The 68,972-nt window shown below is 45.8% G+C and overlaps 4 protein-coding genes and 1 long non-coding RNA gene across 6 annotated transcripts in view; 2 read left to right on the forward strand and 3 right to left on the reverse strand.

Annotated features, from left to right (window-relative positions):
• The first annotated feature begins 10,002 nt into the window (after positions 1-10,002).
• Positions 10,003-37,366, forward strand: SMAD5 (SMAD family member 5). 2 transcript variants are annotated; one of them, XM_072348293.1, is made up of 7 exons: positions 10,003-10,124; positions 26,183-26,799; positions 27,597-27,848; positions 28,526-28,645; positions 29,261-29,482; positions 31,950-32,206; positions 33,319-37,366. In XM_072348293.1, the coding sequence occupies exons 2-7, from the start codon at positions 26,397-26,399 to the stop codon at positions 33,460-33,462; spliced, it is 1,398 nt and encodes a 465-aa protein (XP_072204394.1). In that variant the 5' UTR covers positions 10,003-10,124; positions 26,183-26,396; the 3' UTR covers positions 33,463-37,366. The 2 variants fall into 2 exon arrangements, with proteins under 2 accessions (XP_072204394.1, XP_072204395.1); XM_072348294.1 differs by lacking the exon at positions 10,003-10,124 and adding an exon at positions 17,079-17,230.
• A 4,683-nt stretch (positions 37,367-42,049) lies between these two features.
• SMIM32 (small integral membrane protein 32) lies at positions 42,050-45,032 on the reverse strand. Its single transcript, XM_072347959.1, has one exon. The coding sequence runs from the start codon at positions 44,038-44,040 to the stop codon at positions 43,720-43,722; it is 321 nt and encodes a 106-aa protein (XP_072204060.1). The 5' UTR covers positions 44,041-45,032; the 3' UTR covers positions 42,050-43,719.
• Positions 45,033-47,566: 2,534 nt separating this feature from the next.
• On the forward strand, positions 47,567-57,596 carry LOC140258053 (uncharacterized). Its single transcript, XR_011905171.1, has 3 exons — positions 47,567-48,019; positions 48,110-48,472; positions 52,196-57,596. It is a non-coding gene; the product is annotated as an uncharacterized lncRNA (long non-coding RNA).
• A 596-nt stretch (positions 57,597-58,192) lies between these two features.
• On the reverse strand, positions 58,193-61,021 carry LOC140258362 (PHD finger protein 7-like). The gene is made up of 9 exons (XM_072348568.1): positions 60,937-61,021; positions 60,706-60,887; positions 60,523-60,621; positions 60,152-60,276; positions 59,802-59,964; positions 59,605-59,711; positions 59,316-59,426; positions 59,046-59,164; positions 58,193-58,881 (listed from the first exon to the last, which is right to left on the reverse strand). Exons 1-9 carry the CDS (start codon positions 61,019-61,021, stop codon positions 58,193-58,195), a joined length of 1,680 nt encoding a protein of 559 aa, XP_072204669.1.
• Positions 61,022-67,010: 5,989 nt separating this feature from the next.
• The window catches only part of LOC140258363 (PHD finger protein 7-like), a 2,829-nt gene continuing 867 nt past the window's right edge, over positions 67,011-68,972 (reverse strand). Inside the window, exons 4-9 of the mRNA XM_072348569.1 lie at positions 68,970-68,972; positions 68,620-68,782; positions 68,423-68,529; positions 68,134-68,244; positions 67,864-67,982; positions 67,011-67,699 (exon numbers count right to left, since the gene is read on the reverse strand). The exon at positions 68,970-68,972 is cut by the window's right edge and continues 122 nt beyond it. Of these exons, the coding sequence (XP_072204670.1) occupies positions 67,011-67,699; positions 67,864-67,982; positions 68,134-68,244; positions 68,423-68,529; positions 68,620-68,782; positions 68,970-68,972 (1,192 nt within the window). The remainder of the gene's footprint in view (positions 67,700-67,863; positions 67,983-68,133; positions 68,245-68,422; positions 68,530-68,619; positions 68,783-68,969) is intronic.

Genomic DNA, 68,972 nt, shown 5'->3' on the forward strand with positions numbered 1-68,972 from the left:
GCTGACAGCAGCCAAGATGTCCTTAGCAGGCGGTGAAGCTCTGGGGGCCCATCCCAGCACTTGCTGACGTCAATGGAAACCTTTCTGATGACTTCAATAGGCTCTGGATCAGGCTCCTGACTTCTAATTGCAAGCATGCATGGTTTCTCTCCTTTCTTCTTCTCATCAGAGACGTTAAAAAGTGAATATGACATCTATTCCTCCGCAGCTCTGGCTATTCAGGCACCTTTCTTATAGTGATGAAGGGAGCACGTCATCAGGGCAACCTGTATGTGGATGGTGCTGGACTTCTGCTATCTGTTTTACTGTGATTTAGGGTCAGCACCTGCAGCACTAGAAACACTACTCCTTGTGGCACGCAGCCCTGCTCTCTGCTTTTCCTTTCTCCAGTAAGGACTTGCCGCTCCTCCTGCTGTTCAGCCATCACCTGTAGAATTCTAAGCCAAGAAACCTCAAAGGATTAATTGCCTTTCTTCACTATCCAGAAACCAGCACGACTGTTAGGTATGTAACTCATGGGTTCTACCATCTTGTCTACAAAAACACAAGCAGGTAAGCCACCAGAAAGCCCAGTCCATGCCCAGGCAGCTTTGTATCACTGAAAAGAAGCTTCACCCAGACCTTCCTACTGTCTCTGACCCTTCAGTGCCAGCAGAGCCAGCTTCACATCCTTCATCCTCCACAGCCTGCCCACCACCACCTCCTCCAGGGATTTCTCTGCAGGTTATTTGAGGATACGGACACTCGAATGGAAATATGATGATGAAGCACCTGTGTTTTGACTATATACTATCTTTTCCTGCTGTTTTTAATGTTCTCTACATTCCTGTGTGATTGCTTTTTCTGTGTTGCCTCTCTTTCATTGAGTTTGTGAATGCAAATCATTTCTGGGATGTTATTAATTTACTTCCAGCTGATAAAATGTCTGTGAGGCGGGAGGGAGCATGAGTCCTACCTCGTGTCCTTTAGGATAAACCACTTGCAGCCAGCAACCTTGCCCTGCAGTTCACACTTATTCCTGTAATAAACAGGTCGATAAAAGAGTTGCCAATTTACATTTAAAAAAATGGAAAAAAGTAATCTCAAACTTAGAGAAAATAGAGACAAAAAAAAGGGGGTTTGTGGTGTTTTGGGGTTCTTTTTCCCCCCAGATGGTATCCTTAAGAGGCCAGTCAAGATTCTTGATGCAGAGCTTTCCAAAATTTTCTTCCTTTCTTCCTTTCTTCCATTCTTCCTTTCTTCCATTCTTCCTTTCTTCCTTTCTTCCATTCTTCCTTTCTTCCTTTCTTCCTTTTTTCCTTTCTTCCTTTTTTCCTTTTTTCCTTTCTTCCTTTCTTCCTTTCTTCCTTTCTTCCTTTCTTCCTTTCTTCCTTTCTTCCTTTCTTCCTTTCTTCCTTTCTTCCTTTCTTCCTTTCTTCCTTTCTTCCTTTCTTCCTTTCTTCCTTTTTCTTAGGCAAATTTGACATCGTGTTATAGAAACTTTGTTATTGCTCACTAAGGGTTTAGAGGCAAAAGGTTCCTTTCGATGCTTCCAATTACAGTAAATCAATGAAAATTGAGCACAAGGACAGATCCAAAGTATTTTAATGCTTACTTAACAATTCTTGCTGTAATTCTGGTGCAATTGCTTCAATTTACACAGCTACAAGACTGAATCCATGCAGCCATCTATTTTAATCCTGTGTTTTTTTTCTGCTGGGTCAATAGGAAAATACTGTGTTAGCATTCTTAGGATATATTCTTAGCTGAAAAGTATTTCCAACTCAGGTCAAGCCATGAGGGAAATATTGTTAATGAACTTTGTCTTTAGGACTTGTAAATCATCAGAGAACTGTAAAGCCTTAGAGAGAGAGAGGGTTCTCATCTTTCCCTTTACTGAGTGCTTTGCTATACCCTGGCCAGGCTCTGTTAAGTCCCTGGACAAGCTCTTCCCAGCAGGAGCAGCACCAAGGCAAGAGGCCACAGCTGAACAGCTCTGTCCTTCCTGGGCTGTGAGCAGGAACCGATGGGGCTGCACACACAGTGAACTCCTTTCCTCTGCGAGAGGTGAGGTTGGGATGCCACAGTGGGGCCACTCTTTGTTCCAGGCAGAAAGCTGGTGCAGGACCCACTTCCTGGAGACAGGGAGGAAGGAAACCCTAAGGAAGGAAGATTAACAACACTCTGAGTCATGACCATCAGCCAGCCTCCAGCGGAACGTGTCCTGCTCACCATCAGTGGGGTTTAGGGCAAACAGCAGCAGATGCCCCTGACTGGGTCATCTTGTATAGTGTGAAGAAATTGCTCCTGTTTTCACTCAGTGTTCTCTAACTTAGTGTGTAAGTTGTTTTTAAAGATGGTCGTCTGGATGAGATATATTGTCATGGCCTACCGAAGAAATTGTATCCAAGTCAGCACACGAGGCAATATGACAAAGGCCATGTTATTGCTGATACACTGTCATGTTCTGATGTACCATTGAGGTTGGTGGCTTCAGCCCTGAGAGATTCTGAAAGTTAAACCAAAAGAGCGTTGTGGTGTTTCAGAAGCACACTGATGAGTTTTTGTGTGCTAAATTCATTCAGCATGGATACAAAGTCCTTCCATCACCGATGCTCTTGTTTTGAAGAGCACAGGGACGATCAGGAACACTCAGTGACTTCTGGCTTGATCCGCACCATGAGGAGCTGTGAGCTATGCAGGGAAATGCCCTTTCCTCCTCTCCCATACCGAAGCTGTGTCCTTGGCCTTGGTCACATCCCCACACTGCAGCTGCGTGACCTTCATACAACTGATACTGGTAGAGAGGTCTGGGTGTTTCATGAAAACAAGCTCATCAGAGATGTTCATTAACCACAGGCTTGGTGCAGTTATTCATCTGAATGCGGTGAGGAGTTCTGGCAACACAGCAAAAAATCTGATGTTTGGTGGTACTGGAAAAGCAGGAGCTGTTGACAGGGCTCTGAAGACGGATTATCTGAAAAAAAAGGGGGCACGTGAGCACAAACTTCATGGGTTTTAACACTGGTTTGCCTTCAGTTCTGACAGTCAGTCTTCAAAGAAATCACAGAAGAGACAAAACTGTTCAAGTTTGAGATGAAATCAGCACTCAGGTGAAAACAACACAATCTTTTGAATGCAAGGGCAGCAAAATAGCAAATGAAGGTAAAAACTCTTTGCTGAGATACAGCTCTCCAGCCTCAGATCCATGGAAAAAAAGTGATAACTTAATACAGGAATGTTCTTGTTTGTGGCTTTTCTCCAATCTTTCATGGTCATTTGAAAATTAAAACAGACCCTCCTACTGCAGACAGTCGAGTACAGTGAAAGCAGCTTGTTACAAAACATGGTTAAGAATGTTTAAATAAAAATATGTAGAATAAAGAAGGATCTATTCAGGACGCATCACTACTCTGACAGGCTGTGAAGTTATTTCACCCCTCAACACAAGTGCTAAAACATAATGGAATCCCTACTGTGTGTTTTCATGCCTACCAGAACATTAAAAATAAAGCATAACAAAATGCCCAGTGTGCCTCGAACTATTAGCTCGGCTGAGTAAGGAGGCCAATAGAAAACAGTGGCACTGTGGGAAATACTTGTGGCGAGGAAGGAAACAATAACTGAAAGTGATAAAAATGGATGGTTCGAGCACAACCACGCATTGGCTGGGGAAGCGCATTGTGCCCATTGCAATGGCAGACAACCTGCAAGCACAGCATCAATGTAGGCTATGTCTTTTCCTCTCCGCTGCCATAAAGAAATGTAAAAGCCAGATTTCAAAAAGGCTTCCAGATGGGAAAGGAGGCTGCTTCTGGTTCTTTGGGTTACAAAAAGGACCATTCAGCTGGCGAGCAAAGCTGTGTGAGAGACACTTGGAATGCACCATTTCAATCCATTCTTTTTGCTTCCAGTTTAACTGAGAACTCGAAATGGGCACAGATGCAGTACTGCGGCGTGCGAAAGCGGGGCACTAAATGGTGCATTAACATAATGCTGAATTCTGCTGTCACTAATCAGGCCCTGTTCAGAAAGAAAGCAGCAAGACTTCTGCCCGCAAAGGAATTCCATATGACTTGTCCTCTAATATACAAAAATCTCAATTAAGTTATACTGAATATGCTGAACTTTATGAACTCAGGGTTGTTGCTCAGGTACACAATAGTGCTGAGCGGGCTCTAAATGCTAATTTGTTCCAAGGAAGCTCTTAACTTTCATTGCCCTTTATTTTTTATTACTATTTTTTTCTGATTTACAGTGCAAATGATAGAAAACACTTCTGAAGCTGTGCATCCTATCTGATGTTTAAATGCAAAGAACCCAGGAAGGATTGTCCTGGATTACTGCTGCTTACAAGGAAATGTACTTCTACGGAGGTCCAAAAGCCCTTCTGTGCTCAGAAGATGGGATGGTTTGGCTTTGTTCTCCTTTAGCATCAATGTGGCTTCGTTACCACCCAACAGGAAGTGATGGTTACACTGTTGTCAGACTGGTGGAAACAACAGGATTGTCTTTGACTAACCATGGGGTTTCCCACCTCAGGAACTGGAACATCCTGAAATCATTCTGCCCTTTGACACGTCTTCTTTTTTTTTTCCATTTAGATTAAATAATATATCCAGGGCTTCTGAATGGCTTTGTGGTCTTCTCAGTGTGAAGCCTGCAAAAACAAATGGGAAGGAAAAAGGCAGGTAGAGGAATGGCTCAGCCAGAAAGCAGAGCTCCACCAACTTCTCTTCAACTTACACAAAGGTATTTGTTCACCAAAGGAAAGGTGGGACCCTGGAAAGCCATTCTAATCACCATTTTGATAGTCTATACATTCTGGAGTGACCAGGAACAGTGCAAACATTTTGTGATTAGGGGGAAAACCCTGAGTGCTCCTACGAGTCACTTATAGCCTCACTTCACTATCATCCCTTGGGGCTCCCTGCCTCTCCCAGCCCATGTACAGGATGCAGAGTAGCTCTCCCATGTTCTCAATACATTTTTCTATAGTGATCCTTTGTTAATATCACTTCTTGTACACGTATCTGTATGGAAAAGAGAAAAATCCATTTGGCTGGATTTGTTTTTGGTCTGATTCCCTAAACGCTACAAGGTGTTACAAAATCCTGACCAGCTTTCATTTCAGGTTAATCGAAGTAACTGACACTAATGATAGAACACACTTCATTCTCTTTCAAATGGAACAGTGGAAAACGGGCACTATTTTATGTCCACCCTCAGTTTGCCTCAGGTTTATTCTTGCCAGTGGTATGAGTTGGTTGACCTTCATGTTTTTCAGTTATTCTTCTGTTTCTTCTTCTTGTTTTTAATGGTGTGCAGATCAAACATCAAGGAAGTTTGAAAGGTCTTTTTATTTATTTTTTTCTTTTTTTGAGCAACATAAAACTTAATAAAACCGTAATATTGCACTTTACAGCTTTGGGGAGGAAAAAGTGTTAATTAAGATTACCAAGGCAAGAAAACTGCTTTCTGGCTCTGCTTACAAACTGGCTTATTCTTGTAAATAATCAGTCCCACTTAATTACCAGACCATGTTGTGTTTACTAGCAACAGTCAAGCATTCCCAGACCTCATAGCTTTAAGTCTGTGAAACGCTTGCACATTGTGATCTCACCTCATGCTACAGAATCTCCATTCAAGTTGATACATGACGTGGAAAGTCTCTGAGATGTACTCCAAGGTGTAAAACTACTGTAATTCCACTGGAATGAAAGAGACGTGCCAATTTGTATCAAGAGAAGCTATGGGCCACAATGTCTCAAAGACATTTGCTTTTGTCTGACAAACAAGCAAGTAAACTTCTTCATTTTAATGGAAAATAATGGTTAAGTTTGTCCTTGGTAATGTACTGAAGCAGATCAAAGATGGCACTGCCTCGCAAGGCTCTTTTTCACTAACAATTAATACGATAGTATCAGGGAAATGAATAGCTACTCTGTGCCCCGGTGTTTCCCCTTACAGACTGTAGAACTACTCGGTTTATCATTTTCTGTCTTTAGGCAAAAAAGGTAACTCTTATTTGCATGTTTGTCAGTTTGTACTTGAGAGTACAAAATTTACTTAAAAACAAGCTCAGCAAGGTAAATGGAATGCCAATGGTCTTATTATCCCAAGAGAGCAAAGCACTTAAGCCCGTGATTAAAATGAAGTTAATTGAATTTAAACATGCACTTACAGTAAAGCATAGAACTAAATACTTCTCAGAATAGGAAAGAGATTATTCTCACACTTAAATATAAGCACTAATAATAGTTTTGCTAACACTGAGGTTTATAGCCTTCTTTCTGCTGTTCCAACTATCCCACCAATAAAACCTGGCACCAAGATCAGAGCTTTTCTAAGAAATCTGTATCGGAGGATGAAGATCAAGGTGTTGCTTATACAATACATTGGCAGAGCACATTTGCAAAAAGAACACATTACATTCTGGGTGTGATGAGTTATGTATAATAAAGGCAGGAAAGAGCTTATTTCACATTGAATTGTGTGGCTTTCTCAGAAACACAGCCCTGCTTATAGAGACTGAAAACACCTAGCTGTTCTATGAAATCCCCCAGCGTCAGGGAATGTCTAAATCCGGTGTTCAGGGTGTAGTCAGAACTTCACACTGCAAATGCAACCGAGTGTTTTTGCACTTGAGAACATCAGTACCAGGTCTTCGTTTGGGATTCAAAACTGGGGGTTGAATTAGCAATTCCAGCTTCTGCAGTTGCCTCTGGTGCATCTGACTGATTCGAGACAGATGGCATTTTCTTGATGAATTTAATTTTCTTTGTATTTATAATAGGAATAAAACCACCTTCCTTCCAGAAAGAATTAAATATTCATTAATTACGTTGCTGTCCTTTTGAGCTGGACCCAATAAACTGTTACAATTCTGTCCCACGGGCAAACAGGAATTTGTTAAAATGCCTTATCAAATACATTTGTTTTTATTAGAGGTTTAGAGAAGGATGAGAATGGGCAAATGGGAAAGTTGAGTTGCAATCCCCAGTCTCATCCCCGTCAAAACAGAAAGCTTGAAAATGGCTTTTCCCTTAAGCAGTGCTCATTTGTGCTATGGCTTTAAGGGATATATATATATATTTTCCCATCATACTGAAACTTTCTGGATGCAAAGGGATCCTCTTCCTTGCCACCATTTTTCCCTTCACAGCTAATGTTAGCAGAGAGGCATGGTTAGCCAGATCCCTCAGCTTTGAATGGCAGTTTCTCATTATTGCATAGCTTTCCTATCGCTGGAAGAGAGAAGGACCAGAGGCACGTTTCAAAACACAGTGTTCTTTGTTGTACATAATGATATAAAATTGTGGATTAAAAGATACTACGTGGTTAGTTCAGTTAATGTCTCTATCTGCATAGTTGAGCTCCACCATGCTGAAGCTTCACTAAATGGAAGCTTCTGTTTAAATTACCCTTAATGTGGAGTTCTTAATAATAGTTTCTTAATGTAGATTAGAGTAATTAATGCATTTTTGCATTACACAGTATAAACTCATTACTGGCTTTTTGGAAGTTTTTCTCCTGAATATAAAGAGAAAGCCGGAATGCTAAACACAAAATATTTCACACTTGTTGGTTGGAAGAGTGTTATTCCTACCCATAGAAGCACTTCTACGCATAACTTATAAGCATGTAATGCTATATTTACAGTGGTGAAGAGAGAACTGGGGTATCACACAAGCAGAAAAAATACAGAGCAGAAAGTGTGATATTTTAGACAAGGAGATATGACTCCAGTAAGACCTGAGCTACAGCAGCTCACTTGTGAGCTAATTGCAGCTGTTGGAAGTACATGTGAGGAACGTGAGCACAGCCCAGCTGGGTCAGACCAAAGCTCAGCCCAGCACAGCATCCTGTCCAGCAGCCAGCAGCAGAGAATGCCCAGAGGAAGGCTGCGAGTACCAGGCAATATGTAATTCCACAGAACCTAGGGGCTTCCTGAGGCTGGTGTCCTTACATCTAGTGATCTTTAGTGGTTTTTTCTTTTGGGAATTTGAACCCCTTAATATGCTTTATGTGAAGAATGACTTTTTGCTTCTTAAAAGCCCACAGCTAAGCTTGCTTTCAACTCGTCCAGAACTGGAAGGCAGAAAAAGCATTCCTTTACCTTCCCTGCTCTGCTCAAGCTTTTTAAACACATCTGGAACATCCTTTCTCAGCTGTTTCTTTTCCAGATGGAAAGACTATTTAGACATTCCCTGTATAGGACCCACCTGTTGCCTCAGATGGCTCTTTTGGCCCATGTCATTACACCTGCCAGTTTCAGTGTTTCTTTTTGAGATGGAGTACCAGCACTCTGTCTGCAATCTGCAATGCAGGTGCACCAGGAACTTACAATGTTGCAATGATCATCTTTGCTTTGTTTGCTTTTCCTTTTCTAGTAATTCCTGCCATTCATTGCACTTACAGTGATCAAAAGTGCTCTCAACACCTGCATCAAACTATTACAAAACCTTGTTCCTGACTAATAATAGGTTACAGCACATTGTCTCGGATGCAACTTCAGACCAATACGTGTAACCTGACATTTATACTTACACCAAATGTCATCTGCCTTTTGTTCTTAGGCAGAAGACTGAAATCCTCCTGGAGTTCTTCAGTCTACATCTTTGTGTTCCTTGACAACTTCATTGTCCACAGATAACTTATTTCCTTCCAGCCTTACTCCCTTCCCAAGCAATAGGCTGAGAAGCACCAATGTGTGCCTGCTTGCCTGCAAAATTCCATGTATAACCAGATATTTTCTTCCCTTCCTTTGAGTAGTTAGACCTCTTTGGGAGACCATTGCCTCATTTTCCCTCATCAACAAAGATATACCAGCCTCACATGCTGACTGAAACCTCCAAAAGTCTAGCTTTCTCATGCCAAGCCCTGCTTATCCTTCCCCACGCCTTCTTCACGGGGGTCTGAGCCATCCTGCCTGCTCTTGTCTCACATGCTGCCAAATAACCCAAGCTTTGGCATGAGAACCCAACCCATGGTGGGGTTAAGAACCCATTGGACAGGACTGAGCTGATAATTTAGACACAACTCTAGTCATACTCATGAAGACCAATGGCTAATGAATAGACATAATGGCTAATAATTGGGCTTAATCATAAGTCTTAACAGTTTAACAATAAATGCTTTGATTCTGCGAGCACCTAATCACACAAATTTTATTTTCTGCTCTAAGGGTGTGCAGCTGTCAGACTTCCTATTAGCTGGACTTTGAAACCTCTATGAGCTCTGCAGTCAACATGACTGATCAGCTTTTATTGTGTTCAGCTCTGTAAATCCACAGTGGGAGCCATCTATTGCACTCCCATTTTTCAATACAGCTCCTATTTTTCCCACTTTTATATATGTATACATGTGAAGTGGTACAATGCAAGTTTAGAAGGCCTGCTATGAAGATCATTCATATTTTACAACTGCATTTTTTACACTGAAGGTGACCGTACCCTAACCAACCTGGTTCATTTTGAGATGTTTATGTGCATGCCTGCATACAGGCTGGACTCAATGATTCTCACTTCCAACTTGGTCCCTTCCAACTTGGAATATTCTATGTTTCTATAATTCTACTGCACACATTTAATGTGTCCAGATAGTGCATCTGTTATTCTTTCATGCAGTGACCTAATGCAATAGTCAGTGCGCTGTGATGGATGGTGCTGTCATTCTGAACACCAACAGAGCTACACTGGATGAGTTGCTCAGTGCACCAGGCACGATTTACACCGGGGCAAAGTGGTTTTGGTACGGATTGCACAAAAGACACAGCGCAGAACATGGCTGCACACCAACAGTATTATTCCAGGCTGAAGGCCGGGAGCAAAAAATAGACTAAGAGCGTGGAATGTTGCTAAAGGGGGAATTTGAACTGCCTGCCCCGCTCGCACGCAGCCCGAGGCCGTTCCGCGGGGGTTCCGCGCCCTCCCGCGCCCGTTCTTCGCCATTCCGGCCCCTGTTCCGCGCCACCCCGCACCGTTCCGCGGCGCTGCCGAGCCCCGGGCCCAGCGGGCAGCTCCGCCCCTCGCCCCGCAGTCGTCAGGATGAGAGGAAAAAAGGGAGAGAAACAGCGACCGCCTGGGAGGCAGCTGGTCCGAAAGTAAAGGGGCAGAACATGGAGCGGCACTAATGTTCTGAAGGTAAAAAGCCACGTTCGTTTGCTCGTTTCCCCTCCCCACCCCCGATCCTGCTGCTCGCTCCGCACAGCTGTGGGGCACGTTTGCAGCAGAGATGGCGTCACTTTTGTAAAAGTTCGCAGATTTTACTGATTTGGGGCTTTGTGAGGAGTTGTCCTCTTTGTTTTTCTTTCTTTCTCTATTTATTTTTGAAGAGGGGCTGTCCTATTTGCAGTGCAGCTGGGCGAGGTGGCCGAGATCTAAATATAAGCCTGCGAAGACATGTCCCGAGATAGCGACGCCGATAGCAGAGGCTATTGTTAACTTTTGGGATTCCGATTAAATCCTGACACGTTAAATGTTGATTTAATGTGCACGGAGATGGGGAATTCTCGTTAACAACGCTAATGGAGTCAGAACAGGGAGAAAGGTTTTTCTCCTGCCCACCTCCCAAACCTACATGGGGACTTCCCAGTCTAACTCGGGGTCTGTGTGCTGGAGCTCGGGCTGCTGTATGAACGTTAAAGGACAAAACGTTTCAGCTTTGTTTTAGGAGTTGTATTTCAGTTGGTTAAGCAAAGTGGAGCATTTATTTTTCCGTTTCTGCAGCTCAATCCAAACATAACATTCCAAAGGATAAAATCTGTTACAAAATAAAACCTACTGAGGGACAGCTGAAGTTACATTCACGGTCTAAAAATGATCTGAAAGCGCCTCAAGAATCCTAAATATCATTCCCAAGATGCGGTGAATTGTAATTTGGGTTGTGAACTATTTTAGGGACTGTGCCTTAAATGGGCCCTATCTGTGCTGTTGGGGCATAAAGTCAATGAACTTTTCCTTGACAGTGTGAAACATGGAGGTGTTTCCATCATAACCACAAGGCCGGCTTGTTTCAGATAAATAGAACATTGAAAATGTCATCTTCAAATGTTGATTTCTTTCCCTGTGTTTACTTCCCAAATGTGTGCCATAGGGCAGTGGAGAGTGGAAATCCCATCAGAGGTAAAATACTGAATGAAAAACAGCATTTGGCTGTTGTTATGAGAAGCTGCTCAGTGACCACCTCGTCTTACTGGCTTCTCCCTTGCATTTGAATATCTGTTCTTAAAGTGGAGATATCTTTTGAGTGAGCAGAAGCAAATAACTTACGACGTGCTGTTCAAAACTGCACCGTGCTGTGACCCAAAGCACTTTTATTTTATGCTAGGCATTATTCTGGTTGTATATGCAGATGTGGATACTATAGAGGAAAGTGTTAAACCCAAATCTTGGGTGGGAAAAAAGAAGTGTCCCGCAGTGTGCCACGAAATTTAAATAGAACTCAGCTCTAAAGGCCTGGCATGGCATAACTCGAGGGCTTTTTTTTCTGTAAAAATGCTGCCAGAAGGAGAAAGTCAGGTCCTGTCAGCTGCTCCATGGGAAAGCTTTAGCGCTCTGTATTGCCATAGCTAATTGGTGTTGTGCAATCCTCGGGTGATAAAGTGCTGTTAGAAAGTTGTCTTATGAGTAATTAAGTTTAGGTCTAGCTGTTATAAAACACAGTGTCCTCTTGGCTGGCCCTAAGCCGAAAGTACCTGCATGATGACCAGAGAGATTTTAGCTATAGGTATTGTTCTGGCATATGCAGTAGGAGGTATTATCTTTACTGTCATAGATTCAATTATTGTAACAGATCCCTTCTATTTCCGGTTGCTCCTTTTTCCTTCCCTTTTACTTTATTAAAAGGACATGCTGTACCTTCCTTCATTTTAAAATACTGATCTCACTCATAAGGAAAAGTTGGGGGCATTTTTGTTTTTTTAATCTCTGAGAGAGTTTCTGTTTATAGTATTCAGGCTTCTCCATAGAGTGGGTGTAACCAGGAGAAGAATTTGGTCCATAACGCGAGCTAAATTTTCAGTGCTTCTACTATTTAGAGCTCTGCTGTGTTAAAAATAGCTTCCCTGTGGTTTTGGCCATGGAGCCACAAATACAAGTTTTCAGCGCAGAGTTATTGTGGATGTTGGTCCCAACCCTCACTACAAGAAATGGAATTCCAGCTCATGACTGTGTCAACAGATGGCTGTGCTGAATGTGAACTTGCATGTTTGATGTCTTCGCTGTCCCAAAGACAGAATTTGTCCCACTCGAATGCCAGTCCCTTTCAGAAGGGAGCAATCTCAGAAGGCAGAGCTTGGCCTTGGGAGTGAATTAAAAACAGTTTTATTCATGTCTGATATCGAGCACAGTCGACATGGAAGAAAGCTCAGTGATCATATAATATTGCATCTTCCCCACTGTCTCCAGGTTGTTGCAGGCAGCTTGCAGGATGTGGAGGCTGCCGTTTCTCTGAGTTCAGCAGTGAGGTTTCAGGCTCCATAAGGTGTTCTTTTATTGTGAGGTTATGTTCTGGAAATGGTTTAACATCACAGGTTTGGAAGAATGGAAGTGATAGTACTGTGTGTCTGTTTACTCTTGAGGTAATGGTGAGTGGAAGCTAGGAGATAGTCTGGAAAAGCAGCAGCACTGGAAGAATATTGAAAGGAATTATGCCATTTTAAATTATTTTATTGATTGTTTCTTCTGTGGGAACGGTGTGTAACTTTGTGTTAATCAGCTGCGACGTTTTTTCCATCCCTCTGTAAAGGCTTCCGCGTCCCATTCCAAGAAGCAGGTTGAACTTAGCAGTACTTTGCCCTGACCAAACACTGTGCACAGGTTTCAGTCATAGAGGGTTCATGCTCTGACAGGGACTTTGCAGCAGATCTCAGGGCTGTCAGGCAAAGCTTTCTCTTCTTTATTACTTCTTAGGCATCTTACTCTTCCTGCAGTGTCCTTTTGCCCTTCTTAGGACTTTGACTTTTTGTGTCAGGTTTATAAGTTGAATGGTGTGTTCAGTTTTGAACCTTTAGCTGCCTCTCAGATCTGTCATCTCAAATACCACCTCTAAGGTATATTCACATTTTTATTCTGTAGAGTGTAACAAGACAACATTGATTTGAGTTGACAAAACCTTTACACAGTGTCTTTGTTTCAAACACCTTAGAGATGTAGCAGTACTCAGTTGCCTGTTTGATCTCATTTATCCTTTCAGTCTAGTTAAGAAAAATTGGCAGCCTTAAGCCTGCTTGGGAGTGTATCTTTGGCTTACCTTCCCTCCCTGATCTACAATTCCATGTTCATGTCTTATACCTATAGCTTCAGGAAACAAGAATAATCCTTCTCTCTCCTCTGTATTGCTTTGTGAGTCGAGTAATGTAAGATTTCCAGAAGTGTGGCTGTAACAATAACAGGGAACTGAATGGCTGTGAGCCAGCTAGCGTAACTTCGCAGCAGCCCACATCACCAAAGGCTTAAACACTTCTAATAAACAAACACTTCTAATATATTTCATCCAGACACTAAGCATTATTTTTTTTCCTTTTCAATTAGATTTAACTTTCTTATGTGTGATGTGATGTACACAACACTTGTACTGCCTTCTTGTTGTGAGGCAGCCACTTACCATCACCGTGCTGGCAATGGGCATGCTGTATGTTGGGAGGTGGTTTAAGAGGGCCAAATGGCCAGAGTGAATGTTATGTTCCTTTCCACTAGCTCTGCTTAAACATAACGCTCTTTTTCTGCCTCAGAAATATACATAAAGGTATGCACAGTATGTTAGCCCTTCCTTAGCCTTTCCCACCCTGAAAGTTTTCAAACAGGGATGGCGTGTTCCTCTCCTCACCGCCAAGTAAATAAATAAGATGCCTGTTGAGCTTCATGGTTGCTTTTCAGCCATGCAAGGCCTGATACGAAGCGATGGCAATTTTTCAGTTGATTAGTTTGTACTTTGATCAGACTGTAAGGTTATAGCCAGCTCCAATATAAACGTGTACAGCAGCTCGGGTTTTATGAGAAGACAGTTTTCTGTCCTCACTGCCATTAGGCTGTGTGCAAAGGAACGTGAGACGGGTAGTTGTGCTTCAGTTGAATTTACAAGGCCAGTGGAAATGTATAAAGATGTGTGCAGTTGTCTCCGAGGAATATGAGCGCACAATTAAATTGTTGAGGTAATAAGAAGGTTAGCTGTTTATTTTTTCCTTAGATGATCAGAGTTGCATGTCTGTGCTTTGAAGGTTCCAGGTTTGCCAGTGCTGAAAGAGGATTGCTGGATTCATGAGTTATGAAATCCATGAGTTTCCTGAATTCATGAAGTCACATGATTTCTGGAAACTGCGTTCAGGATGCCTTGATTCTGCTTGCTGCAAGCCTTTTATTGAGCTTTATGTTACTGGAGTACACCTACTGAAGCATGGCAGATTTAAGTGGTGAAAACCATGTGTATAGTAAACAGAGGTGTAAGTGGTGTTAATTTTCCCGTCACCTTGAGGATGTACAGTCTGGGATCACTAGATGGTAAATGTAGTTTATCCTTTACACTGCCCCAGCGACTAGAAGGAGTCAGTAATCTGTGACAAAATGACAAAGAGGAGGAAAGCTGTTTTGCAGCTGGTAGATTATACAGACATTTTTGGACTAGGATAATAATAAATACATTGTGCTTAAGAGCCAAGTGCATTCAGAGGAGTGGTGTGTTGCAGACAGACGTGCCTAACTTGCCAATAGTTTTAAACTGAGGACTTTGCACAACTTAGTTTTAGAAAACTTGCCGTTTTCTCTGTCCTGTCCCATATGCCTGCATGCACACCTGCAGTGTTCTCGGTCATTAGAATTCTTAGTACCTCTGCATGAGGAAGCACATCAGAGCCATGTAGCCTTGCTTGACAACTTACAACTGTTTTGTAACTTCTTTTAATAAGAGAACATTTTGTTTTGTAGAGACACGACGGCTGGCACATGAACAACACCTAAAATGCCTGCTGCCAATTTGTTGTTTGTTACTTGGTTTATTAATTAAGTTACACAAAAGATTTGGAAAAAGACCAACAGTTGTTTTTTGTTTCTTTTTTGTCCCATATTTTGGACTGCCTAGCCAGAGGAGAACAATTGCTGGTGCAGAGATGCATAGGAGTCCCCAAAGGAGGTTAGCTCTGTTCTTTCACTAAATCAGACTGGAGCCATACACCTTCACTGCTGTCATAAAATTCAGTAGAGATATCCTGTTGGTCTATTCATTGAACTCTGTATAGATCTGCTCAGAGTACACCAGCGCTATAAACTTCTGTTGGCTTTAAAAACAATCAAAAGCCACACGGTTTTGAGCCAGAAAATAATTTCCTCAAAGTGAAAAGACGTTTGGAATTAAAACTTCAGTTTGGCTTCACTGGATTCTTTTCCCATTTCTACAACCTTTACCTTCCTTTTCTTGTTTTTGTTTGTTTTTTTCCTTTGGTTACACAAATAAAGCATAGGGTTTCATGTGGTTTCTTGATGGCTTAATTATGTAACATATAAAATGTAACGTATAGATACAATCATTTTTCATTTGCCTGTTTCTAATATTATTATTTTTATCAAAACAGGCGTTTTTTAATACCGAGATTCGGTTTGCATGCCAGGTACAACGGATAGAACAGATTTTTAATGGCTGGAAGTTGGTGTGGTTACATGTCCTGCAAGAGATAAAAATGTGTATAGAAATGATGGTTTGGCCCAGTATATCCTTCCTATGGGATATTTTTGCCAGAGGAAGTAACTTTTCTCTAGAAACTTGTGTAGTGGATCAGGCTGGGATTCAGCTGAGCTCAGCAATTGTCTGGCAAGACCTCCGGTCAGCCTCCTGTAAGGCACCTTTGGATTATGAACTTGCTAGTGGTCTTCCTGTAGAAAGTTTCCTCTTAAGATCATTTTGTGGGCTAAAGTGTGAAATACTTTGCTCTGTTTGTGCATCTTCTTTTTACCCACGCAGAGATAAGCTTTTCGATGCCATCAGTTTGGGCCTTGGCAGCACACTGCAGTGAGCAGTTCCACCTGCAGCGCATAACACATCAGTGCCTCTCATGTATCCCTGCCAGTCTGTCCTTATGCATGGGCTTATGTCCTTATGTCCATGGCTTTTGCATGAAAAACTCATTTTTGTATTATTGATTTCAATGAAAATATGCACGTTCTATAGATCTAACTGGAATCAAGGGTTTTGGTGTTCCTGTTGCGGGGAATGCCAAAAATGGAAAGGCTTGAGTCACAGTGTGGAACCAACTTCCACAGTGTGGAAGAGTAACAGAGACTCTTGTATCCATCAGTTCACATAGTTGAAAATGGCACGAGATGAACAGTTAGCTGGCAGTGTGCTTGGTCAAGGTCAGGCATTGTTGTGGCTCGCAGGAGGTGTTGGCCAAGCAGCTCTGTGCCATGAGCTGCTCTGGCGTTCAGCAAGGAGCTGGGAGGAAGCAGCAGTCATTTCCACAGCATGCAGCAGGGGCTGCGAGATTTAAGTTGGGGTTTGTCTGTGTGCACGTACAGACCTTTGTGGAGCCGTTCCTAAACAGGTTTTCCTGGATCTTTAAGCTGTATCGATGATGATGAGATCCAGCTACCTGTAAGGACCTTAGCTGTACCTCAGCACCACACATAAAGCTCAGGGACGCAGAACACCCCACAGCATTCAGGCCAAGGCCGGTGCCTGGCCCTGGGGCACAGATGGGCTGGCTCCCATCCCGCAGTGTGAGCCGTGCAGGCCGGGTGCACGCAGCCTCGCTCGGCCCTCTGTAGGCCTCAGCACCGCATTCCTCTCCAAAGGGTTCGTGTGGGGCAGCATGGCGCTCGAGGAAGACTTTTTGTTCCTCCATCTTGAGGTAAACTGGGACAACCAAACGTGAACGTTTCTTTGTAGGATTTTTTTTTAATTATTATTTTGTTTTACTCAGTAGCTACCGGGAACGAATCCCACCGGGCCCTTCCGCCTCTCCCCCCTCAGCGCTCCCGCCCCGGCCCTTCCCGCCGCGTCCGCTTCCTCCCGTCCGCCGCGCGGGGCGGCATCGCGCATGCGCCACGCTCCTCATCCCGCCCGCGCCGTCCCCCCGCCCCGTCTCCCCCCGCCCTTCGCGCACATCCGGGTCCCGGCGCTGGCCCCGCCGGCGCCGCCGCGCCGCTGTCCCCTCCGCGGGCGCCGCATAAAGTTTTGTTGAGAGCGGCCGGCCGAGGCCCAGCCGCCGCCTCCAGCTTTAACGGACGGAGGCCGTGGAGGCCGCCTCGCTCCGCCTCGGGTGGGTCGGGGCGCCCTGAGGGCAGCCCGGGGGGGGGGTGGTGGTGCGGTGGCGGCGCGGCCGGGCTTGTGGTGAGGCGGGGGAGAAGCCGCGGGCCCGCTGAGAAACTTTCTTCCTCTTTCCGTTCCCTCCGGCGGGCGGTGGGGCCTTCCCGGGAGCGCGGGGCCGCTGAGGGGATCGCGCTCGGCGCTGACAGCGGGGGGGCGGCCGGGCCGGGTTGGGGGCGGGCGGGGGGGAAGAGGGGGCAGCCCCGCTCTGTGCCCGCTGCAGCGCTCCGTGCGCCTGACTGGAGAAACGCGCTGCTGCAATGCTAATGAGACGCTGGGCCTTTTTCTTTGCTTTCTTTCTTTTTTTTTTTTAATCTACGAGGAACTCTGCTTTTAAGGCCCGATCAAACGAACGCGTGGAGTGATAAATCCGAAGTGCTTCACTTTGGTAAAGAGGCACTTTTTTGCAGGCGCTTTCTTGCAGCACGCTCGTCCAGCCCAACGTTCGTCCTGTACTGACAGCTGCTTGGCAACAGATGGATGGAGAGGGGCAAGTTTTGTTTTCTGGGGACTGTAAAGTTAATAGGAGGAAACATGGTCTTGTGGTTAAAGCACAAGACCGGGAATCAAGTGATCGGTGTCCTCTTAATGCAGTTTCTGATAGGAGTTTGAGCAAATCCAATGAGCCTCAAGAAAATGAGAAGAACGGATTTCCCCGAGGCCCAGTGATAGCTGTTGAATCTCTTGGTGGAATCTGTGGGTTTATAGGTGGTATTCAGTGAATGATGGGAGTGCTCCGCTGTGACAAAACGTTTGGGGAATAACTGTCAGGGTAAGCGTTAGGCTGTAATTTTTGTGTTGGGAAATGAGATTGTCAGCTTGTGATGGCTTTAGATGGAAATCTCTTGCTGGTTTTCGTTCCTTTATTAATTTCAGGTAATTTATCTGCCGTGTGTGTGGCTTTAAAACGGTGAGAAATGAAACTGTGTTGTGTGCTGCTCCTCTGAGTTACGGGAGTTCTGCACAGTGTCCTTCCAATATGCTGGGGAATTAGAGAGTCTGATTGAAGAGGAAGGATAGAATGGTACAGACGTTTCACAGTCACGTGCCCATGCTCTTCAGAAGCTGTAATACTTTATGAAGTTGGCAGCTGTTGGTACTGGAAGTTAATAGAAGAAGCAAATAACTTAATTGAAGATGTTTCATAATTAGCGTGTGTTGTAACTTTTGAGTGCTCTGTCTGTGTAGGGTGTTGCTGAATTTAATGTCTTAATCCCTGCTGTTTGATAGTGGTTTACTCTTACATCTGATATTTAAATTATGTTCCCTTGGCCTTGAAATTGCTGGTGAGTGCTTAGTGGCACTTACTGTTGAAAACAAAATCACAGCAGATCTTGTTCTTGCTGGGGTCTGTGTCCCCAAACCTTTATTTTCCTCCAAAATAGGGAGAAAATACACTTGAGGGAGGAACGTTTGTGTTGTTTTGTTCTCTTTTTCCAAGAGAGAAGCCCAGGAAGTGCCCAAGATGGGCAGTTGAGGGGGGGGTGAGAAATATAAAAAGAGGATGAGTGGCTTCCTTTGCATTTCTCCCTCTCTTGATCACAAATGGTCACAGCAAAAGGGTGCAGTGCAATTATGCTGCATGCAGCTGCAGTGGGTGCTTTTTGTTGGAGGTTTGGAGTTTTAACCTGTGATGAACTTAAAGAATTGTAGCTTTTGGCCCTCTGCTTCTCGGTTCTTGTTATGAATTCAAATTCTTCATCCTGTAGCTTGAGCGGATAATCTCTTTAGGAAAGTTTTCAGGATGGTGCAACATTATCTGAGCTGGAAGAAATTCCATCTCTCAAGATAGCGTGCTAATGCACTATTAAGTGTAGTTTATATTCCTGTAGTTTGTCTAATGGCCTTTGAAAATTATGCTGCCATCTGTAATGTTCCAGAGGACACTTTTAATTTCAGTAGGATGTTCTCTGTATTCTGTTTATGGCCCTCTAGAGAAAACTCTTCAGCATCCTTTGTTGCCTTCGCCATCCTGTGTACCTGCAGCCATGCTGCTGTGGCAATACAAGTCCGTATTCCTTCCTTTGCTGCAACTTAAATGCTTTGTGTTGATTCAAACATGTTTATTTTAATGTCTTTGCTAGAATTTGTTAGAATTAGTTTGAATTCGTTTTTTTCTTGAGAGGTCTTGAGACAGTTATTTATAGTAGCTGGTTTCTTTTGTTGAAGTAAGCAGAGCAGAATAAAAGATATGCTCAGAATAAAAGATATTTATTCTCACGTTAGCTGAGCACACTTGAGGTGTTTCATGGCTAACACTGATAAACAACTCATTCCAAACAAGTCGAACAGTAGTTTTAGCACTTTTGCAGTTATCATTAGTCACAGCGCAAGTTCCTGTGCTGCTTTCTGGAAGCCTTTTTGTCAGTGCTCCTGTGACCACGTAGAAAAGTTTGGCTGGCACTTCAGTGTGCTTGACCAGTGTGGGTTGGCAAGGTGCAGGACGCCGGCTGCCAAGTCTGTATCCCTGCTGACCTACCACCAAGGTTGCGCCTGCCAGGACTGTCATCCTTGACAGAGGATCTTTGTCAGAATTGCTGCTACTGATCCACCAACTATGAGGTAGTGTCTCTGAATTCTGGGTCAGTGGATGTCACAAACTGACAAATTTAGAATACTTCGCCATTCATTCATTCTGTGCAAGGGGGGGGGGGGGGGGGAGAGAAAGCTTGCTGAATTACTATTGTCAGTGTTCCCTCCAAATCCTGTAGCTTTTGTAAACTTGTCACAGTCTTAATGCAGTTCACTTGGAGTGGGAGTGTATACACACACACACACGTACAGCTTTATTTTTTCCCATCTTTTAAAGCTGTATGAAAGTCTGTGCTTTCAGGTTGCACTTTTTGTTGGCAATTCACTTATCTGCGGCAGTGTTCAGGATTTTATTCTTTAATGAAGATCTTTATATGAGTAGCTGAGTTTTTGTAAAGCTTTGTTCAGCGTGTTAATTTTTTCATGTAATTTAGGACATTTGGAAAGCTTAAATATGTCAATTCCCTCCCCCCCCCCCCCCCTTTTTTTTTTTCCAGATGGAATTCTGAGTCCATTTTAAACACTGTTTGCCTGGTTTTGTCTACCAATAGAAGCATAGGGTTTTGTTTTCACGTGTAGTGCAATTTAGTTGTGTCCTTGTATGTGAATTGAATTGAGAAAGGGATGCCAGCTTGCAGTTATCTGCTGTGCTTACAGTAGATCCTGAATAACCTTAAAAATATGAGGCAGTGTGAGGGCTGACTTTCAGAAGTGCTTCCTATAATAGATGATGACATTTTTCAGCATGACACTTCTGTTGGAAAACGCCAATTAGCTGAAACAGGAGCGGGAGAGAGCAAATGTTTCTGGTGAAATACTTAGAAGAGGGATTTGGGTTCTCGGATTGAATCTGTAGCTTCTGAGAACTACAGAGTCGTGTAAGTAGAGCAGTTTCAGACACCAGGCCCATGTAAGCATATGAATTTTCAGTTCTAAATGAATGTGTTAAGAAGTAGGTACTAACTTTTTTCAGGCTTGGGAAGGCTGTTCTTTTTTCCCTTCCTCTGACTCCCCCACTGTGTATCAGTCTTAAACTATTTTTGCTGTGGTGCAAAATGAGTTTCCAACTTTCAGTTCTTTGGTCATATTTTCTCCTGTGGTTTCCTTGTCATCATTGGGAAATTGAGGTGCCTTTGAAATGCAGTGGGGTTCTTGTGAGCTCTTTGTGATTGAACCTCTTTTGTAATACAGATCATTATCACTTGTTCTAATTTTTTTGCCAGTTAGTTATAAGAAGACTCCTAAGAAAAACCCAAATCATCACCTTTGTTATCTGAGCTGTATGGCTTTTATGATATCAGTTCTGCTGCACACAGTGCATTCATTACTTGCATCTTGGGCTTGGCCTCACCATTTTTGTCTCTTTAAAGAGTGCCAGTTAAATACTTCTCAGCTGACAAGAGTTACATGCTTCATCTTTTTTTCTAAGCTGTGCTAGATGATGTACAGATGTGGAAATGAAAAGCACTGTGTGAAAAAGCCATGTCTGATGTTGTTATTTTTTTTGCTCGTTTGGGGAGCCAGTCACAGTTAATAACATTTTTGAAGATACCAGACAATTCTTTTTTGTTCTTGTTTACATATATTGTTAGTTAGAATATATTGCCTTACAAGGCATGTTTAAAGCAAAGAAGTCTTGTGCTAGTATAAAAGCAGAAATGTTTTAGTCAACCGAGTGTCCCTTTAGGTATACAAGTCCAGTTCTGGTGGAAATACCACAAGTTCCTTGTTAGTATCCTCCATAAAATCTCTTTGTCTTTCCCTTACCCCAGGGGGAGGAGGGGAGATGAATTAAACAAATCGTTGATAATATTCTTAATGAGTGAGATGTCACGTAGGGTAATTGAAGGAAAATATCTTGTGTTCCAAAGCTGTGGTGATGGTTGGGAATTATTGCCCAAGTTCTTAAGTGTGACCTGAGGATTAATTTTAACCTTAATATGCAGGAAAAAAAAATACCGAGTTAACATTTATTCTGTGTTTGTCCTCGAGAGAAGACTAATGATTGCCATTGTGTATAAAAGGAAAAGAAGGATCCGACAGAAACCAGGTGAAATGTACCAAGTTGTGCTTCTAGAGAGCTTTAAAAATGTTCTGATGGCTGCATATGTTGTAACAAGCTGTGATGCGCTGTAATTGAGTTTTTTGTGCTTTCTCTGTGAGCATGTGGAGTGTTAGTATGTGTATGGAGTTGAAGTACTGAAGCATATCAAATTTGAAGGGGTAATTGGTTCGGCACAAAAACTGACTGCAAAGCAGTTTGAACTGGCAAGTCTGAAGCAATTCTAATAAACTACCAATTGTGGGGCTGGTTAGAAGGACTGGTTTGTTTACGTTATGAAATGGAGTCTCCAGGCAGTTTCTAATCATGAGCAGTGAAGTTCAGGTTTCAGACTGAGTATGATGCTACAGGAAGCTTTCTTAATTTGCAAACAAGTAAATTAGGCAGGAAAAGAATAACATTTGTGCATTTGAAATGCACGCTTAGCGTTGACAGTAGGAAAGGAGGATAAAGTAATTGCTAACCAATTTATACTTCTTATAGGGTGATGGAGTACTTGATTAATAGTACTTAACATTTAGATCTTGCAGCTGGGAAATTTTGTGTTTGGAACAGGAGGCAGGAGGCTAAGAGATGTTCAGAAATACCAGCATTAACCACCAGTTGTGCTGCTAACGAGCTTTGTAGTTAGTTGGCTTGATGAGATATTAAAGGATTCACCCAACTAGTTCCCTTCCATTTGCTCTGCTCTGTAGTAGGAAGTACAAATAATGTCTGCCCCAAAGCTTTGCTTGGATGCAGCCCTTGCTTCCTTTTGTTTTCATCCTTTAAAAGCCCCCTCGTGTCATCTCATGCAACACATCACTCTGCAACATGGTTTTCAACCGAGATTCTCTTGCACATCGGTTAAAATGTTATTCAGTAAAAGAAGGTAATGTGTCCTAGGCCTTCTGCCTCTTAAGGAAATTAAGAAAGCTTTTCTTTTGCCCCCTGGGGAAGTTAATGCCTGCTGATTCTAGAGGTACAACAGGGTGAGCAATTTATGTGACACTATGAATGGAAATGTCACTCTTTAAAGCATATTTTTCTGCTCTTGTATCTTATTGTGTTGTGCTGCAATCACAGCTGGTAATGCATGTCTGAAAGCCTGGAAGAAGTTGGTTTTAAGTGTAGATTATCTGGTGAAGCTGTTCCTTGTAAGTGTCAGGATTATATAGAAACCTGTCAGTCATTAGGTGCTGAGATTACATGACAAGGAGATGTTCTAAATGTGCGTTGTTCACTTCATGTAGAAATTTTAAAAGCCCTGAAGAGTTGCAGATTCTACATGAAAATGTTTGATTCCTGTGCATAAATGCCCAAACTCATGCTCTGTGACCTTAAATGGCTCCAAAGAAAGAAGGACTTTTAATGTCGACAAATAATTTATCAGTCTTTTTAATACTATTCTGGTATTTTTTAATGAAAAAGCTGTAACTTTTCAGTGTGTTTCGTTCCAAAACAAACTTCTCAAAGGTCTATGATGAGATGCATTCTGTGTTGTTTATGCTTCTGGAAGCCTGTCAGTAGTTTGCTGCTGGGTTTCTTTCTCCCCACACTGCTCTAGAGCAGGTAAAAATGCACTTCAGCAGAAGAGTCTGGAAAGCAGTGTGGGTGGCTGGCGTGGATTTGCTGCAACGGTTCGTATCATTTGCAGCTTCAGCACTGTCATTTTTCAGTAGTTGTATGTAAAATCTTTTGTTCTTTTGGTGAGGTTGGAAGATTTGCCCAAATGGATTGCAGTGTTTTGGGAATCCTTGTGTTGCTGGGTTTCTGCTTTTGGTGATAGGGATTCTGACTAACGTAAAGTTTTGAGAAGAGATTTTTTTCTTTAATTACTGTTTATAGAGACAAAGGCATTTCTTAAAATTCTCTTGACTTGCCCTACAAATACCAGTTACTGTAGAGAATTCCTTTAGTAGAGCTGTTCCAGCTTTCCTTGCTCCCAGTTAGCTTGTTTATTCTAAGAGTATATTTGTGCGTAAATGATGTTGAAATGATATACAACCAGTAAAATTTCATTCCTTGTTATTGCATGTACTGTTAGGTTTAAAATGCTAAAAGAAAGAAAACTACATGTGATCACAGAACGTGGGGCAGTTGTAATGGAATAGATGAGTTGCAAGGGCTGAGAGGCATTTATTGAAATCTTTTTTGAGCTTGACTTGACTGCAGGATTTTCTAGTGCATGTTCTGCCTCCGTGCTTGCAATTCTTTGAAAGCATAGTTAGAAAACAGAAGTTTTTAATTGTCATCTCGTTGGCCTAAGATTCTAGGTGGGTTCATTTCCTTTGTAGGGGTGTGAGCAGCTGAAATCTTACAGCTATTGAATGTACCCAAGGCTTGGAAGTAAGTTAATTGTGACTATGAGCAGCTTTTACTTTTTAGAGCGCTAAACTTTTATCCACAGTAAAAGAATAAATTTAGTCTGGTTTTGACCAGGTTTATCTCCCTTTATCTATTTCCTGTTACTCTGAAGGGTGAAAAGGTTTTCATGTGCAGCTGTCCTAGTCTACCTTGGAGATTTGCCATGTCCTTATTTCTTCTCTAAGCTGGTGAAACATAACTGTTTTTTTCCTTTCATTTTTGCAGTACCCTCTTCTAAGGACCTGGTGAGGTAGTGGGAGGCATCAGACTTCTTCTCTTTGTTTGGATTGTATTTGTTGTTATCTTCCATTTATTTCTCTATTACTGAAAAGCTAAAGGATCAAAAAAGTACTGGTGGGGTTGAGCTATGAGTGAAATAGGTGCACTTTTTTTTTTTCTTCCTGTAAAAAGTTGGTTATAAAATGTTAAACCTGTACTCTTCATCACAGCTGAGTGTCTTTAGGTCTAGTTCCCCACTTCCCTCGCTTTCTGTGGCATAGAATCTAGAATGCTTGTATGTGGGACAGTATAAATGCTTTGTCTAGGGGTGTGTGCTGCATCTTTTATTGGAGCTGCTTACTATGTAGTTTAGTGTGGGCTTGAGCTCTTGTGTCAGTGCAATACCAAAGTACAGTAAGTGGCTAGGAAAGTCATTTTGTTCTTACTAATTTTGTTAAGGTATCCATCCTTGTCTTTAAGTGTGGTTTTAAATATCTAAAGGCTTGGAAAAGGATTATCAGAAACTTTATCAAAGATACCCTTGATTAAATGTAGGAATCTAAGGGAACCCGAACAAAGGTTCACAGGCCTTCATGTTACCCCTTTTTCACTTATGTGCACATTTGGTGTTTCAGAGTACGTTAGGTGTTTTAATGCACCGCAGTTTATCAAAAGTTGAGAGACAATGTTGTTTGGCAGTCTCTGTAGCAAGAAAGGAAGCATCTTTTGTTATTGACATCCTTTCTCTTAGCTCTGCTCTTGCTTTTTGCCAGCTGCTCATTGTCTATACTTGCTTATTTAGTATTCACAAGAGATTTTACAAGTTCTTATCAGTTCTTTGCCACAGGACATCATTTCCTCTTGTCATCATTACTCCTTGATTTGGGAGGGGGGATGGTGTGTGTGGTGTGTGAAGGATTTACAGGAGAGCCGGTGAGTGGCAAAAACGCCATTCATGAGTCTGCTTGGGGTGCACAGCCTTGTTTTGCTCCTTCTCTCCTTTCTGAGGCAGTTCATAGCAGAGGTCGCTTGCTCTGCTGTGCTCCCCCCTGCTCTTTTCTGGGGAAAGGAAAACAATCTCTTTTTTTTGCCAAAGGCTAAAAATATCCAGTGCTTCAAATATTCTTCTTAGAAGATATAAGGAAGTGCAGCATAAAAATAGCCGTAGCTGAAGAGATTGGCCACATTTCTGAATGGCTCATAAGGGATTGTTTCGGGGGGTTTTATGCTCTTTAAAAATGATGGAATCCCTAATTTGAGCTCAAGTATTTGAGCTGTAGCGCTTTCTCCTTTTCAGAAATAAAGATCTATTTGTGAGGCTGATTACTTCTCTGAAGCAATGTCTGTGGAACCTGCTGCTTCCACCACATCTTCTGCTTGTTTCTGATAGCAGCTTTCTGTCTTCTGGTGAAGCACTGTGACAGGGATATAAGACAAATCTTAAAGCATATTTCCCAGGTTTGTTTCCAGCTCCTTGCAGAGTTTCCTTTTAAAGAAGCGTTTGGACGGTGATGTTGGCAGGAATCATGCTGTCCCTTTGATCCTCTGAATGTCTCTTTTCTCACCTATTACAGATGAATGGGATCTCTGGTAATGTTTTCCTATATTCAGCTTTAGACAGAGATTCTAGTAGGTTGGGGGTGTGTTACAACAACTAGAATTGAAATTAGCATTCATATTATATTTTTTTCTCTGCCTTATTAATTACTTGTTTACTAATTGCTTGTTTACTCATTTTTTTGATAGAGCTAAATCAGAAGAATTGATTGTTATTTTTGATGGCAAGACTTCGTCACTGGCGTCTGTATGTTTATTTGTCAGCGTCCAAGAAATAATACAGCTCATCAGTGGCAATAACTGCTTTTGATATACACTGACATTTATTTGAAAACAAGAATTAACAAAAAACACAAAAAACAACCAGGCAAAACCCAACAAATCCTTTGAAGACGTGTGTCAAATGACGTCAATGGCCAGTTTGTTCTCCTTTACTAGCCCAGCTGTAAAGCGTCTGTTGGGCTGGAAACAAGGAGATGAAGAGGAAAAATGGGCAGAAAAAGCTGTTGATGCTTTGGTAAAAAAGTTGAAAAAGAAAAAAGGTGCTATGGAAGAACTGGAGAAAGCTTTGAGCAGCCCAGGACAGCCCAGCAAGTGTGTTACTATCCCTCGTTCTTTAGATGGACGACTTCAGGTTTCTCACAGAAAAGGCCTTCCCCATGTAATTTACTGTCGTGTCTGGCGTTGGCCTGATCTACAAAGCCATCATGAGCTGAAGCCATTGGATATTTGTGAATTTCCTTTTGGATCTAAACAGAAGGAAGTCTGCATCAATCCTTACCACTATAAGAGGGTGGAGAGCCCAGGTATGTTTGAGCGTGGCTATCTAAAAACATAATAAAATCTGCAGGAGTCATGTGTTCTTTACGTCCGTACTATACAGATAACTGAACTTGGTGTATAAGGAAGTATACTGTGTGTATAATGGAAGTATAATGTATTCAAAAGTGAGGTTTTTTTTTCTTTTGAGGCTATGGTGAGTCGTTGTTCATTCTATACCAGCTGTTTTTCCTTATGGTAAAACATGGCTTTCCCACAGATCTCTGAAGACTGCTACCTGCCAAGTTAGTGGCAAAGTCCTCATTTGCAATAAAGAAGGAAGGCAGTAATCAAAAGTCTCTCCGTCTCTGTTGCAACTGACTGTTGTCTGCGAGTGCTGTAGTGCAGCACTTGAATTCCAGACTTTAGTACTCCTGAATTTAAAGGTTAAAATCCCAACTTAGCAATACTTATGCATTGTGTTTTATTGTCTTTGTTGAGAAGTTCTAGGTATAACTGTATAGTTTGACTAGTAATATTGACTGAATTTCTATCTGTGCTGCTTTTGTCATACACAGAGTGGATTTTACACTTCTAAACCAGTAGTTGTGCACTGCATACAAACTGTTTTTTTTCTTATTTAAAAAGTTGCTTTCAATTGCATGAAATATAAATATTTCTGCTCTGTTTGTCTGCAAGACTAAGGTGTTAGTCCTTCATAAAGTGTAACTTAAAGTAAAGGAGAAAGAGGGGTTGCTGTTATGACAGATGAATCCTTTCCTTCATGCACGCTGGTATTGACATTTTTTTTAATCTGTTCTTGTGTTGTTGTTTTTTTTCCCAGTTCTACCTCCAGTGTTAGTGCCTAGACATAGTGAATTCAACCCACAGCACAGTCTACTAGTTCAGTTCAGGAACCTAAGCCACAACGAACCACATATGCCACATAATGCGACATTTCCAGATTCCTTCCAGCAGCCCAACAGCACTCCATTTTCCATTTCACCAAACAGTCCCTATCCACCTTCTCCAGCCAGCAGCACTTACCCGAGCTCCCCAGCTAGCTCTGGACCATCTAGTCCCTTTCAGCTACCTGGTAAGTACAACCTGAATGTGAACTTAATGAGAGATTTTATTGCAGTACTTAGCTGCTGTGATGGTTACGATAAATTGCTTTGTTTGCATTATAAGGAATTTTAATCCTAGTTTTGTTGCTGGCCAGAGTTAATTGTTATTTTATCTTTCCAAACATTCTTTGTTGTGTGTACTGTAGTAGTAAGTTATTTTGCACAGTTTCATTGTAAGATAGTTGATGTGTGCTTTAGAAGAACATCTAGCAATGAAAGAAAGCAGATGGAACAGTCAAAGCAGAAAGTTTATTAATATCCTTCTCTTGAGAATACCTAAATATAGTATTTAACTGAAATAAAAAATAATTCTCGATAGGAGAAACTTAGCTACTTTGAAAGTAATGGTGGGTGGGAACTGACTGGAAAGGGCAAAGGAAAGAAGGCCTTGAATCTGCCTTGTTATTGCTGTGATTTATAAAGCTGCGAAGGTAGAGGATTAAAGAATTCATTTTTCCAGGAGCTTTGTTAGTGTCAATTCTACGTGGTATCCCTCCTCTTATTGTGTGCAGGTTCCTGCAGACCAAGTGTTTTAACATCTCTTTTTGAAGGCTGTTTTAATGTGCTTACAAGTCAGCTGTAAACTGAAGAAATTATAGCCTACGTTGTTGAGGTTTATTCAGTCTTTTTTTTTTTTTGTATATAGCTGATACTCCACCTCCTGCATATATGCCCCCTGATGATCAAATGGGGCAGGATAATTCTCAGTCTATGGACACAAGCAATACAATGATCCCTCAAATCATGCCAAATATATCTACCAGAGGTAAGTTGTATACAGTGATGCAGAAATAACCTTGTTTGGCTTCTTAGTACTCATAACCAAACTGTATGCATAACCTCAACTGGTGCATTAAATCTGTGCTGATAAATTGAAGTAGTCCAAGAAAAAAATGGATTTGTAGCAGCAAGAACTAAGAAGCAAAAGTTGCCATGCTCATCTGCTTCTTGCTTTTAAAGCCTCACATGTGCAGTGTGGCTTACTATAAGTTGAACTTTTTCATCTGCTGCTACTTTTACCTGCTGTCAGAGTTGTATATGCACAAGAGCTCTGAAGATTGAGTCCCAGAATACCAGTAATAAAAAAAATATGGAAAATGTGGACAGGAGAATCACTCATCACCTGATATCACAGTCATCTGAACCTTTCGTGTAGGGTTTTTTGCTTCATATCAACCTTAAAACAGGAAAACAAAATCAGTGGCCCAGCTGAAATGTATGAAAGTAAGTTAAAATCATTAAGATTCTAGTCAAGACTTGCTCTTGCCTATCGTAAATATCGACTAAGTAGTTACTTAATGGTATTTGGAAATATTTACAGTTTTAGATGTAATATGCTAAATTTTCTATAAACCGGCATTTCCATTTTGCTTATTTTCAGATGTTCAGCCTGTTGCCTATGAAGAGCCCAAACACTGGTGTTCGATTGTGTATTACGAATTAAACAATCGTGTTGGAGAGGCCTTTCATGCATCTTCTACAAGTGTCTTAGTCGATGGGTTTACAGATCCCTCCAATAATAAAAACAGGTTCTGCCTAGGTTTGCTCTCAAACGTTAATCGCAATTCAACAATTGAGAACACTAGACGACACATTGGGAAAGGTGAAGTTCAATTCTGTTTTGTACAGTTACAGAGTTAATCCTTATTTTTACTGTTATGCTTTTATTTACGAGTAGTCATTTTATTGTAGGGTAGCGCAGAGGTATTGAAATACTTTGTGATTTATCTCCCTCTCTAATATCTGAAGATAATCTGTTTTATGTGAATTGATTCTAATCAACCTAGGAGTCGCATGTGTTTTTTTAGCAGTAATGTAAATATGATTACTTTCTTACAAACTGTTGCTGTAGGGGCTTTTTTGTTTCGGTCACTGATATTCCATAGGTAGAAAGTTTTATTTCAGCACCAACAAACACACAGGACTTCTGTAATTCTGTATCTTCTGCTTAAATCAAATACTTTGTGCTGCTCTAGAGTGTATCGAAGCGGTGGTTTTTTGTTCGTGGAGTGTACTCCACTGCTGTCTGCAGTATGTTAATATCGTGCATAAGTTGGCAGTGAGACTTTGAAGTGCTAATGTAAAACTGCAAGGGCTCATTTGTCTGAGTGAATCCATGGGTGTGTTTGTGTGTGGGAGGGATTCCTGGAGCCAGCAGGTTATGCAGGATCTTCTAGTTTTCCCGTAATGTTTGGCTGATAGTACATGAGATGCACAGTGTTCATCTTTGATGGAATGTGCTTGAATTATCTTAAAATGTACTACTCCTTTTCTGAGTACCTCCTTTTTCATTAATAACTAGCAAAGTCCTTGAGAAGAAAACCTGCTTTCTCTTGCATGTATGAGGCCTTTTTTAGCACATAAAATCATTTGTTACAGTTGAGCATCTGTTTTGATGCTACTGACTGATACTGCTGAACTTCAAGGCTTGTAATGTCTCTTATAAGGCTTTTAGTTTGAAATTACTATGAACATGGCAAAAAATTGCATTTGGTCTGGAGACCACCAAACACATACTAGTATTTGTTAGAATATTAATATATATGCAGTTCTGCTGTCTGAGAAAAGGTAATGGTATCAAGTGAGAACAGCAGGCTTGGGAGGTGGATGGAATTAGGGGAAAGTCTGTGTGTGGTTTGAGTTACTGCTGTGGATGGTAGCAGCAGAGAAGCCTTACATATCCACTAGAGAAGATCATACATCTAAATTAGATCCAAATTGGTGTGGAGTAGTATTGATCACAAGTAAATCTGGAGCTTTAAAATGTCTGTGTGTTTAGTGCTAGCTATTAAACTAAAATTTTTTTACAATAGCAGTTCAGTTAATAGCAGTTCAGTTACAATACAGTTAAGATTATTTTGGTATACAGTATTATTTGTTTATGGCTTTTGTTTGGAAAATCTTGTGGTTTTTTGCTTCTTTAGAGCTACCTACTTCTGATTTCTCAGCCTTTTCTGCAGAAGTATTGCACTGCAGGAATAAATGACTTCCATTTGTGCACTGGATTATTTTTGAGTTATCGGTGTTCTTAGACTGCTATATGTATCTTGCTTCTTTTTAGCTCCCTCAGTAGGCTTTTACCCAAAAGAATTTAGCAGCAGGTGGTAGTTGTCCTTGTCTCGTGAAATAAACAGGGTTATGTAGTGAAAATGTGTCGTGCACACTCCAGATTTTCTGCCAGCTGCTCATAGTAGGTCAAGCCAAGGGTTCCTCTATGTGAACTTCATCCCACCTTAGTCCCAAGTGGATCTAGCAATGCTCACGACATTGTTACTGTCTGAAAGATCAACTGGTATCTGTTGACTTGCTAGAGCCTCGTATGGCAAACAATGGAACAGCCAGCAGGGCATCTCAGTAAGCTTACCAACGTGAGCCATATCCCAGGTGTATGACTGCAGTAGGTGGGAGAAAGGGAGGTCTGGCAGAAAGAGAGCAGGAATCTCAACTGAAGTATCAGTGAGAACCTGTGTTTGAGCACTGAAGGGATCAGTCAGTGGCTTTTAAATGCACTGAATAAGGCACAGTGCTCTAGCATGCTCTTCATAACAGAGAGGGGGGGGAACCATTTATATGTATAGCTGAATGCAGGCAGTTGGGATAACTCTAGGGTCTCCCTTGATTTTTAAGGTCTGTAAAAGCTGATATTTGTTAAGTTGTCCAGATAGTTGGACTCGCATCTCTTTTTGCTGGATAAAATGTGCTTAAAAAAAAAAGAGCCAGGCAGTTCACATCTGTGTCTATCCCTGCTCCTGAGAATTTCATTGGAATTCCCATAGGCGGAAGTTACCACTTTATAAAACTGCAGTTTTAAAATCTGTTTAAGTTCTCTAGGAAACTGGCTTGGAATAACTGTCGATGGAAGCAGTTTCGTTGCGTTGCTTTTTTTCCCCTCCTTTTTAATTGACAAGAGAAGGACATCTAGTGGTTGATGTGTAATGAAGCTTGTTGTATTTTGAAATGAGAACTGATGTTATCCTGCAGACATAAGACTGTTGGGACAAAACAGCATTTTTGGAGGAACAAAAAAGTAATGTTTTTCTCAAACTTTCTTTTCAAACTTTGTTTTCAAGGAGTTCATCTCTACTATGTTGGCGGGGAAGTCTATGCTGAGTGTTTAAGTGACAGCAGCATATTTGTACAGAGCAGGAACTGCAACTACCACCACGGCTTTCATCCAACAACTGTATGCAAGATTCCTAGTGGATGCAGCCTGAAAATCTTTAACAATCAGGAATTTGCTCAGCTTTTAGCTCAGTCTGTCAACCATGGATTTGAAGCAGTGTATGAGCTCACCAAGATGTGCACGATTCGGATGAGTTTTGTAAAGGTAAACAAATTATTTTGGGAGGCACTTAAACTTATTGTGGATTTGAGTAGTCAGCAAACAGTACCAGTGTAAAAAAGGTGTTTTGACCTCATGTAAGTCTTTCCAATTTTAAATATATCGGAAAGGTTAATGAGGGAAAGGGAAATTGAAGTGAGAAAAGCACAGCTTGTCTTGTTAAGTGTTGGCTGTATTTACCTCACTATCTGGGACATGATTTTAATCATTGTAGTTACCATAAAATGACTAAGGGAGGTCTGGACTTGTGCATTAAATTTGAATGAGAAAAGCTCACTAACTACACAACCTGTACAAAAAGCAATGTGGGTAAAAAGGAGCAGAAGTGACTGCAGAACAGATGTTCAAACTTCACAAACTTAAAAAAAAAAAATAAAAAAGATGCATAACTGTATTTTTAACATGGAGAAAATACGCGGTTTAACAGGGCAGTTTGGCATTACAGGTTTATTCTCACTGTGGCGTTTCTTTAAAATTGGCTGCCAGTTTCACATTTAGCTTAAAGTTCAGGCTTTTTTGTCTCTCTTTTTTTTTCATCTTGTCCAAAGAGAAAGCTTGATATGAAGTGTTCAGAGTTAAAATGAAGTGTGCTAGGAAGCCTTTGTACCACAGATATAAATAGACTTGTTGACATCAGTACAAATTGCTAGATCTTGCCTCAGGGTGCCCCAGCTGTTAAATACTGAGTATACAATGAGGTGCTTTTCTGAAATTGCTGAAATTTTATCTTGCTAATTGTGATAAATACTGTTCGGATGGAGAGCGTGGAGGAAAGAGAGCAGGAGGAAGAAGCAGAAAAGAACTGTAGCTAAAATGAGGAACCACTTTAGGGTCAACAGCCAGCTTTCCAAAGGAACTTGGGTAGTCATGCCAGGCCTCTATCAGGAAAGACTTGATTGAGGCTTCTGAGTGCAGCCTCCCTGCCACTCCCTTCTGACCTGCTGATTTTTGTTTTCTGAAGATGATAAGAATTGGTAGATTTTGAGTTAACTTTAGATAAATTTCTTAGATTACTTTCTACTACTTGCTAGCACTGTTATTTCTAAATACAAGCATATTCTCAACTTGATTGATAATGTGGTGTTCATTTTTTCTAGGGGTGGGGAGCTGAATATCACCGACAAGATGTCACGAGCACCCCGTGCTGGATAGAAATTCATCTTCATGGGCCCCTCCAGTGGCTGGATAAAGTACTTACACAAATGGGTTCTCCTCTTAATCCCATTTCATCTGTTTCATAGTGCTGAAATTCCATCTTCAGCCTTATTTTTAGTGAACTTATTCTAATTCTAGAGAAACTTCCAGCGTGGATACTGTGAGCTATATGGAGAATGGATCTTGTGGTTTTACTTTGTATTTCTTTTTTAAATCCCTTTGTGACCAATTCCATTGTGTATAGCTGAGCAGTTTTACATTTCAATTTGTTCTTGTGATGCTTAAGCGACAGTTGAGCCCTAAGGGAAAAAAAATATATCTATCTATTGGAGAAATTCAGAACACTTTTCCCCTTCTTGGAGTAGAACTTAAACAGGCATATGTCTTAACTGGAAATTATTTCTTGTCCTGTAGGGACAAGAATGATGAAGACTGACGTCAGAAAATAAATACATATCATAGTTTGTTTTTTTTAATGTTTATAAAAACGTTTGAACATGTGCAGCTCCAGCTTGCAAGCTGTATTTTTAGTGTAGTTGCTTAACAAATTAAGTTTGACATCTGTCATAAAGAAAATTAGGCTTTATTATGGCTAATTTGCCTAATTGAACAATGTGACTTTTTTAAAATGTACACATGAAATATACTTTTTACAAATATCAGAGTGGTGTAAAAACACTTTGTTGGAAAATGCTGTCATAAACACATTGTATATGAATGCAGAATAGCAGTTCTTAGTCTTTTCCCACTTCAGTTTTGTACTATTACTTTTAACCACCATTTTAAATAGTAACCGATACAAGGTAAACATCTTGCACGTTTCTGGAGTAGTAATTTTTGTTTTTCTTTGTCTTACACTCATGCCATTTGGATGTGGTTGCCAAGGCCTATTTCTTTTTAGGTACCCTTCTCTATTTTAACATAAACACTAGTATTTGTAAATGGCCGCGCCTTGCTACTTTTTCGAAGGAGTAAGTTTTTTTTTTATTCTCTTTTTGGTGTTTTAGCTGTTTATTTTGCCTGTCTGGAATTGATCTGTGTTAAGCCTTTTAATCTCTCAGTAGACATTATGCAGTATTAGTGATTACACTGTATTTAATTCACTTTCAGTATGAGTTTGAGTCTCTTTGAAGACTGCGAGTGGCTTAGCAACTTAGTAAATGAATGCAGAAGCTCTTACTTCCAGATCACTTAATTTAGTACAGGCCTGTTGTTAATGACCAAAAGCAATCACTTATTTTGTAGACTACATGAAACAGTGATTTTTGAGCCTGTTCTTAGCAACAGGTGTTCGGTCAGAATACCTATAATTGGCAGCTTTATGGAAATCAAGGACTGCATTAAAATGAAATTTATCTTTCTGTAAGGAATTATGTTGCCTCTGCTGTTGTATCACTCGAACACTGTACTAAACACTAAAAGAAATCAGCTAAGTAACATATGCATAGTTTTCCCCTTTAAAAAAAGAAATAATGGTAAAGATTGTAGGAACATTCTAAGTGAATTAGAAGCGAATTATACAAAATCCATTTGCATGCAGAAAAAGACCTAGTATGTTTTTTTTCCCTGATTCCTCCTTTTTCCTGAACACCTTTTCAGGACGGGGTGCAGTGTCCAGGGGAGAGACTGAAAACTCTAAAATGCAAACACTTATTGCAAGATGTGTTGCAGTTAACGACTGCAATCCTGAGACATTGATTGCTTACACAAGTTCTTTTGTCTTCTATTGAATGACAGTTTCTGCTCAAATGTGGAAATCGTGCGTTATATGGTACCTAAGTAAGAGATCATCTTAAAGGAAAAGAAATTGTTTACGTGTCATTAAAATGTTTCTTATGAAATGCCTTAAAGGAATAAAGATAAACTGTAACACTTCTGCAGAACCCTCATGTTCTCTTGTACAGGAATTCCTATATTGCTTGGTAATTTTGTTGTTGTTTCTTATTTTGTTGTTCTTGTTGGGTTTTTCTTTTTTAAAGCAGTTTCTACAGTGTGTTAAAGCGAATGTGCATCTTCAGGAGAAGGAGAAAAGCAATATTTGCCACTCGCTTTTGGGGTCTTCTCTTTCATTCTTCAAGATGAATAAGTTTCATTCACTGACTGAATAAGATGCAAAGTCATTTGGCCACAGGATCAGGCTTCCCGTTTTCTTCTCCCCAGGCCCGACTTCTGTCAAGTTGCTGAATATGTATATTTGACACTACAGATATTTTTCTTGATGAGCTTTTTAAAATGAATGTCTTGGCACAGTGGATCAAAGAAAGATCTCAGTTGTAGGTACAAGCTTCTGCTTTATCCAAAACGTTTTTCACCCGGCTCCACCTCCATTCACTTGTTTGGATGCGGCTGACTAAACGACTGAAGAATGGGTGCTGGAAGTGGGTGTTTGCCAGTCAGAGCTGCTGTATTGTGGTTAGATTGGCTGCCCATGCAGTGAACCATAATTTCTACAGTACTCTCTAGCTTAACCCACTTCTGATGCTGTCATTAAGTATTAAAGTACCCTGGCATTTCTGTGCTTGTGTGCATATTCTTGATCTGTAATACATGCAGTGCTGAGGTTATCCTTGTGGCTGCTGATTTAGCCAGGACAGGCTTGCAGGAGCAAACCAAGTAAATGATTTGTCTACGCTCTGCTTTTCTGTTCTTTTTAAGTAGGACTTATTTTTGAGAGCTTCTTGGCTGCTGTGCCTACTGGTTCCTGGTGTTTCTAATCGCGTTTGGTTTATCTGTGCTGACGATAGAAAGGTGCACGGATAGGTTGGATGAGAACTGTTTGACACTAATTATGTTTTAAGTGTAGTCATAAAGAGGTTGCTGCTTCTGTCGCAGCATACTTGTGTGTAAGTCACTTTATCTAGATGGAGGGATGGAGAAATGAAATCAGGCGGTAGTGTGATAGTGGAAGATGAAGCATTATATATAGCCCAGCTTAGACGGAGTGTTGCTCTTCAGCAAAAACTGTTTTGGCTTTTATAAGTGTAAGTATTTTCTTCTTTTAAGGCCTATTCCTACTTACAATCAAACACAGCACTAATTAACAGCTTTGACAATACCAGCAAGGAGCTTGGAACAGGCATACACTGTAGTTCTTTCTGGGTTTGCTTTTATAGTCACTAAGATAAGATCTGATCTTGGATATTCCTCCTTTGGTGGGCATCAGTCTTGCTGGCAGTCAGTCCAGCACCTTGTGGAAGCATTACATTCATTTAATTGTGTTACACATTAAATGGTTACTCATGAAGGGCTGACGTGGGTTTATCGTATCTATAGGACCAAAATAAAACTTCTGGTATAGCTGACTGATGAGAGACAATTAACAAAACATCCCATTAACCAAAACGGTGACACAAAGGCCTACATGTTGATTCTGTGTAGAACTGTTTAAAATACTGGAATTCTTCTATTTTTTTTTGCATGGCTTTCCCTCCCCCCTTCTTCTCCCCTCAGAATTACAGTGTGAAAGTTATCAGATCTCAGGCAGATACTCTTACAGTGTATGTCTAGATGGACATTGAAATGTGTCAAGCTTTTCCTTTAGTTTGGAATGCTTGGGGCTTTTTTTTTTTGTTGTGTATTGTTTAAGGTACCCAAAGTAAGAACTAGTGATGGACTTAAACAACAAAACAGCTTCTGAACGTTTGACTCCAAAAGACCGATGTGACTTTTGTTTTTTGTGCTTGTGAAGTTGCTGTTTAGGAGGGAAACCCGTTTTGAATTCGAATCAATAGACCGAACCATCAGATTACAGCATCGACTTGCTTCATTGTGCTGCTCCATAAGCCTGCTTCTGTGTTTGTTGCAAGCATAACCTTTATGCTTTTGTTTACATTGTAGGAAACACAGTTCTAGCAATGAGGTTTTTCATTTAACTCTAAACATCTTTTTATTTTGTTAATTTTACAGTTACTAGTTTTTTGCTATGTTATGTTTTTAAAGATCTATATATATATTTTTTGCATTCTGCTGCTCGTATTTCAATAAACAGACAAAAAAAAAAAACCAACAAAACCCAAAACAAAACAAAGCCAACAGATTTTATTTCCTGATTTCCTTCATCTCTACCTCAGTACGTGTTGAAATACTTCTTTGCAGGCGTCGATTTATGTTGAGTTCATGTAGCTCGGGTAGTTTTTTTTCCTTCAGATGTGCAGTTGATGGTTACATCTCTGAGTAGCTGGCTGAAATAACCCCTGGGATTGTGCTTTGTTTTGGTGGGGGGAGGGAAATAGTATTTTGTTTTAAATACAGAAAAGCTTTGGGCAAATCTCAGCTCATGTAGCCACCTCAGTTTGCACTGCGTGTTAAATGTCTCAGAGGCTGCTTCTGTTTGCTATGGACAGAGACAATGCAGATATCTGACTTCTAAAGCAATAGGATGCTGGGTGTCGTATGCTGCACCATGAGAAGTGTGCCTGCCTTGCCTAGAGTGCTGAGTGCCATGTTGAGCCAAGAAGCATGACATCTTCCCTGACATCTTCCCAAGCAGTTCTGCTTGCCTAGAAGAACTGTTGCAGAGAAATGGGGAAATTACTTTTGCTGCAGGTATTCGATTTGGATTGGTGCTGTCTGCTGGGATGTTGGTCGTAAAGAATATCTGGGAACTTTTCTACAGAAGCCAAATAATGTGGAATCAAAGAGTTTTTGTCTGGGGAGCTCACCAGTTTAATTACTTGTGTTGCTGAATTTTGCCCTTCGTGCTAGTGATGTGAGCTATGGAGGGGAAAGGTGTGTGTGTGTGTGACATGATTGTGTGATGGGGTGAAGCAAGTCATAGCAGAATCAGTCCTAGTTTATTCCATCAGCTGTTGCTAGAAAGCTCTGCTGTTATCTACTGTGTTTTGCGGACACTAATATGGGGGGGGGGGGGGAACTTGGACCGCATAGTGATGGTGCTGGCTCCAACCCCAAATACTCAAACATTGTTGATCTTCTGACTTGAGACGCAGAGCCAGCTATCTTCTGTGTGCACTAAGGCATTTCTAACAAGTCCCAAAGCACCTGTAAATTGCCAGCCACTCAGTGACATGTACGTGCTTTTAGGTACTGCATCATCTTGCTGCTTGATTGTTATTGGCCGGAGAAGTTTGTGCTGATGAGTGCTCTGTAGCCAGCCAGCGTTAGCACTTTGTGTTGATAACACTCAACACAAATAATGATTCCCTTTAAGTTTTGGATAGCTGTGCATAAACTTCTAAGCAAAAAGTCATCCTGTGCATTTTTGTCACGCAGACATAGCAGAGATCGTTGTCTGTAGCTCAGTGCTGTGGATTCTCACTCCAGCTGCTGGCATGTGAAGGAGGAAGCAGAGGAGCAGCTTATCCATCCTGATAAATGCAGCCTGCTTGAGCTCTGGAGAGGAGGGACAAGACTTGTGCCTTGTTCCTGATATACTGGGGACAGTGGCATATTGTGCCTTGGGAATGGGCTAGCTGGTTTATGCAGGTAGACTGAAACATGCAGCCTGTTTTTTTTCTGTCCTGTATTTCTGTATTTAGCCACATTTAGCCACGGAGTGCAGTGCAGAGGAGCAGCTCTCATGGTGCCTGGTAAGAAGGCAGCCTCCAGCTGATGGAGTTCTAGTAGTGCTTCTGTATTAAAAGTGGGAACAGGCCTTAATAAAAGAGAACTTGGCCCGAGCACCAACATAAAATACCCTTCAGCATTTTACAACTTCCAGGCAGTTTGCATCAAATTCTTCTTTGAATATATTCTCGTTAACTGCCTTATAGGGCCACATGTTCAAACGTGCTGTAAAAACCCTTCTGTAAACAACATATTTTATTTTATTTTTTAGCTCTGAGTGCAAGCACAAGGGAAGGTCTGGACTGCAATCCTGTTAGTTCTGCTGTTCTCTGCTTCCCAAGGTATGTTTGAGGCTGCAGATGGTCGGTAAATGCTGTTGGAGGACAAGGGGGATCCAGGTGAAAGCAGGATATTGCATCCAAAAATCAGGAGACAGGATACCCAGAGTCCACAGAGTATGCCAGGCAGCATGCTTGGTTTTTGTTGTTTTTAATCTCTTCGTGACTATCTTAAGCTTGTGCTCCATTGTCAGGATGGCCAGAAACCAGCTGCACAACTGCCCCGTGTCCTGATTTGTGGTGAGATGTTTAAAGCTGATTCAGAGCATGTGGCTGGGCAAACTGCAGGGAGCAGCTCTGCATGGATGTCTGTGGAAGGAGCTCTGCCCTAAGCCAGTAGAAGTATTTCATTTAACACAAGAATGAAGACATGGTTAAGAAACAAAAACATGTGAGAAGCACAGTATTCTTACTTATTCAGAATACTTTGATGTGCTAGCTGCAGTGTTAATATAGATGTATATGATGGGAAGGCTGCTAATGGGAGGTATCTCTAGGGCTGGTTTATCACTAGCCTGTATTTAATTCTTTGACTCCTTGTGTCGCCTGGCTGCTGTCAAAATGATTTTCAGAGGTGCTGTGCTGGAGGCAGTGAAGCAGAAGGCAGCAGTCAGGGTGCCCATGGACTGCCAGGTGTCCATCTGCCTCAAGCTTGAGGTCGGAGGTGGGTTTGGTAGGACAAAGCCACTGCTAAAGGAGTGCTCTGAGCAGCTCTAGGGCTGATTGTGAAATGGTGGTGACATGGGAATTCTGTAGGCCCCTTACTGTGTACTGGGCACATAGGAAGTCTCATACAGCAGCTGGCTCAGGCTGCGGTGGTCCTTGCAGGCAGCCATACTTTGTTCTGTCCCTCCATAGCCCCTTGCCTTTACTAAGTAAGAGGAGGCAGGTTACACTCCAGTGCTGGCAGTGATACAGAGCAGCAGATTGGTATCTTTAGAGATGGAGAGGATAAATGCTGTCTCCTCCTCTTCTTTTTTTCCCCCATAAAACATTTGAGGAAAAAAATAATACCAACAAAACAACAAACCTGACAGCTCTGTTATTCTAAGGACAGGACTTTTCTTCTTTATAGACTTTTTCCATTCTCTTTTTGAAGTTACACCTCTCCTATTATAAACAATGTGGTTATTTCTAGGTCTGAATAAGAAACGCTGTGTAATGCAGTCATTCCTGGGAAATCTCATTTTTGCTGAAGCCTCTTAGAACCAGAGATGGCTCTCAGCAAACACACCAGCCTCTCAGAAGCTTTGAGCTGTGGGGGTGAGGTAGATTTCAGCTGGGATGGAGAAGTTTTAGGGATAACGCAAAACAAAATAGACCCTTTTCCATAAGAGCCACACAGGGAATCGTGTCCTGAGGCTGGAGAGATTTCAGGTCTCTGAGCAGTTGCTCCCTAAAAGGAAATCTGTGGACAGAGATCTGAAGTCTTCTGTATTGCAGTCCTGGAAGGTCAGGAGGGAGCAGATTGTGTCTGTGGTTGTACCACACTGCTGGGCTCAGCCCAGTGGGTTGGAATTGAGGTATTGCTGGGAGGGTAAAAAGGGAGAGGGAAGGAAAAAACTTGGAAAAATAGAAGTGTAACCTCCTGCTTAAGAGACTTTTTGTGTGGATTAACAGATATAAGTTTGCTTTACCTGCTTATGCCTGGAGTTTATGGTATAAGCTCAGGGTCTTACGTTAAGGGGAGGAAGGGAGCAAACTCCTCCAACCAAATGCCCAATCCAAGATACCTTCCTCTTTTCTCTCTGCTGGCTTTATGTCCCCATCCTCCATCCTTTTCTCCTCCTAATGAAAAGCTTCATCTTTCCTAATGGAAGTTGAGTTGAGGAGCCCTGTGGTGGTGATTCCTGTCTTCAAGTGATGTCCTGGGATGAGGGCTCTTCATTTCTCTTGAAGACATTACTAGATGCAAACTCATTAGTGCAAGTACCGTTACAAATTGGTGGGACTCTTGTGGTTTGACACCAATTAGGAGAGCGTGGTCATGCAAGGCAGCCCTGAGTTTTGCTTTGCCATGCAGCACCAATCTGAGGCATCTTAAATAGAAGTGAGGTATTTAGCTTTTGTGTTTATTCTTTGCCTGTTGCCTTGTTGCACTGCTGACTTTTATGACAGCCTTGTGAGTCCTTCCCAAGTGCCATCAGTGATGGAGTGGGGGGGGGAAAGGGAAAAGCAGGAGGGTGAATGCCAGTAGAAATGCCCACCCCAATCCATTCACACCTGCTGGGTTTACAACATTAGTGTCTAGGCTCAGAACCATAGAATGGTTGGAAGGGACCTCACAGCTCCCAGCCCCAGCTCAGGCTGCCCAGGGCCCATCCATGGCTGTGGGCACCCCCAGGGATGGTGCAGCACAACTCTGGCAGCAGTGCCTGCACCTCAGTGCCCTCTGAGTAAAGTATTTCCTTGCAGTATCAAACCCTCCATTACTTTAAAGCCATTCCCTGTGCTATCAGACTGTAAAATGTCAATCTCCTGTTTGTTAGCTCCTTCTAAGCAGAGATGTTTTCTTTGCATCTATTCCACGCAAAGCTTAGAATAGCATTGATGGAACTTTCTTCTGCAGTAGAAGTCATTCGTTTGGGAGCATTGCTCCAAGTATCAAACTGTGGGGGAAAATACGGTTATTCCAGGGTTATTCTCGAGCATTTTAATAAGAGAAAATGTACAATATGGTGCAATGCAACATGTGTTCTATCAGGTTCTGAGGGTTTTGCCAGCAGGAATTTTTAGACCAAGCTCGTTATGGCTGATAGATGAAAACAAGCTGTCACTACTTAAAAATAAATGAGAAATGGCTGATTTGATAAAAACTCAATTTATTCAAAACGGGCTGAGATAAACACACTTGAGTTTATTCTTTATTTCTGCATTAGAATAATTATTTGCAATTACACCAGTGAAATTTGGTTCAGATGAGATAAAAATTGGCCACCTGTCAAGGAATGAAGTATCTCAGGCTGCTCTGTGGTAGACTTAACTTTTCTGAGCATCACAAAAGATGATAACCAAGACAATGACTTGGAAGTATAGCAACTGTGCAGTTTCTTGGTCATAAAAGCTCGCAGTCCGGCCCCAGGTGTGTTTGTGTCCCTGTCCCACGTGCTTGTGTGTCGTTGCATTGTAAAATCCTCTCATTTGGATGAAATACTTTACGTGCATATATACACACAGCACTTCGGCTGTATTCCATGTGATAAGGACGCATTGAGGGGTGCAGTTCTGGCACTGCACAAACCCCTCTCCTTTATGGAAGATCTACCTGCAAAGTGGGAGTAGAAGTTGGATTTAAGGGTGTGTTTCTGGCCGTCTGCGATTCAGCTGCGTGTAGTGACACTGCGGCTGAGAAAACAACGAGGAAAGAGCCCTTTGCCCACTGTAGGAACATGAATAGTGTTCTGGGGTTTGTGCTGTATGGTCTGTAATTATGGCACTAATTGCAAATTTCCTAAAAGCTGTCATCTATTTAAATAGCATGTCAGCGAAGTTGAAGCAGGAGTACGGCTTCTCGAACAAAACCAGACTGCTAATGAATCTAAACCAGTGTATGTTACCATTAATGAGCCGTCAGTCAATCGTGCTGCTGCCCTTTCGATGGAGCACGCTCTTAACTGCTAGCCTTACAGCAAGAGCAAGGAGCGGTGGCTGCTGCCATCAAGCAGCTCCTCCTGTAACACAGCGGCTCTCCAAAGTTATCTGCTTCTTGTACAGAGCTCCCTGCTCTCCCCTTTCATTAGTTTACATGCGATTAATGGTGTTTATTTTCCCTCCTTCCTTCTCTCCATCCTGATTATTTTGGTTTCATGCTGTGGCGAGCAATTTCCTTTGCAACTTAAGGAAGTTGAAAACAAGTTACTTAAGTATTCCGTGGTTCCCATAGCTGGCAGTGATTTGAAACCTGACTGAAGATGCAATATCACACCCCCCCCACCCCCAGCAGCATCCCAATCAGATCCTAAACCACCATTGCTGGTTTCCTCCTGCCTCCCATCGCGTTACCGAGCGTTTCAGCAGCAGTGGAGAGAAACGGGTCTGGAAAGTAAACTCTGGTCCTCAGAGTGGAGCCATTAGGTAAATGCGCCGTGTTTTACATTCAGTGCTGTGATTTCATAAACATGGGTAACAAGCTGCACCAGATGCACAAATCAGAGATTGTTGTTGATGCAAATGTCCTTCTATGGGCACTGAATGGCTCGGTGATGACATTTGCATACATACAGCGCTTCATCTGGAATCGGGGGGCAATTTCCTTTTTGCGCGTATCAATTTGCCGAAGCCGTGATCTCTTCAGTTCCTCGTACAGCCTTTTATTTACAGCTATTCCCATCTGCACACGGCGTCTCTTTCAGCAGCCTTTCCCCGCGGCGCAGCCTATTATTTGAAGGAGGGTCGAACCCACCCGCTGCCATGCGGACGGGAAGCTGTGTGGCACAGCGCTGCTGCTGCTGCTGGAAGACGCTGTTTTCCCCCCTCGTGTCACACAGCCTGTGTCCTCCACGGGCTCCTCGCTTCCCGGAGGGATCTGTCGTAAGGAAGAGTAGCAAAGAAAGAATTTTTCAGCTGGCAGTTAATGAAGAGCACGATGAGTGTCACGGTCAGGAGCAGAAAGAAAAAGAGGATGATGTAAGTCACCAGGTCGGGCTTGTTGATCTCGCCTTCTTTTAGCACCCTGGCTGTCGACATGTAGAAGGCGGAGGAGCTGACGGGTCGCTGCGTGCTGCCCAGGTAGGGAGTGTTGGTCTGAAGGATGAGGTGAGCTTCGGTGGCACTGGTTGAGTTTAGCAATTCACTATACATGTTCTTGCTTCAATTTCCCCCCACGGTCGAAGTAAAGAACGAGAGCACACACAGTCACTGTTTGGCATAGGGAAGGAAGAATATTCCCGCTTGTAAAATCCTGACAGCGAGCCGCATTTTGCCTAAAAGTAAAACCAAATTACTCGCTAAGCCGTGCGAGGGGATTTGCTCTTAAATCTCCGTGGCTCATGTTTACAGCATTCATCCACAGACACAAATCACAACCGGCGCGGGTACCTCGGTGCCGATCCCGCCTGCGGGCACATGGAGCGCGCAGCCCTCGGGCCGGGTCTGGGCTGCCTGGAGCCCTCGATGCCGTCCAGGGGAGGACACGGCGGCTCTCAGGGTGCTTTTCCAGAGTGGGATGGAGCCGGACTTAAACGGGATCCGCGGAGAGAGGCGGCTGAAGCGTTGGCATCCCGCTGGGTTCTCTGTGTTGTCCCCTTGGATCCTGCCCGCTGCGGGAATCCCGGTGCATGAGTTGAGTTTCTTAATCCTGGTTATCGATGCGCTGTGTAGTCCCCGTTCCAAGGCTGGGCTTGCTGCTTTCCAAGCATTTCTTTTCGCTTTGAGGAAAAAGGAGGAGGAAAAAAAAGAAAAAAGAAACAAAACGCAACAAACCAAATGGGGAAATATATATATATATAATGTCCAAGGTCCCTTTGCTTTAAAAAATAGAAACAGCAGAACTGCAGAATTCCTCCCTGTTAATCGGAGGGTGGGAGAGGATCTTTGGAAACCTCCCCTCTGCTTTCAGCTCAGCCGCGCTGCGGAGCGGGACTGGGCAGGATTGTGCCGAACGGGACTTTTCCTTCTGCCGGAGCTCCTCCGCAGCGTCACTCTTGTGCTGGGAATGGAGGGAGCGCGGTGTGTCCGCCCGGTGCACCGTGCTGAGCGGCGAGAGATCCTCCGAGCAACCCCAGTGAGAGCCCCAGGCTGCGGGGAGAGGTTTGGAGCTGGGGGAGGGCAGCAGAGAATGGGACCAAACGAAGGTGACGGCATCGAAACCTCGTTTTTCCTTCTTCTTCCCCCCCTCTCCCCCCTCCCCTTTCCCCCCCCCCAAATCTCTATTGTTAAAATTGATCTCTCCAGCACAGAGAATGCCGTTTTGTTTCTTTTTTTTTCTTCTTTCTTTCTTTCTTTCTTTCACACGGGTCCCGACACCCTCTCCAGCCTGACAATTAGCATGGTAATTTTTTTCCATCAAACTGCCTTTATGCCGCTATTAGCTGCTGGCTGCTCGCCAGCCTGCGCTCACCCCGTCGCATCTGATAAGCGCGGTTAATGCTTCCTTTTAACTCGCCCCAACTTGGGGAAGGGGCGAGGAGGGGGGTGCAGAGGGGCAGGGAAGAGACGAGTGCAGGGGAAGTCGACGGCAGGAAGCATCCGACGCCTTCTCCATCCCCAGGGTACCCATCCAAGCAAACATTAAAGCTGCTTATGATGAGCTATTGCAGCCGACGGTCCAGGGAGGTTAAGCATTTCAATTAGCATAATAAATGTTTCTGCTAAGAAAGAGGGAATGAAAAGAGGAGAAATCCCCGTGTCAGGCAGATTTAAATCAAAGGAAGTGAAGGCTCTGCTAGTAGGCAATGCCCTTGTGCAGCCTGATCCTATCTGCTGAGCTCCAGGTACCTGCTGAGCCCCTGTGCCCTCCTGGTGGCACGGCTGAAGGCTGCCGTCTGCTCACAGCTCCATTCCCCATCCTTCTGCTCCCATCACCAGAACAGCCCCTACCTGCTCTTTGCCTCCATGCTTTGGGTCAAGATGTGAATTTGCAGGGTGATGTCCCTCTGAGGCTTTTGCTGGGTTTTATTTTCTTCCCTTCCTTCCCTCCCCCCTCCTGCCCCCTATCCAGCCAAAGGAGCTGACTCTTCCCCGTGCCCTGGTTTACTACCCCATCTTTAACCCCAGAACAGGGTGCCACAGTGGCTCCTCCTGGGGCCATTTCCCCTGCCCACAGAGCGGCTCTGGTTACCTGTATTTACTCTGTATGGGTTCAAAGAGCAGCGCGGAGAGGCAGGCAGCCAGCACAGGGGCTGGAAAAGTCAACAGAGCCATAAAAAAGCTGGTGCAGCTCCCAACTGTCCTACCTACGGTGTCGCCTTGCAGCCAGAGCTGCACTGAGCAGTGCAGGAAGTGGATGGTTGGAGGTCTGCGTGTCTTCCCAGCACCCTGCCCTCTTCCTCCCTGAACTTTGGTCGGCCTTAACCAAACTTTGCATCCTTTGTTTGTTTACTTTATTGGTTTTATTAATCCGGTAGGAAAAGCAGAGAGGCAGCCGGGGGCTGAGTGCTGTAAATAGCAAGGATTGTCTTCGTGTTTCACGTCTTTCAGCCCAAAGCTTGTTATTAAAATGGCTTCTCTGCAAACGTTGCCAACTCCTCACAAAATGCTGCGATGGATGCACACAAGTGTTGCATTGGAGGAGTGCTCCTGTGTAACCACTGGAGGTGTCCCCAAGGCTGAAGGGACAGCCTGAGCCCCCTCCTGCTGGTGTGCAGGTTACTTATGGAACCAGAATGTTTTCCCTTTAGCTCCTACAAAATGTTATCTCACGCTCTTTCAGGATTTGTTTTCTGCCCAGGGGATACAGTAGTTCAGTGCCATGGCTTCACGTTCATGGCTTTGGGTTGAGAACTGTTGCTAATGGTCACGGTGTGAGCACTGGAATCAATCCTTGGGTGTTTTACAGCTGCCCTGGGTGCACACAGGCTCTGGGGTGGGAAAAGCTGTCTGTCTGATATACAAAGGGATGAGAAGCCCTGGGAGCAGTAAATCAGATGTGTTTTTGGCAGCGTCGTATCCAGGCTTAATGTCAAAAGGCCCAAATTGCTATAAATAACACTTTAATTGCAAAAAATAAGAGCTGATCCTTTCCCCTTGTTTTCCTTAATTTGGAAGCTCATTTAAAGTCCTCAGTTCCTTGTGATTTTTCCTCACTAAGTTACACAGTAGCTTTGTTGTTATGTTTTTTTTTTGCTTGTTTCCTTTTACTTTTCTTTAGGGTTTCCAGCATTTAATGACTTGCTTGGATGAAGTGGCAGTGTGTGCTGGAAATGGTGCTGCAAGGACACACGTGGAGCCTCCAGCAGTGGCTGAGTTAGCAATGGAATGAACCTCTCAGTGCTGCGACCTCCTGGCTCCCTCAGGATCTGGGTCAGTGTCACTATGGGGATGAGTGCAGAGAGGTCCTTGTTCTTCTGAGTGCCATTTGAGTCTTGCTTCCAGTCCAAGCCATCCCATGACTCTGTGGTGACTCAGTGGTGGTTCTGGCCTCACCATGGTCCGTTTTTGCCATAGTACAACCAATGCTGGTACAAACAGCCTGGAATTCAGTGCTTGGCCCTATCAGCTAACACTCTTCTGGAGACACGGCCCACAGCATTTGCTCTAACAACCATCAGCCAAGCTGCAAACAAGCGGGATGCAAAACACAGTGAGTGACCAGTGCTTGGGGTTTGGTTGTGCAGCAGATTGCTGGAGCCTTTTCCCATTTCCAGCCTGGTAAATAATGCATGCTCTGTCTCTTGCACGCTTACTCAACCCCTACCACGATAAAAATCAACCGAGGGAAATGAGAGTGGAAAGGAGCATTATCTTTCCCAGTAATGCAACCATTTACAATCTGTTACGATCTTTCTGCTGAGGAGTAAGTGGTGGTGGAGGGGTTTGTTTCTATTAGCAGACCAGAAACCATAAATCACGGGCTGTAGTTTTCCAGTGTCACGTACAAACAGCCTTAAAACCTTTAAAAAAATAAACAAAGAGAGAGAAAATAAAATACAGAGGTCATTTCCTTTTTTAAACGCTCTGAAGTAAAACACTTACTCCATGTGCGTGAGTATCAAATACCAAAGACTGTATTTTCCAGTGCAGGATCTTAAAGCTAAGCAGCAGACACCTAAAGAGAGGGTGCTGCCTTTGGTGCTTAAAAGCAGATCTGGATGCCTGAGGAAACTGGCCCGGGTGCAGACAAGTGTGGAAAATATTTTACCTCTTAAGAACGCGTTTGTTGTGTATAAAACTGAGCTCTGACGTCGTATTTCTTGGGGTCTGTTCTCACCAGATGAAACAGAAGCATCTAAAAAGCATCCAGAGAGGTCTGCAGATCCAATGGGAATGGGAGCTGCTGTGCATTTCCTCAGTGCCCTGCATACATCCTCTACTCACCGGTGGTGAGGAGCCTCTCAGTTGGCCAAGGCACCATTCCAAGGAGGGAAGAAGCACCCTACTCCTCTGCCAGCCCCTGCTCTCCCCTGTCTTGGTGTGGAATGAGAGGAGAATCATGAGGGAAGCTTTGCAGGTCATCACGGTGTGTCTGACTGGTGGAGCCTGTCTGTACTGTTATTGTTTCCTGTACAACATTCCGGTGTTGGAAACTATTCCTCCTGTTCTACTTGGTCTGTCGGTGTCTGCTTTTCTCAGACAGGTGGGGTGGGTGGGTGGGGTTTCTTTTTCTTCTCTGATTATTGTTTTTTCTTTGAGTTTTAAGTTCTTGATTGTGGCACCAAGTAGCGTGGATGAACTGCTAAACACCCAGACCTGCACTTGTGTTCTGTGCAAACAAGGGGCAGGCTGGGCTCCCTGCGCACAGACCAAGCTTGCTATCAGTCTGACCAATGGCCTAGTCTGTAACCTGCTCCCCTGGGTAAAAAATGGCCTTGATACTACACTGCAAGGATCCTGAGCATTAATTGTGGAGGGTGGCAAGGTGCTTCAATGCAGTAAAATAAGAGCAAAGAACCAGCTAAAATAGGATGAAAGTTTTCCACAGCCTTGTAGCAATCAATCTGAATCTCTATCTCCGAAGGTGATGGTGCTTTTCTGCAAGTCTGAGTTGAGGATCATGTAGCTGTGAGCCCATTCCTCTAACACAGCATCTTTGCCCCAGATAGGAAGTCCTCTCCTCCAGGCACCAATAGGGCTTGCTGCCTGCGTGCTTCCCTGCTTGTGTAATTAAGCAAAGCAAATGTATTGTGCAGGGTCAGCTGTTGATTATTGCTCCTGGTGTGAGCTAAGGCTGCTTACAGTGTCAGCACAGAAATACTGTTCACACAGACAGCGCTAATTCTGGGCCCTTGGGTACCTTTTGGTGGTAGGAATTCAATCAAGTGAAAGAGCAGCACATCGCCCTTCTCAGGGCGGGCATAAATTTCAGAGGCTGAGCTAAACTTTATTTTGGAAAGTGCCAGGCTGTGTTGCTGGCTGTTGCTGGGAGGTGCACTTCTAGCTATGACCCCTCAGAATGAAAGGAAAACCAATCGTGGAGTTCCTCAGCAAGCTGGGGAAGAGCGCTGATGTTTAACTGTGTGCTGCTTGGTAAAGAAGAACAGCTTTATCATTTCTGACTTATCATTAATAGCAACTGACCCAACAGATGATGCTGCTGGTGCTGTTCAGCTCAGAGGTCTTCTCAGTGCTAAAGTAAAACACAGAGAAAAGCAGAGCTCAGCCAGCAACATCCGCTGGAAGGGAAGTCACTTGTATCATCTTGGTTTACCTGTGAGCATGGCTGAGCTTTGTAGATCCTGACTTTTCATTCCCTCTGGTGACCCTTTGGCTCTCTGTCTCTCATTTCCTAGTGCAATTATCATTAATTAAGGCAAGGTTCCTGCCCAAAGCTGAGCAGCTGTGGCAGTGGATCAGTGGTCCACAGAGGGCAGAGGCTCCTCCACAAAGCGCTGTGGTTGGAAAAGCTCATTGAATACATTGGGAAAGAAAATCTATCAGCCCGTGACAGGGATTATTTTAATAACCTAAAATCTTATTGCTTCTGGAACATCTGCTCTTTGGTGGAGCAAACAAATAGGTTTTAATTTCATTGCCTTAACTTCATGGAAATAAATCTGAGAAGTGCAATCACCGATATTATTTGGGATAACAGCGTTATCTTTTTCACAACGGTCACAAAAGGAAAACTGCAGGAAATACAAAGCCAATGGAAACACCTTCAGTCTCAGACCCTTGAAATATCTGCATCCTAATCTAGCACAGCTGGGAAAAGAAAACTTCACCTGACCTTTAAGTTTGCAGAGGAAAGCAGTTACCGAGTTACTCCTTTGGAGGTGACGCAGTGAGGTGGTGTTACTCAGTAATATTCCTTGTCTATATAGAGGCTAATGTATTCCCGTTGTATTTAATTAGTTTTGAACCTGTGTGTGTGAGAAATGCAGCGCAGTGCTGTTATTAAAATTCATGCTTTATAATAATTAGCACAGTTTGTACAGGCTCCGAGAACTGCCAGCAAAAGGACTATTAACTTTGGTTAATGGTGGAACTGTCTCACCCGTGCTGTCATTTAACCCATTGCTGTGTTTTTAAGGGGAGAAAAGTTGTGATTGTTCTCAGCCATTAATTACCAAAACTCATTAATTATAACAGATCGGCTGCTTTAAAATCTCATTAACTGAGCTTTTGCGATGATCAGTAGGGAAATGGGGACAAACACAGGCAGGACTGCCCTTTTTAAATGGCTGGTGTTTTATCTCTCATCGAATCCCTATCTGAAATTGAGAAGAATGACCAGTAAGGTTCAGAAACTCATTCTTCAGAAGATCAAAGTCATAAAATTCTGCTGATTCCCTTTGAGACAGAAATAGGAATTACAGTTCAGAGTCTTCTCCCCGTGACTTCTTTTTTCTTTCATGTTAAAACTCTCTAATTGTTCCCCAAATCTCCCATTGTATTCCACTGTAAACTTAATTTGCTGAGCTATCAGGAAAATCTCTCCGTTAAAAACTGCCTCTTGCCAGAGCCTCTGGAAAGCACAAATTCTGAAGAACCACATTGATGCCCCCATTCCTCATTGCTCCCAGCAAACATGCCTGGAGCCTTTGGTCTTGGTTGCTGGTAAATCTCAGCCTTGTCTTGTGGTCCAGGCCTCACGGTTGAGTGTTTGCAGGCAGAATTTCAGCTGGGTTCTCTGAATTTCTTGAAAGCCCTTTTGCCTTTTGTCTCTTCTAGTGCCAGGTTATTCCTAGAGCAGCTCTCATTGCTTTGCTTTGTCTCACGTTGCCATGTGGCTGCAATGTCACCAATCTGCGTGGTGTCCACTCTCTGGCCTGCAGGTGCGCATCCTTTCTGACAAAGTTCCCCTGGAAGCAGTTTTACCTTTTGGGTTTGTTGTTTTTTTTTGTTAAGAAGAATTTTGCCCAGTGCAAACCCTGCATCTATATTCTTAATGGCTATTTAGAGAGTGAAGTGTTTGGATGTGCTTGAAAATAGCCCTGGGCACCTATTTGCCATGTGTAGGTGCATAAAGATGTGAGAAAAAACGACCATCTGGTGTCTCCAGGCTCAGATCCTCAGAAAATACACAGAATACTGAAAGGGAGGGAGTTTAGGCACATGCATTCCTTCTGATGGATCTGTTCAGCCCTTTGTGTCGCTCTCAGAGGTGTGCAAAGAAAGAATGCACAAAAGAATAGGGAGGGCCGTGTGCTGTGTGTGTGTGTTCTGCAGATGATAGTAGGGAAGGTGAGCAGGAAGGAAGAATTGCCTTCGAAAAAGTATTCCGCCCTCCAATTTTTGAGCTCTTACTTTGTAAAAGAAGGAACTGATGACCTGGTGCCTAAGTAGCATTGCCAACTCAAAGGCCATCGGTTCTAGGAACAATTTTGAGGCACTTTGAGCCATTTTTCCATATTTTTCTTTCATCTTTTTGTAGTAAAATTTCAGATTTGATCTTTTGTTTCCAATATTGGCTCCAAGAGAAGAAAGATAACTCTTTGCTGTGCCAGGATGCACATGGTTTTCATGTGCTTTTCCTTGGAGCAGAAGACGAGCATTAATACTGTAACACGGTCTGCTTTCTGCTCAGTGCTTGGTGTGATGGCTGGGAATCCTGATATTTGGAGCTAAGGAGCACTTCACCCCACATCTGGGAGGGTATTTGCACTGAGATCCGAGCAACTCCAAATGGGCAACTGCAGGCACTTCGCCTTTTATTTTGGTCACTGGATTGAATGGACCCTGGGGGAAAAAAGAAAACAAACCAAAACACTCCTAAGCCCAGAAGAAGTTGCTGATGCTTCAAGCTGATGCCTGGGATGGGAAATTAATAGAGTTATTATTCATTTCAATGGTGGCTTTTTAAATGTGGGGCAACGCTTTGATTCTGAGCCTGCTCTGTGATCATTTTCCTTTCTGTTAGTGGTATTTCCTGACAAAATTAATCAGACACTCCTTGATGCTGGGCCAATTCCCTGAGCTGCACGTTGTCAATCATCTGGTGATCCAAATGTTCGCCTACTTCTCCACCGTTTTCTTTCTCTCTGACTCCATCAGAAGCACATGACACATCCGTGGATCACGGGAGAGAGAGGCAGGTTTGCTCTCCTTTATCTCTCTGCTGGGGGTGGGGGGGAAGACTTTCAGCTGTATAATCATCTTCCTATAAAATAAATTACTTTATCTGTCTTAATGCTGTCACTCTTCAGTCCTCCAGTGATCTACTTCTTCCATCTGTGTGCATAACTGAAATCTTCTCTCCACCTACTCTATGTACTTCCAAGTGTCAAAATCCAGCCTCAATCATTGCTGTCATCAGTCTCTCGTTCCTGATGGGATAGTGGGTGAAACATCACTGTTCCTCAGACCTCTATGGGTAATCTCTGTGCTTGCTTTGCAGAGTTGAGGTAAACCATCAGAAATACGAACTAAAAGAGTTTTGTTTTGCTTTGTGGGTTTGTTTTTTTGTCAGCGTTTTGCTTTCTGCTCTTGAAGCAGGTGGGTACTTTTGTTGCTTTCTGGGTCCTGTTTCCATCATGACTCTTGCTGCATAATTTCAGGAGATAACCACATTACCCAAATCCTATGAAAGTTGACTTATTGCTTCGTATTGAGTAATTCTGCATGACTCACACTTTGTTCTCTGATATAATTTTTACGCTCGTTTGCAGAATATTGTTGAGACAATTGAGCTTACTTACCGAAATCACCATCTTTTGTAATGAGACAGTACAATCACTTTCCTCTTTCACAAAGCCACTCCAAGAACAATGGGCCGACCCATAAATAACAACCATTTGTTTTGCTTAGAATATGGATTCTACTTTGCTAAATGAAATAACAACGGCAGGGAAAAGAAAGAAACCTTCTTAGAAGCTGTGCATCTTCCCAGATAAAATGTGACAACGTGCCTCTCCTGCTGAGCCGTGACCTACTTTGCTCACAAAATGCTCTACCTTCCCCCAAACATGAAGCTGTGGAAGCCCCAGGAATTCATCACCTCGGGTGAGAAGCTGTGAAGCGTCAGTCCCCACTGAAGGATCCTCAATGGTTTTCCTGTCTGGCAGCATCATGCTGCTTATCGCATCCACTGCTTCTGCCTCTCTTCTCATGGTGTTGTTGTTGGGATGGGTTTTTATCTCAGTATACACCCCATGACTTTGGAGCTGGGTGAATTTTGCCGTCTTGTGAGAGGTTTTGGTACTTTTCTTTTGGACTGGGTTTATTTTTGGTGAGCTCCATTTAAAATGTTTTGCTCTGCTGTAATCTTTGTTTTAATTCCTTCATATATTTTTTTATGAGTGAGAAGGAATCCTTTTCTTCTAGCTAATATATTATGTGCATCAGAACTTGGTAGTGTGCCTGTTCATGGAGAAACAGGAGTTGAGATCGAGCATCAACAGCTGTGGGAATGACCTACACCATATGGGACATATGACAATTACCCAGATTGTGTTACATAAGGAATAAAATCATGTTGCTTTGCTGAAGTATGCAAGGAGAGAGAGCTAGAATATGATGACAAATGACTGCTCCCAGTGATAAAGGTCCTTAGATGTATTACCATGGGGTTTTTTTTGGCTTTACAACAAATGCATGCAATCTACTTGTTAAATTCAAGTTCATTGCATGGCAAAGGCAGCATGCCTTGGCTTGGTGCTTGTCTTCGTTAAGCAGAGCAGCACTTAAATATAGAAGCTGAGTTTGTCCATCAGGTTTTGCATTTATGACTCAGAACTGAAGGTACTGATTGCAGCATGTAGATATTATTGCCCACTGGGTGATGCTCGGGCTCGTTATTTGGGACAGATTATTAGATTTTAATGCCACAAAGCATCACTACAGTCATAAGGTAAATAAAGATTTGTTAGATAGAAAAATTGATCCTGATTGTTTAGCCAAAAAGAAGTCTGGGAGATGATGCTATACAACCAATGTATGCGCTTATAGGTGTTGTGCTGCACCTTGGAGGGCTGCCTGCAAGAGCTGATGGCCCCAACCAGTTGCTAACCCAAGGCAAACCTTTAAATGCTGGGGAATTAACAAAAAAACAGAAGGAAAATGGTTGATTTCTTAGGTCTTGCTTTCTTTTAGCTATAACTGGTACCTTTCAGGATGACGCACTTGCATTAAACAACTCCTAATGTCATGCCGAAGGCTGGATGTCATCACCCGTGACACTCAGGAGGTTGGATCACAGCTCCTTCCCTCTGCCAGGGGAAGTCTTTGAACCATCTCATCTTATGCCTGGCATTTGCTGATATCATGTAACGGGGTATGTACTCTATCCACTCTACATTTCTGACTTAATTCTTTATCAGCACTGTCTCTCTTATTCTCTTATCCCAGAGGAAAGCTGAGCAGAGCTGTGTGGAGCCCCTTCCCCTCTGCACAGGGAGTTCCAGCGCCTGCCTTGGCACTAGGGGAAATGCTAATGGTGTCAAACATAATACATTAGCAGGACAGCTTGCATGCATGATGATTGAAGGACCTCAGTGTAATTGACAAGCTGCCTCTGGGAGCTGATCCCATGTGTAATTTTCTCCCTAAATTTGGAGCTTCCAGATGCATTGAATGGCCTTATTGCACGTTTCTTGGCTTAATGTTTGGATGCCAATTTCTGTGTATCTGAGGAGTAGAAATATTTTATGTTATACTTAATGGAGTCATCTTTACACGTGTATGACTTTGTCATGAAAGAAAGCATATACAGAAGTGGGCAGAGTTAAGATCAGGTTATTTTTAGACATTTTATAAACAATATAGCCCCCAAAATAAGTCCTGAAGTTACAATAAGGTCCAGCTTTCCATGCTTTAAATGATCTGAAGTCCCCCTTTGCAATAGTTCTCAAGCTCTTTACCTAGCACTTAAGATTTCATTTTGCCTTATGCTTTGTCTGCTTGTGATATCGCCTTGCTTGCATTTGCAGAACTCATCCTTGCATGTGGAAAGAAGCTGCCTGCACGTTATCTTCTAGGAATAAAAGCTCTAATCTGCTGCACTGGGTTTCATAAATATTTTATCGTTCATTGTTTGGAATGTTCTCCTGGTGAACCTCAGCAGCTGGTCTTCATGAAGATAATTCCTGATTCAAGAGCAGGGGTTTGCTTCCATGTTCTGGGTAAGAGCTGCAGCCCAGGTAACCCCACTGCTGTGGGTGCAGGCAGCATTTTTCCTCTCATTGCTGCGTACTTCTTCCTATTAGCACACTTTGGTATTGTGAGAGCTTTGCATTAAAGAAAGAAGCAGTACGTAACATGGAAATCTTCTCTGCACTTGCAGGAGCTTTAGAGCCTTCTATGGCAGCAGGGCCAGAAGGTGATGCTCTGTGCTGTGCTGCTCTGGGGCCCACAGGGTTCACCAAGGATCCTGGCACTGGGCTGCAGTCCCAGCCCCACTACTGTCACTGGAGTTCCACCATCACTGCTGAGTGACAGTGGTGTCATTGGCTCATTGGTTTCACTGCTGCAAGCATAGGGGAACAAAATGAAACCCTCATTCCTAAACTATGTATTTCAGACCCTCCTTGTCTCTCCCCTGGATTCGGATGCCAGCTAGTCAGAGCGATATGAATGGTGTCGTAAAGCTTGGGCTTGGCTGAAAGATGGAAACAAAGTGTGTGTGTGTGTGTGTGTCTGAAATGCCTCTCAAAACGCCGCGCAGCCACTTTTCTGATGTGCAATTTTCATTCTCTTGATTTATTATTTTTTTTTTTAACATGCAGTTATGTAATTGCAAGCTGTACCCATTTACACCTTCCAGTAGGCAGTAACTTCGGGAGTGAACGCAGGGATTATTTTTAGTATGTATTCAAGTTTATTCATGATGAAAGGTAGTAGTTATCTTTTGTAATTTTAGAGTAGCTCTTTGAATAAAAACATGAGTATAGCTCCATGTTAACTGCCATGTGACACTTGGGAGTGGGCTAAAACCTCTCTTAGGATATTAGAATCTCTGCCTTTTTGCTTTGCAGCACCCTAGTAGGGTAATACCCCACCAGTAGAGGTGTGTGTGTTGGGACCTGTGTCTATCAGTGCATACAACGTGAGCCATCTTGTGTGCACTGCGATGGGAGTACCTCTAGGCCAGAAGGAAGGACAGTTTTCAGTGTTGGTTTTTGTGTGTGGAAAAGCTTATTGAAATTCAGCTATGCTCTCCGAGTCCAAATTCCATACTGAGCCATCACCAGAGGGGTTATTCGATAGAAATCTGTGGGTCCTCAGCTTAGTGTTCTCCCCAGAGCTGAGTAAATACCTCTGCGAGCCAAATAGCGGAACCTTTTCTTCAGTTCACAGACAACTGTGCAGGGGTTGCGAGTTTCTCATGTTTTGGGGTCACTGTTCAGATAAGCCTTATGTTCTTGTTTCTGTTTTCTGATGGAATCATTAAAAAACGAGGAGCCTGCAGAAGGAGTGTGCAGTTTGAGGGGGGGAAGGAGCTCAGTTGTTTGTCCAAGGAGGCACGCAGGGATTTGGCTGGGATAGACTAACACAGAGGCACCAGCGAAAGGTCAGCAAAAATGCATTTTGCAAGACGTCCTTTGTTCCAAGTTTGATTTCCAAGAATTTGAATATCAGCCTCTGATTTGGAGATAACTGTGGGTCTGACACTAGAAGAAGCTGTGCTGTAAAAATAATAAGTGAGTCACGATGATAATGAGGCTATCGTTATGCAATAACAAGCTATCCTCGTTTCCTTTGCAGGCAGTGCACAACTGTACATTGTGATATCCCAGATAATCAGGGTTGCTCCTATCTCAGGGCCTGAGCTTGTATCTCTGTGCAATACCATCTTACAGAAGCATTTTGCAGAATAACGACTCTCACTGTCTCCTTCACAAACAAATGTATCATAAAAGCATTTCTACTACCGAGTTCATTGACAACATTGTTCAAAGGGGTATTTCATGACATGCTTGTTCTCCTAATATATATTTCTATTCAGGGCATTTTGAAAGTGTTTTCCAGCTTTGGAGTCCTAATGAACCGGCCCTGTGTCTGCTCATGCTTTCTCAATAATAAACTCTTAACTCCCTAGCAATGTTTGCCAGCTGGAACTGCACAGTCACTGTGGAGCAGCGGAAGGCAGAGATAGAGAAGTTCCTCACGACATGCCCAAGTCACACGACCAGGAAAGTGATGTGGTTTGAATTGTATTCCCACTGCAGCGGCTGAGAGATGCAGAAGGCCCATTTATGTGAGCATGTGCTATTTTCTTTGACTGACAGCTATGCACACTGGCAGGGAGGGCGCTGGACCCCAGCAATTCCCAGCTCCATCCCAATGCTGTGATCCTCCTACCCAGATAAATGGTTACATTTCGGTCTCTGCTGCTCTGACTCCATGGAGGTGATGGGCTGAGTCCATGTGGTCCATGTGGATCAAGGGGAAAGCCAACCAAGCTGACAACCTTGTGGCGGTCTGTTATAGACCACCTAACCAGGGTGAATCAATGGACGAGGCGCTCTATGAGCAGCTGGCAGAATTTGTTCCCATGGGGGACTTGGACTTCCCCGATCTATGCTGAAAATACAGAACGGTGCACAAGCAGCAGCCTGGGAGGTTTCTAGAGTGTGAGGAAGATGTGTGCCCCAGAACGGGGCTGCAGCTGCCAGCCTGGCCTCCTCCACGGTGTGCGTTGGAAACGTTGCGCCCCGCTGGAGTCGGGGCCAAAACCCAGCTCAGCATGAACCGGGCTGCGGGGAGGAAGGAATGGGTTGGGTGCTGGGGAAGGGAAGCCCGTGGATCCAGGCCCTAAAGCTGCCCACCTCGGGAAAGGCAGAGAAGAACCAAACTGACAGTGGCATAAGGGAATGAAGTTTTATTGAGATGGATTTAGATGATATTGGATAGGATTAGGGTTAGGGTTTGGGGTTGGAGATTGTATTGGAGCTTGAAGACGGCAGCTCCCACGGCATCATCAGGGCCGGCCGGTGATGTGCTGGGCCCGACGTGGTACCCGGGAGCGGCTCCGCCCCTGGGCTGGCCCTCGCCGCCTGGACCGGCTGGTGCGGCGTCTTCGGGGCTGGCTGTCGGTGTCCGCAGCCCGGCGATGGAGAGGCGAGCGGCTGCGAGTGCGGGCCCGCCCCGGATGTCTGAATGGGCTTCTATGGGCCGCTGGGGAAGCCCTGGAGGACCCCGGTGCTGCCGGTGTTCTGGAGCTGCGGGTGCAGCTCTGAGCACCTGGGGTTGCCGTCTGCCCGCTCCCACGGTGTCTCTGGGGCCGGCTCGCAGATTCTGGGGCCCGGCGCCGCAACGGAGAGCGGCTTCTTGTCCGGGCCCGCTGTCCCTGCCTGCACCTGAGGTTGGTAGAGTCTGTGCTGCTCTCGGCCATCAGAGCAGCACTGTGGGTTCTCCCACGGCGTCCCCGGGACTCATTCAAGATGTTTTGATCCCGGCGCAGACGTGCAGGGATTCTCCTGCGGTCCGTCCTGCTCTGGATGGACAGGCCGCTGCTCTCAGGCACACAGGAACGGTGATCTGGCCCCGATGGTGCCTGGCTGGAGGTGCCGGAGCTGCTGCTCTCTGGTGACACAGAGCTTTCCGATGGCTGTAGGCTTTGCTGGCTGGTGTTGCTGAGGCCAGCAAGACCTGAGCTGGTGCTGGAGGCTGTAAGGGGAGGCAGGAAGGTGAGCAGGATGGAATTCCAGCCACGGGGTGGAACTGGCTCCCGTTTGTCCCGGGCTGGAGGGATTTGAGCAAGGCCGCTCTGAGCAGCCGCTGCCAGGCCTCGCCTGGCCCAGCCCAGCAGCACGCGGCTGTTTGCCTCTTACCGGTGCCCTCTCCAGCACAGCTGTCGCACTCCCAGCTGGTTGTGTCCTGACTCAAGTTGGAGCAGAGTCGGTGTGTGCCTTGTGCAGCACAGGAGCTGCAGAGGAGCAGCTGCCAGGGCCTGTGGAAAGCAACGGGTTGTGGCCGTGAGCACAACGTGCCCTGAGCCAGGGAGTGCCCGGCACAGCTCTGGTGCTCAGTCTGTGCTCCCCCAGCCTGTGGTGAGGCTGCGATGCCACGCAGAGCCCCAGAGGGCAGCTGAGCTCACTCACCCCTCTCCTAACTGCTCCCTGCCAAGGGGGTAAAGGCAGTCGCTGGCATCGCAGCGTCGGTGCCGATCTCCCAGTGCTGCATAGGCATTGTTGTCCTCCCATCTTGGATTTCTGCCAGAGAAGGGAGGGAATGTGATGAGCACTCACTGGCCCAGAACTGAAACTAACCCATGAAATCCATCCATCCCCTTCCACCTTATCGCTGGTTCCCACTTCCAAATGATGCTGTGGCCCATGTTAATGGCTGCCAAGGGCCAGGCATCTCAAGAGCTGTCTGAAGGACACCAACCTGAATGGGATTCGGATCCCCATAGTGAGCATTTCTGGAATAAGTGAGCTCCAGTCTCGGCACAGGGGGCACTGGAAGCAGTAAATCCCTGCGCTTAGTGCCTGTTCCTGCAGCAGAAACACAAGCAGTGTGGGTGTGAGCCAGGCCTGGTGCTGCTGAGCGCCTGCGGTGCCGCAGGTCGAGGGGAGGGCTCCTACCTGGATGCAGGCCCGGTGGAACCAGGCGTGTTGGCAGGCTGGGCACACCATGGTGCCGTACGACCTGCTGTCATCTACGGGTTCCATGCAAATGATGCAGGTCGTGTTTGGCTCCGGTGCTGCCTGCACTGCCTGCTGCGGGCGGTGCTCCCAGCAGAAGGCCCTGGGGGAAGATGGAAGGGACGGGCGAGGTGAGAAGGGCTGCGAGGAGGGCAGAGGACCGGGAAGGAGCCCCAGGCCTTGGCTCTGGTTCTGTCAGGCTGCTGGAAGGTTCACAGCGCGTTCCTCGCTGCTTTGGCTGGTGCTGACAGCAGGGTTGGAGGCCACAGGCCGCACCTGGCAGCTCTTACCTGTAGCGGTTGAAGTGCTGGGTGACACACTGACCCTCTGAGGCACAGGGGAGGTGGAAGCTCCGCTCACAGTCCAGGTCTGCGCAGATAATGGTGGCCCCCGAACTGCCGCAGACGAAGCAGAGCTGGAAAGAGCAGAGCAGCCCCCATCAGCTGCAGGCTCAGGGCCGACGCAGCGGGCCCCGCACCTCTGGGCAGGGCGCAGGATGCGGGCAGGGCTGGGTGGCACTCTGCAGAGCTGCCCGGTGAACAGGGCTGGTCTGCAAGAGCAGGAATGTCTCCTGGAGCTGGGAGGAGGGGCTGGGATTGCTTTCTTGGGACCAGGCTAAGCTCTGCTGGCACCAAGCTCCCTGTTCCGGTTCAGTGCTCACCCTCTGCTCTGCCTCCCTCACTGTGCGTCTCAAGTCTTCAAAACGAAAACAGGCATTTCTGTTATCTGTTCCTGGTAGACAAAGTCCACTGGCAAATACCTGTACAAGAGGAAAGAGTGTGACCTTGTTGTGGCAGAAAGGAGAGGACCACTACTTGGAGGAAGGAGTCAGGAGGGAACTCACCACACAGAAAGTATGGAAGTAGAACCCATCACCCTCACGTCTGCGGCCAAGTATGGTCGAATACTCGTCCACTCGGCCACAGAGCACGCATGCTGGAGAGGAGAGAGTAACAGCAGTGAGCGCCTTGCGGGGCCAGGTGCCCCCTGGGTTGTCCCGGGGCTGCTCTGTGCCGGCTGTGCCAGCTGAGGGGCAGGACCACAGGCCGTGCATGCAGGGATACTTGGCTCTCACCTGGCTCTTCCGAGCCGGCAGCCTCCTGTGTCTCCGCACACGCCGTGCGCGTCGACCGAAACCAAGTGCAGAGTTTCTGTCCCATCGCTGACGGGCCTCGTCCTCTGCGTGCTGACCTATGGGAGAAGAGGGACGAGGCTGAGTTGGCGGCTCAGGCCCCCGAGCGCTGGGGAACCGGCCTCCCTCCCTCGGCAGCCTCAGGCAGCCCCTTCCTCCCTGCTCACCTCACCAAGTCGCACTGAGCTCGGACTGAGCCCCGCAGCCTCAGCCCTGTTCCGCAGCCCGCGCGTCACAATGGCCGTTCCATTTGATGTCATTCTTGGGTGCCCTCAGCCCTGTGAGGTGTGATGGCGTCACAGAGGGTGGCAGGGAACGGCCATTGTGACACGTGTGCTGTGCAGTAGACCTGAGGCTGCGGGGCTCAGTCCCAGCTCAGTGCGACTTGGTGAGGTGAGCAGGGAGGAAGGGGCTGCCTGAGGCTGCCCAGGGAGGGAGGTCGGTTCCCCAGCGCTCGGGGGCCTGAGCCGCCAACTCAACCTCGTCCCTCTTCTCCCATAGGTTTGCACGCAGAGTACGAGGACCATCAGCGATGGGACAGACACTCTGCTCTTGGTTTCGCTCCATACAGGAGGCTGCTCGCTTGGAAGAGCCAGGTGAGAGCAAAGTATCCCTGCATGCGCGGCCTGCGGCCCTGCCCCTCAGCTGGCACAGCCGGCACAGAGCAGCCCCTGGGACAGCCCAGGGGGCACCTGGCCCCGCAAGGCGCTCACGGCTGTTACTCTCTCCTCTCCAGCATGCGTGCTCTGTGGCCTAGAGGATGAGGACTCGGCCATCCTTGGGAACAAACAGAGCTTTCGCAGATTCTCTTACCACGAGTTTTGTGCGGTGAGTTCCCTGGTGGCTCCTGCCACCTTCCTCCCACCAGTGATTCCCTCCTTTCTGCCCTAACTAGACCGTGCTCTTTCCTCCTGTACAGCGATTTGCCAGCGGTCTTTGTGCAAACGTGCAAGATAACAACGAGGCACGTTTTCGTTTTGAAGACCTGATGCGCACAGTGAGGGAGGCGGAGCAGAAGGTGAGCACTGGACCGGAACAGGGAGCTTGGTGCCAGCAGAGCTTAGCCTGGTCCCAAGAAAGCAATCCCAGCCCCTCCTCCCAGCTCCAGGAGACATTCCTGCTCTTGCAGACCAGCCCTGTTCACCGGGCAGCTCTGCAGAGTGCCACCCAGCCCTGCCCGCATCCTGCGCCCTGCCCAGAGGTGCGGGGCCCGCTGCGTCGGCCCTGAGCCTGCAGCTGATGGGGGCTGCTCTGCTCTTTCCAGCTCTGCTTCGTCTGCGGCAGTTCGGGGGCCACCATCACCTGCGCAGACCCGGACTGTGAGCGGAGCTTCCACCTCCCTTGTGCCTATGAAGGCCAGTGTGTCACCAAGTACTTTGGGGAGTTCAGGTAAGAGCTGCCAGGTGCGGCCTGTGGCCTCCAACCCTGCTGTCAGCACCAGCCAAAGCAGCGAGGAACGCGCTGTGAACCTCCCAGCAGAGCAGCCTGACAGAGCCAGAGCCAAGGCCTGGGGCTCCTTCCCGGTCCTCTGCCCTCCTCGCAGCCCTTCTCACCTCGCCCATCCCTTCCATCTTCCCCCAGGGCCTTCTGCTGGGAGCACCGCCCGCAGCAGGCAGTGCAGGCGGCACCGGAGCCGGACACCACCTGCATCATCTGCCTGGAGCCCGTAGATGAGAGCAGGTCGTACGGCACCATGGTGTGCCCAGCCTGCCAGCACGCCTGGTTGCACCGGGCCTGCGTCCAGGTAGGAGCCCTCCCCTCGACCTGCGGCACCGCAGGCGCTCAGCAGCACCAGGCCCGGCTCACACCCACACTGCTTGTGTTTCTGCTGCAGAGAATGGCCCTGAGCTCTGGGATTCGCCTCTTCCACTGCCCCAACTGCAGAGACACGCAGACGTTCCTGCAGGAAATGCTGACTCTGGGGATCCGAATCCCAGACAGGTTGGTGTCTGGCCCTTGGCAGCCATTACCGTGGGCCTATGTGTCAGTGAGAAGCTGGAACCAGGGAGAAGGTGGCTGGGGATGGATGGATTTCATGGGTTAGTTTGAGTCCTGGGCCAGTGAATGCTCATCACATTCCCTCCCTTCTCTAGGAGAATGCAAATACGGTGGGAAAACACCGCCTATTCCGGACTGGCAGTATGGCACCGACGCTGCATGGCCAGCGAGTGCCTTTACCCCCAGGGCAGACTGCGGTCAGGAGAGGGGTGAGTGAGCTCAGCTGCCCCCTGGGGCTCTGCGTGGCATCGCAGCCTCACCACAGGCTGGGGGAGCACAGACTGAGCACCAGAGCTGTGCCGGGCACTCCCTGGCTCAGGGCACGTTGTGCTCACGGCCACAACCCGTTGCTTTCCACAGGCCTTGGGAGCTGCTCCTCTGCAGCTCCTGTGCTGCACGAGGCACACACCGCCTCTGTTCCCACCTGAGCGACAGCACAACCAGATGGGAGTGCAACGCCTGTGCTGGAGAGGGCACCGGTAAGAGGCAAACAGCCGCGTGCTGCTGGGCTGGGCCAGGCGAGGCCTGGCAGCGGCTGCTCAGAGCGGCCTTGCTCAAATCCCTCCAGCCCGGGACAAACGGGAGCCAGTTCCACCCCGTGGCTGGAATTCCATCCTGCTCACCTTCCTGCCTCCCCTTACAGCCTCCAGCACCAGCTCAGGTCTTGCTGGCCTCAGCACCACCAGCCAGCAGGGACTGCAGCCATCGGAGAGCTCTGTGCCACCAGAGAGCTCCAGCAGCTCCATCCAGGCACCATCGGGGCCAGATCATGGTTCCTGTGTGCCTGAGAGCAGCATCCAGAGCAGCACGTCCATCCAGTGCAGCACGGACCGCAGGAGAATCCCTGCACGTCCATGCCGGGATGAAAACATCTTGAATGAGTCCCGGGGACGCCGTGGGAGAACCCACAGTGCTGCTCTGATGGCCGAGAGCAGCACAGACTCTATGAGCCAGGGGACATCTCGGTCCTCGAGGCGCTGCCCTGCACTTGTTTACAACCTCAGGTGCAGGCAGGGACAGCGGGCCCGGACAAGAAGCCGCTCTCCGTTGCGGCGCCGGGCCCCAGCATCTCCGAGCCGGCCCCAGAGACACCGAGGGAGCCGGCCGACAGCAACCCCAGGTGCTCAGAGCTGCACCCGCAGCTCCAGAACACCGGCAGCACCGGGGTCCTCCAGGGCTTCCCCAACGGCCCACAGAAGCCCATTCAGACATCCGGGGCGGGCCCGCACTCGCAGCCGCTCGCCTCTCCATCGCCGGGCTGCGGACACCGACAGCCAGCCCCGAAGACGCCGCACCAGCCGGTCCAGGCGGCGAGGGCCAGCCCAGGGGCGGAGCTACTCCCGGGTACCACGTCGGGCCCAGCACATCACCGGCCGGCCCTGCTGAAGCCGTGGGAGCAGCCATCTACAAGCTCCGTTCCAACCCTAAACCCCATCCCTAATCCTATCCAATGTCATCCAAACCCATCTCAATAAAACTTCATTCCCTTATGCCACTGTCAGTTTGGTTCTTCTCTGCCTTTCCAGGCATCGCTGTGGTCGTCGTCCTGCACACAGATCTGGTTACTGGGGACTCTGCTTTTATGGGGTGTCTGGGACCCCCCTCTGCTGCACGCACCTCGTTGGGGTCTTCCTGCCCCTCGGTGTGCAGCAGCACCAAGGTCACTCCGGGCTGGTGTGGGTGTGACAGGCACCACGTCTAGATGCCCTTGGCCATGAGGGAATGGTGCTGCAGTTGTAGAAGAAGGGGCTGCAGGGAGGAGGCGTCTCTTGCAGCCAGCGCACAGTGAGGGGCCCGGTGCCGGACGCAGCCCTGCTGGAACCCGGCGTGTTGGTGCTGCCGAAGGCACCGGGCGGCACATCCACCCTCCTGGCCCCACCTGAACGCTACGGGGCCTGTGGCTCCAGCAGTGTCCCAGTCGAGCGTTTACGTCTTGCCGTGATGTTCTCCAGGCTCTGCCTGTGGGCTGTTGCCCGCTGATAGTTGTACCACTCATTGCAATAAACGACTCACAGAATCACAGAATCTCTCTGGTTGGCAAAGACCTCTACGATCACCGAGTCCCACCGACCACCCCCCAGCTGCCCACGTCCCTCAGGGCCACATCCCCACGCTTCTGGAGCACCTCCATGGACGCTGACTCCCCCAGCTCCCAGGGCAGCTGTGCCGGTGCCCGACCGCTCTTTCAGCACAGATGTTCTTCCTGACATCCAACGGGGACCTCCCCTGCTGCAACGTGAAGCCGTTCCCTCTGGTCCCATCGCTGTTAGCTGGGAGAAGAGGCCGACCCCCACCTGGCTACAGCCTCCTAAAGCCAACATCTTGTGTGGGGAAGCCTTGCACTGGCACAGACTGGATCTGATTAATTAACAGAACGCACACCGTGTCCTCAGCCAGTGCTCAGCAGCTCAGTTGTAGTAAACTGAGCGCATCCCGGCCATGTATGGATGTTACCTTTAGAACAACCCTGTGAAAGCATCATCTCCATAGGGATAGGGAAATATAAGCAGAGTGAATGAAGTTATTTGCCCAAATCCATAGAGGGAATTGTGGACACAGTTGTGGTCTCCTCTCTGTTAGACTGCACTGCTTCTGGAATTAGCACATCTCTGCCTGGCTGCTAAAACCAAATGGAGCTCCTGGACAAATGAGTGAGGAGCTTCCAGGACCTCAGCCTTGAATTAGAAAGATTCACATTTCTAAAGCTGTTGCATGACTTTACTGTTCATAAGAGTTTACCTCTCAGATTCTCAGAATCCCACCTCTGTGACCCAAACAACCATTTTTCTACTCTTATAAAGCTGCCTGGAAGCTCTTTTCCAGTTAGACTAACGTAGTTCATCTCTGCAGTGATTACTCAGAATTGTGACATTCTATGTGAGAGCATTCCTTTCTTCTGTGCAGCATCAGCTACCACTTCAGTCCAAGGCAGACTGGCACTTGCATCATCTTGCCTTGTGAGAGGAACAGGAAGACCCATCTCATAAATATGTGGATGAGAGGCTGGTGCAATTGCAGGAATTCCAGGGTTTTTGTGACACGAGGTGATTTAATTGGAACCTGGCCTGATGGCTGCAGATGGGTTCCATCTGTCTCAAAAGGAAAAGTGGATCCCCAGCCTAGGAGCTGGGCTTTAAACTAGGTATGAAGGGGGAAAGGGATGAAGCGAGGTTTGCTACATGAGCCTGAGGGAGCAATGATGGGTTTGGGGGGGAGGCCAGTGACTCAGCTGAGTCCTCTACACCAATGCACAAAGCATGGGCAACAAGCAGGAGGAGCTGGAAGCCATTGTGCATCAGGCAAACTGTGACATTGTTGCCATTGATGAGACAGTGTCGGACAATTCCCATGACTGTATTCCTGCAGTGAAGGGCACTAAACTCTTCAGAAGGGAGAGGCAAGGAAGAAGGGGCATAAGGGCTCTATAAGAGTGTGTTGCTGAGTTTGGGCCTGGGAATAATAAGGTTGAGTCCATGTGGATCAAGGGGAAAGCCAACCAAGCTGACAACCTTGTGGCGGTCTGTTATAGACCACCTAACCAGGATGAATCAATGGACGAGGCGCTCTATGAGCAGCTGGCAGAATTTGTTCCCATGGGGGACTTGGACTTCCCCGATCTATGCTGAAAATACAGAACGGTGCACAAGCAGCAGCCTGGGAGGTTTCTAGAGTGTGTGGAAGATGTGTGCCCCAGAACGGGGCTGCAGCTGCCAGCCTGGCCTCCTCCACGGTGTGCGTTGGAAACGTTGCGCCCCGCTGGAGTCGGGGCCAGAACCCAGCTCAGCATGAACCGGGCTGCGGGGAGGAAGGAATGGGTTGGGTGCTGGGGAAGGGAAGCCCGTGGATCCAGGCCCTAAAGCTGCCCACCTCGGGAAAGGCAGAGAAGAACCAAACTGACAGTGGCATAAGGGAATGAAGTTTTATTGAGATGGATTTAGATGATATTGGATAGGATTAGGGTTAGGGTTTGGGGTTGGAGATTGTATTGGAGCTTGAAGACGGCAGCTCCCACGGCATCATCAGGGCCGGCCGGTGATGTGCTGGGCCCGACGTGGTACCCGGGAGCGGCTCCGCCCCTGGGCTGGCCCTCGCCGCCTGGACCGGCTGGTGCGGCGTCTTCGGGGCTGGCTGTCGGTGTCCGCAGCCCGGCGATGGAGAGGCGAGCGGCTGCGAGTGCGGGCCCGCCCCGGATGTCTGAATGGGCTTCTATGGGCCGCTGGGGAAGCCCTGGAGGACCCCGGTGCTGCCGGTGTTCTGGAGCTGCGGGTGCAGCTCTGAGCACCTGGGGTTGCCGTCTGCCCGCTCCCACGGTGTCTCTGGGGCCGGCTCGCAGATTCTGGGGCCCGGCGCCGCAACGGAGAGCGGCTTCTTGTCCGGGCCCGCTGTCCCTGCCTGCACCTGAGGTTGGTAGAGTCTGTGCTGCTCTCGGCCATCAGAGCAGCACTGTGGGTTCTCCCACGGCGTCCCCGGGACTCATTCAAGATGTTTTGATCCCGGCGCAGACGTGCAGGGATTCTCCTGCGGTCCGTCCTGCTCTGGATGGACAGGCCGCTGCTCTCAGGCACACAGGAACGGTGATCTGGCCCTGATGGTGCCTGGCTGGAGGTGCCGGAGCTGCTGCTCTCTGGTGACACAGAGCTCTCCGATGGCTGCAGTCCCTGCTGGCTGGTGGTGCTGAGGCCAGCAAGACCTGAGCTGGTGCTGGAGGCTGTAAGGGGAGGCAGGAAGGTGAGCAGGATGGAATTCCAGCCACGGGGTGGAACTGGCTCCCGTTTGTCCCGGGCTGGAGGGATTTGAGCAAGGCCGCTCTGAGCAGCCGCTGCCAGGCCTCGCCTGGCCCAGCCCAGCAGCACGCGGCTGTTTGCCTCTTACCGGTGCCCTCTCCAGCACAGCTGTCGCACTCCCAGCTGGTTGTGTCCTGACTCAAGTTGGAGCAGAGTCGGTGTGTGCCTTGTGCAGCACAGGAGCTGCAGAGGAGCAGCTGCCAGGGCCTGTGGAAAGCAACGGGTTGTGGCCGTGAGCACAACGTGCCCTGAGCCAGGGAGTGCCCGGCACAGCTCTGGTGCTCAGTCTGTGCTCCCCCAGCCTGTGGTGAGGCTGCGATGCCACGCAGAGCCCCAGAGGGCAGCTGAGCTCACTCACCCCTCTCCTAACTGCTCCCTGCCAAGGGGGTAAAGGCAGTCGCTGGCATCGCAGCGTCGGTGCCGATCTCCCAGTGCTGCATAGGCATTGTTGTCCTCCCATGTTGGATTTCTGCCAGAGAAGGGAAAGAATGTGATGAGCACTCACTGGCCCAGAACTGAAACTAACCCATGAAATCCATCCATCCCCTTCCACCTTATCGCTGGTTCCAACTTCCCAATGATGCTGTGGCCCATGTTAATGGCTGCCAAGGGCCAGGCATCTCAAGAGCTGTCTGAAGGACACCAACCTGAATGGGATTCGGATCCCCATAGTGAGCATTTCTGGAATAAGTGAGCTCCAGTCTCGGCACAGGGGGCACTGGAAGCAGTAAATCCCTGCGCTTAGTGCCTGTTCCTGCAGCAGAAACACAAGCAGTGTGGGTGTGAGCCAGGCCTGGTGCTGCTGAGCGCCTGCGGTGCCGCAGGTCGAGGGGAGGGCTCCTACCTGGATGCAGGCCCGGTGGAACCAGGCATGTTGGCAGGCTGGGCACACCATGGTGCCGTACGACCTGCTGTCATCTACGGGTTCCATGCAGATGATGCAGGTCGTGTTTGGCTCCGGTGCTGCCTGCACTGCCTGCTGCGGGCGGTGCTCCCAGCAGAAGGCCCTGGGGGAAGATGGAAGGGATGGGCGAGGTGAGAAGGGCTGCGAGGAGGGCAGAGGACCGGGAAGGAGCCCCAGGCCTTGGCTCTGGTTCTGTCAGGCTGCTGGAAGGTTCACAGCGCGTTCCTCGCTGCTTTGGCTGGTGCTGACAGCAGGGTTGGAAGCCACAGGCCGCACCTGGCAGCTCTTACCTG

This window comes from Excalfactoria chinensis, chromosome 13, assembly GCF_039878825.1.
Source record: "Excalfactoria chinensis isolate bCotChi1 chromosome 13, bCotChi1.hap2, whole genome shotgun sequence".
NCBI lineage: Eukaryota > Metazoa > Chordata > Aves > Galliformes > Phasianidae > Excalfactoria > Excalfactoria chinensis.

What these genes read in the sequence shown, in the direction of transcription:
- LOC140258362 (XM_072348568.1), bottom strand. Translation starts at nt 61,021, where the DNA reads ATGGGACAGAAACTCTGCACTTGGTTTCGGTCGACGCGCACGGCGTGT. An exon ending in TGAGGGAGGCAGAGCAGAGG is followed by an intron (nt 60,277 to 60,522) that starts GTGAGCACTGAA and finishes TGCTCTTTCCAG; the next exon opens with CTCTGCTTCGTCTGCGGCAG. An exon ending in GGGATCCGAATCCCATTCAG is followed by an intron (nt 59,427 to 59,604) that starts GTTGGTGTCCTT and finishes CTTCTCTGGCAG; the next exon opens with AAATCCAAGATGGGAGGACA.
- SMIM32 (XM_072347959.1), bottom strand. Translation starts at nt 44,040, where the DNA reads ATGTATAGTGAATTGCTAAACTCAACCAGTGCCACCGAAGCTCACCTC.
- SMAD5 (XM_072348293.1), top strand. Translation starts at nt 26,397, where the DNA reads ATGACGTCAATGGCCAGTTTGTTCTCCTTTACTAGCCCAGCTGTAAAG. An exon ending in TAGTCCCTTTCAGCTACCTG is followed by an intron (nt 27,849 to 28,525) that starts GTAAGTACAACC and finishes TTTTGTATATAG; the next exon opens with CTGATACTCCACCTCCTGCA. An exon ending in GCCAAATATATCTACCAGAG is followed by an intron (nt 28,646 to 29,260) that starts GTAAGTTGTATA and finishes GCTTATTTTCAG; the next exon opens with ATGTTCAGCCTGTTGCCTAT.